This window comes from Carya illinoinensis, chromosome 4 (assembly GCF_018687715.1).
Source record: "Carya illinoinensis cultivar Pawnee chromosome 4, C.illinoinensisPawnee_v1, whole genome shotgun sequence".
Lineage (NCBI taxonomy): Eukaryota > Viridiplantae > Streptophyta > Magnoliopsida > Fagales > Juglandaceae > Carya > Carya illinoinensis.
Window position 1 is genome coordinate 7,614,854 of NC_056755.1, and position 72,089 is coordinate 7,686,942.

At 33.2% G+C, this 72,089-nt stretch overlaps 3 protein-coding genes and 1 pseudogene across 3 annotated transcripts; all 4 read right to left on the bottom strand.

Moving 5' to 3' along the window:
* Window positions 1-11,641: 11,641 nt before the first annotated feature.
* On the bottom strand, window positions 11,642-12,758 carry LOC122307772 (wall-associated receptor kinase-like 1). The gene has a single exon (XM_043120861.1). It carries the CDS (start codon window positions 12,620-12,622, stop codon window positions 11,657-11,659), a length of 966 nt encoding a protein of 321 aa, XP_042976795.1. The 5' UTR covers window positions 12,623-12,758; the 3' UTR covers window positions 11,642-11,656.
* A 1,046-nt stretch (window positions 12,759-13,804) lies between these two features.
* Window positions 13,805-21,026, bottom strand: LOC122306205 (wall-associated receptor kinase-like 8). Its single transcript, XM_043118642.1, has 3 exons — window positions 20,962-21,026; window positions 14,492-15,429; window positions 13,805-14,064 (listed from the first exon to the last, which is right to left on the bottom strand). The coding sequence occupies exons 1-3, from the start codon at window positions 21,024-21,026 to the stop codon at window positions 13,856-13,858; spliced, it is 1,212 nt and encodes a 403-aa protein (XP_042974576.1). The 3' UTR covers window positions 13,805-13,855.
* An 18,584-nt stretch (window positions 21,027-39,610) lies between these two features.
* Window positions 39,611-40,564, bottom strand: LOC122306206 (annotated as a pseudogene).
* A 19,342-nt stretch (window positions 40,565-59,906) lies between these two features.
* LOC122306207 lies at window positions 59,907-63,224 on the bottom strand. The gene is made up of 5 exons (XM_043118643.1): window positions 62,144-63,224; window positions 61,032-61,932; window positions 60,818-60,905; window positions 60,092-60,716; window positions 59,907-59,998 (listed from the first exon to the last, which is right to left on the bottom strand). The coding sequence occupies exons 1-5, from the start codon at window positions 63,222-63,224 to the stop codon at window positions 59,907-59,909; spliced, it is 2,787 nt and encodes a 928-aa protein (XP_042974577.1).
* Between the last annotated feature and the right edge of the window lie 8,865 nt (window positions 63,225-72,089).

Genomic DNA, 72,089 nt, shown 5'->3' on the forward strand with positions numbered 1-72,089 from the left:
CAAGCCCAAAACAAATGAGTTCGTCACGTCTCCAACTGGTTGCGATCAAGCCCAAAACAAATGAGTCCATCACGGCTCCAACTGGCTGCGATCAAGCCAAAAACAAATGAGTCCGTCATAACTCCAACTGGCTGCGATCAAGTCAAAAACAAATGAGTCCGTCACAAATCCAACTGGCTGCGATCATGCCCAAAACAAATGAGTCAGTCACGACTCCAACTGGCTGAGATCAAGCCCAAAACAAATGAGTCATTCATGACTTCAACTTGCTGCGATCAAGCCCACAACTGATCTAAAGTATGAACGGTCCAGATCATTAGTACTGATGGCGAATCTCAACATTCTCATCATATGGATGAGTCTGGAATGATCCAAATAGTTTGTTAACACTATTTGATCATCACAATTGAACTTCAACTGGCGTAGATCTAGCCCAAAATAATCTGCAACTCGTGGACGGTTCAAATCAGTGTTATTCTACAGTGGCACGTGGTTGAGCGTGCTGGAGCATGGGGGCGCGTGGAAGAGTGTCTCCCACGCATCTTCTTCCTCCAACCGCGAGTGGGGGAGCGTGTTTCCCACTCGTCTTCTTCCTCTGATGCGATTTAGGCGCGTCTGTGCACTCTTTGACTTCTAGGGGCGCGTACGGGATCCTCCGGCATCCATTTTTGATGCCGTTTGTAGCAACGGATTCGTCTTGATGCGAGGAACATCATTGTGTGGTCAAAATTTGATTTCGATCAACTTGATTTTTCTGGACAGCGCGAACCAGAGCTCTGATACCAATTGTTGCGCCTCTGGCCTGTCCAAAAATCACACAAAACGATAGAGAGATAATATTTAAGTGGTTCGCCAACTTGCTTACGTCCACTGAAACGGAAATTCAGTATTTTCAATATGTTTGTACAAAATTACAAATACTCATAAACAACCTCTCTATTTCTCAAATGGTCTCTGTTCTGGGTTTCTCCAGAACTTAAATTTCGCTCAGACCTCTGCATTGATCTCTCACTGCAGTGAGGATAATCTTATCTTTAGCAAATGACTTCCTTTTATAAGAGAAGCTATGGGGGACAAAACACCCACATTTCTTGACCAAGATGAAGCCTTCTTTCGGTGCAGCCATTTCGGTCAACATTTGCTGCCAGGGAATTTCGGTAGATGGGTGGGTGGCTGCAAGTTCAAGTGACCTTTCACACTTGGGGGGTTTCCAACAGTGAGATCCTCAAATTCTGCTAGTAATTGCTGCACTTGTTGAGGTATTACAGAGGATTCAGCAACAACTTCCCCTTTCACAATCAAAGTAAATACCTCGCCAGCCTCTAGTGCATCTTTTATAAATTGGTATTCGGGGACTGTAAGAAAAGTCTTCCTCTCCTCAGTAGCCATGGAATTTGAGCCCTTGTCTCCTACGGGTAATAACACAACCATGCGGTCATGCCACCAGAATGTATAAACATTCTCACGTCCTTTGTAAGTTGCACTCATATCATATTGCCAAGGCCTGCCAAGTAATAGATGACAAGCATCCATCTCAACCATGTCACAAGTCACCTCATCCTTATAAAATTTTCCAATAGAGAAAGGTATGCGACAGAGGGTAGATACTCTTGTTTCCACCCCTTTTTTAATCCAACCGATCTTGTATGGGTGTGGGTGTTTTCTGTCTTCAGCTGTAAGGTGCTGACCAGTGCCTTCGATACAATGTTTTCACAGCTACCGCTATCGATTATTAAGTTGCAAACCTTGTGGTTAATGGTGCAGCATGTTTTGAATATTGCATGCCTCTGTGTGTTATCCTCTTATTTTGGTGCAAGAAGTAGTCGCTGAATTACACAGTTAACAAACTCACCCTCATCCCCTTCGACTAGTTCTTCTTCTTCATCAATCTCATTATCTTCTTCTTGCTGGTTGCTTCCATCTCCTTCTATAATGTTGACAGATGGGCAAGTAGGACACTCGTTTGAGCGGTGGCCAGGTTGGTTGCACCTAAAACAGTTTCCTGTCATTGGTTTGGTGTAGGGGTTATAGCCAGTATTTCCCTTTCCTTGAACTGAAGTAGCCAAGGGGTTAACGGATTGGTTATTGGTGCTGTTTCTTTGGAAACGGCTGGTAGAGGGTAGTTGTTGTTCGTTTTGTTGTGTGGGGTGTTCAGTTCTTCTGGTGGAAGGTATGGATGCTTGTGGAGGTGGTCGGGCTTGCGGTGGAGGTCGGGTTTGTGGTGGTGGTCGGGCTAACTGCACTTCAATCTTCATGGCTAGACTTACAGTGTCTGAGAGGGTCCATACGGTGTGGAGTGTGACCTGGTCTTGTATGGCAATTTGCAATCCTCCAATGTATCTTGCAACTTGCTGTCCTTCCGTCTCCGAAAGATCGTTCCGAGAATTCAAGTGGTAAAATTCTTCCGTATATTTGTTGATCGACCTTGTGCCTTGCCGGCAATTCTGATATTGTTGGTATAAAATTTGTTCATAATATGGTGGAAGAAACCTTGCCCTCATCAGTCGCTTCATTTTTGGCCAAACACGTACCGGTTGTTTGCCTTGCCGTCTTTGATTACTTTGAATTTGTTCCCACCATGCTGATGCTCCTCCCCTGAGTTTATAGGCCACGAGCTTCACCTGTTGTGCTTTTGGAATCTGCATGTAGTCGAAAAAATTTTCTACGTGTAGGTGGCCATTGAGACATGGCATATCAATTTTCATCCGATAATTGTTGGCATTATCTGGACCCCTTCTATTCCCTTGATCTCTCCCAGCAATACCACCAATTTCTTCATCGCTAGACAACTCATCATGTGCTTGGTTTCTTTGTTGCGGTATGTGCCCAGCAGCCCATGACCACGACCAATCTCGCCCGCACCTTGATTCCTGTTTCCATCAACATGGATGTTGGTTATGGTCTGTTGTATTTCCTGAAGCATCTGTTCGAGACCTTTGAACCGTTGCTGATTTTGTAGATTCTGTGAGTGTACAACCGCCCAAAGGGCCTGCAATCCACGTTCTTCGCCGTGGAGTGACTGCTCTCATTCTCGTCCCTTGCCATCACGCCAGGTACAGCCGGGTTTTGATGCCAAAATGGCGTAGCGAAAGCAAAAAAACAAAGGAATCTTTTACTTCAAAACAGAGAATTATCAAATATATCATATTTCTCATTACAGTGCTCGTCTCGTTATAAAGCTGGAGACTACAAGTCTTCTAAGGAAATAACTTCTCAAATGGAAAGTAAAAAGAGAAGAAGAAAGAATTTACTAATTTGCTGGCAAAGAAAAGTAAGCATATATATGGAAAAAGATATGCTAAAATTATATATGGAAAAAGATATGCTAAAATCTGCTGCCTTATTAGTGTTTATTCGAAAATCTACTTCTTCAAACTCGTCCAGAAAAAGGCTTCATTTGGTTGCCACGTTGGCTGGTGTTGTGTCCTGCAGGTGCAGAACTACATATCATTATATATTTGTTTTAAGTTATCATGCCTTCACCAACTTTTGTCTCAATCATGGATTTTGATAATGTGATTGATCAAAAAGTAAATTTTATTAAAAATATTATTAATTTAAATTTTAAATATAAAAGAATCAGTATTGATACGTAAATTAATATACGAATTTGTTTGTATATAACAAAACTCATGTAAAAATAGTCATACCAGTTCAATTTAGTAGTCAGTATCAACTGCATAATATTCTTTCTAAACTCTTTCAAACAAGATATACCAATCATTCTTCGCATAAAAGACCAAAAAAAGGTTAATGTTTTGAGTATTTTTTCCTTACACAATGGACATAGATAGAGCTGCAAGGTCCATCATGGTACAATGCTACTACAATCCATGATAAGTACGAACATCGTCCAAAAGTAGATAAATATTTGTGTATTTGTATGAATTATGGCAACTCCCAATTTTAAAAATTAAGTATACCCACAAGGAAAATTCTGACTTAAATAATTAATTAATTATTTTGATTAAGTTAGTTTTTTTAAGTCCAAAAAACAAATGAAGAAATTAAAATTAATAGCATTAGTTATTTTAATGAAACTTGATTTTGAATCGATGTATTGCTCTTAAGAAATTTTATTTAAAATTTCCTCTGAATTTGTAATTGAGGATTGTTTGATTTGTGTCCCAGTAATGATATGGAAGCTCCGGCTTGCAGATTGCTTGTGTGTAATCGATTATAAAAATGTAAATTCTGTACGTCAATTTATCCATGAACTCAATTTCTTGCTTTTCATGCTATGAAATATGAAACTGTAGGCTATTCGAAGTGATCTCTTGCTTTACTTTTCTTCAGTGTTAACTTGTTTCGGGTATTTATAGATAAGTAATGAGAGGGATAAGCCCGAAATATGTTAGATTTGCGTAAGTCTTTTGTTAAAAAATTGATCTCGTTAAAGAAAAATTAATTTTTTCACACTTCTTCATAGTGTGATTTACTTTTTCTTTTTCTTTTTCTTTTTTTTTTTATAAAAAACCTATTTGAGGCTTGTATATTTGGAGCTTGTATATATTATTATTCTTTACGTTCTCCCCACTGTCTATACTACCTATAAGAGTTAATGTTAGGAAAAAGCCCTAAATCATGTACAAGTCTTGTGCAACACTTTCATAAATAACCGCGCTGAGACTCATATACTTGGATTTGTATATTTATTATTCTTAATATAACATTTATATTACCCATAAAGGGGAAAAAAAAAACCTCTAAATTCTTTACCACACTTCTAGACGGATAACTTCTCCTGGAAAGCCAAACCCTCCAATGTAACCAGAGAAATTAAGGATAACTCTCTCCGTCGTTTCCTTCCACACATTGAATATCTCTAAAGTGAAAAGTCAGTTATAAACTAAATTTTTTTATTTTTGAGTTCAAGAGACTTTTTATTGTTGTATTTATTTTCATTTTAGTATAGATTGGGAATCGGGATAATCACTATGTTGTCGTGGGCTCACAATTAATGAAATGGATTAGTTTTTGACACACTCTCTCTCTCTCACGGCCTGTAAATAAGGGTAACCAGCCCATTGGATTCGGAGCCATAGCATGCGAGAAGTACTTCCTCTCCAAATACAAAACTGCACACACCCTTTTCAAGATTTGAAGAGAAATAGGTTCAAGATCTGAAAATGATAGTTTGTCCTCCAAAAGTGCACTTAGTGCATTATGGTTTTTTTTTTTTTTTTTTTTTTTTTTTTTATTTATTATTTTTAAATGTTCACAAAAGTTACCATTAATGAATTTGAGTGTGTGTGTTTTAAACATTTAAAAAACAAATCAAAATGCATTGGGGAATACTTTTGGGGCACTTTTGAAATGCAACCTAGCATCTCTAGTAAAATAAGCAACCACGTACACACGTCATTTTGCATTCTTCAAAAGAAGTCTATCTTTCATCCCATAAGAAAGGAAAATTCTGTACACTTCCTTTTCATCATACCTTCATCCCACTAGTGAGATGATAAATGTATCACATTTTACATAATGAAAAAATAGTGTAATTTATAACATTACTCCATAAAGAATACGGACAAAACATTTGGCATGCATGGGCCCGGACAATGTGCCACTCCTATTGGCGATCCTTTATTGAAGAAGAATCATTTACGTACCTTCACTTTTATTGAGAATTTGGAGGAAGAGGCTAGTGATCAAATGGTAAGTGTCCAATCATCCCATAAAAAATTGACCTGTTTGGAAACACAACTATTTTTAAAAACTCTCATACTACTTCATTACTATTTAGAAATTATTTGTTACTATTTTATTCTTATTCACAAACTATTTCACTACTATTCATAGATAATCTGAAATACTCTTAACATCTAAACATAGATGAATATCTCATAATTATATTAATAATAGTGAAATAATTTGAATTAAGTTGTTTTATTGAGTTTTGAAAAAGAAAGAGAAAATATTGAATAAAAATATTTTAAAGTAAGAAAGTTTTTAAGATTATTTTGATTTTAAAATTTGAGAAGATTTGAGAAGTCCGACTCTTTTAATATTTAGGAACGAGCGCTTCTCATTTTTTCTTTTCATCTCCACTGCTCTCTCTCTCTCTCTATCTGTGTTACGTTGTCACCCTTCAGCTATTCTATCCCCTCACTGTGAGCAACTCTGCCTATTACCATTTATATTGAAAAAAAGCATGCATGATTAGACCATCTATACATTAATCTTTTGGCAGTAGATTAGGAATATTGGATAAGACAAAAAAAAGAAAAAGAAAAAAAAGAAAGAGTTGATTAGAAATAATTAATATCAGATTCTATTAATTTGGCCCTTTAAAATCTCTTAATTCCCTCTTTGATTAGTGGTTTTGGGCCCATGAAATCTACTTATCTCACTGTTCATGCTATTGATATGAACAGTATATAAACAAGAAGAAATGCATCTATTTCACGTTAATCCGTCATTGGTTCCCGTACGTTGCGTTAATGAATTAATTACCAATGCATGTCATTGCAATTCAAATATGTAATAATAATACTCAAAAATAACTGTTAAAAGAGCTAGCATTCACATCATGTTGACCAGGCTCTTCAAAATTTTCACTAAATTTTATTTAAAAAAATATTATTTTTTCTGTTTTAATTACGTACTCGTGGCCTTTCTAAATTATCACCGTATATCTAGTTTTTTTCCTTTTTCCTATTCTATTTAACTACTTCTTTTTACTTTTTTTTTTTTTTTTTTTGAAGGAGCAGAGAAAAGCACATCTTGAATCAAAGCACTGAATATGATTGTTTTGAGATGTCATATTCTAGTTTATATCTGAATATGTTCTGGCATTATTTTATTTAATTCCATTTATCTGATTCAGTATTAATTTATTCATTTGATTCCAATTATCTGGACTACAATTATTTACTTGCATTTATTCAATTATTTACACTTACTTCCACTCATTCTAGTATCATATACAAATATATATACACTTTATTGATTCGAACATTTTCTCTTCTTTTGCATGGAAAGTATGTATTTAGCTTGGGAGTAAAGTATCTAGTAACACGAACTACAAAGCTGGAATTAGGGCTGTAAATGAACCAGTCTGTTCGATAGCTAGCTCGGTTAAACTCAAATCGAACTCGACTCGTGAAAAAAAAAAGCTCGTTCGTTAAAACAGATGCTCGCTCGATTTGTAAATGACACATATTCGACAAAACTCGACTCGACTCAATTAAGACTCGTTTAGGCTCGCTCGTTTATGCTCGAGTCGACTCGTTAGCTCGACTCGATTAAAACTCATTCATATATTGATAAATATATACATACACCTATGCATATATATATATATATATATATTTATTAGCTAATAATATAAGCATACCACTTTTATAATTAAATATATAATATATATTCTAATTACTTATGTCTATATAGTAAATATACTTCATAGGTATATTTTATAATTTGTATAATAATTAGTTAATAAAATTTAAAAATTTAATATACTAGTATGTGGGAATCATATATGAAATAGATATATTCTATTATATTAAGTGTATGTATTAATAATATATGTAAGCATATAATATATTGTTATTTTAGATAAATATCAACTAGTTAGATATTAATTATTTATAAATTTTTTAAAATTTTATAATTTAATACAGGTTCTACTTGTTAGTTGTATAAATTCAATATTAGTTCTTTTTTATTTATTTATTTAATTTATTAGTTATTAAATCTTATTAAAAAAAAAATCAAACTCGAGCTCGAGTTCGAGCTCAACTCGACTCGAACTCGTTTGTGGGACGAGCTCGAGCTCGAGCTCGAGTATTTTGAGTCGAGCCGAGATTGACAACCCAAAACTCGGCTCGACTCGACTTGTTTACAGCCCTAGCTGGAATGTTGGTTCGAATTTTAGGAAGAAAGAGATCCACAACCTCGTGTGATAGCCTTCAAGATATTGCAATTGGGCCTAGTCCTAGCCCAAGTCCGTGCTCATTGGGCGTATTGCCTTATCATGTACCGAAGTCACTTAGAAGCCTAAAGCCCAATCTAGAGTGGGATGTGTACTCTTTTGGGTTTATGTTTCTTGAGTTACTTATCGGGAAGGTTATAGTTTTAGATGACATGGCTAGGGGACTAGGCTTATAGTTGAGGATAAGAGTCAGGCTTTGCAAATGGCGGACGCGCCGATCCGAGCTGATTTGGAAGAAAAAGAAGAAGCTTTGTTGGCTTGCTTCAAGCTAGGAGATAATTGTCACTTCAATCCCACACAAGAGATCCTCAATGAAAGAAGTCCTGCAAGTTCTTGAGAGAATTTCATCTTCTTCTTCGTCATACTACTACGGTTCCTAAGATGATTGTGACACTTTTATAGAGCTAGAGAGGTGTATGTATGATTGATTCGTAGGTTGTCATTTGGTTTCGATGTTGATTGAATATATCTTGTGGTGAGACACTAATTTCCCTACTAACTTCAGAGTCGATCCAAATCTAATAAAAATTATTTATGTAAAGCAAAATAATTGAGTCATACTCGTTTAAAAATAATTTTATTGGATTTTCAATTCCTATATATTTATATATTGCTCTTTGGGAGTTTCGAAATTTGCAAAATTGTATTTTCTCGCCTAATTTTTGTTAATAATAATAATAATAAAGATTTCGCTTCTAATTCATTTAGACTTTTAAACTTCTTGTATTGTTTATAAAATGATAGAATACTTCTATTTGGTCATTGGAAGCTTACCGCACAGATGACCCTCTTGACATAGCATCACTATATGGTGCTACTTGGTTTATTTAGAAAACCAAAAATGCAAACACAGAATGGGGTTGAGGGAACTTAGGGTTTCAATGTTGAACAAAAAATACTACTCAAACCAAGGATGTTGCAAAATTAAACTCACAAATCAACATGACTTAATATGATACAACATATTTACTTTATGGTAAAAAGAACTTTATAATTTATTTATAAATTTATTTTTATAAAATCCTTTTATAAATAAAGTATTTCTCTTTCCCCTTATGAAAATTTTGGAGAAGACACATTAGATGATAAAATATTTCATATTTGATGCAGATTCAAGCTGTTGAAAAGAAATATGACATTCTTTTAATTGCGGATGAGGTACTTACTCTCTATTTCTCATATTTCCCTCTATGTGTGCGTATCTTTATTTGTATTCTAATACTATAAGGATGATGTAGATTTAGGTAATTTGTGGATTTGGAAGGCTGGGCACAATGTTTGGGTGCAACAAGTACAACATATAAAACCAGACCATGTGTCCCTTGCAAGGGTAAAGTTGGGATATACCTAAACTCAGAGATAGATCCTCAAATCCTGGTACAAAGCACATGTTTCAATATTATGTATTGAAATTTCTAGGTCCTTTCTTCTGCATATATGCCCATTGGAGCTGTACTTGGGAGGCCCAAAGTAGTAGAAGTCATACAGTCTCAAAGCAACAAACTCGGTATATTCAACGTCACTCCTAAGTAAGTTTTTGAAGCTGATGATTATTTACTATATGACCGTATATTCTTTCTCTTTCAGGTTCTTTTACTTATTCTAGACACCTAGTATCTTGCGGCGTTGAATTGAAGCGCTTAAGATCTACAAAGTTTTACTTCATATTTCATTGGAAGAAGTATCATCAAATATGGACTAAACCGGACCTGATGGAGTTGCATCTTGTACATGCAGAAATGCAACGACATATACGTAAATATTCCACATGATCAACACAAAGATTATATATTATGACTATCATTGAGTGAAAGCTATCTAACTTCTTTGTAGAGAAGAAAATATTGAAGATCAAGAAAAGAACATTTCCCTGAAATTTCAAGATGATTTAAAAGCATTCCAAGATAGCGCGCTGGTCGGCCAGCCCCATAATTGGGGAGGTACATACTGTGTCTAGAGTTTTTAATTTTTTTTTTATTAATGTGTAAACTCGAGAGATTTAATACATATTATTGATTTGATTACGCAGATTCGGAGAATTGGATTGATTCTTGGAAAGAAGTTTGTAGATAACAAGATGCCTAATGATCCATTCCCTCATGAATGGGGCAAGTTCCATCTTAATTTTGTTTCTTCAAGGTTGCTGTATGAATATATTTATTTACTGAGGGGAAAAATTGATTATTAGATTACCTATAATTTCTTTCTTAAACTAGATAAGAACATCTTGTAAACCTAGGTTTTTTCTTCCTATTCTTTTCTATCTTTGAATCTTATCTTCCTTGCTCCCTGTGTTTTGTACGTATTTGCAATTGTAGACACATATAGCTTGTTTTTGTAAGAAAAGCATATTGAAATATGTGACTAAGAAATAGTTTGTTGCTCGTAATGGAAAAAAAAAACATCTTGCTTCATGTAAAACAACATCAAATCTCTTAGTGACTTAAGAGACAGATGGTATTAAATAAAGAATCTATGTTATAACTTGTGAACATTTAACTTTAGTTTTATTTCTCTTCATCTTTTCCTAATCTAGTTCTTCAAATTTAGCTAATTCAGCAGGCAACTAGAAATATCATGTCCATGGCGTGTGGTGCAGGTAGTACCGATAACAAGGAGAGAGAGTTGCTGAGAACTGTTACTTGCTTCACTCCTCCCATCAAAGTTTTTTGATGATTTTTATAGACTTGATTTGTTCCAAATATCCTTTCACAAGGGGATTAGATAGCCAAACAACCTTGGTCTCTATTCAGTTTAAAGCACCCATGTGATTCTTGAGAAGTGAGTTCCATTGGGTGGAGGTCAATCTTTGAGGAAAATATATAATGGTGTTGGCTCTTTTGGTTGATTTGTGGCTTCTTGAAGGACTTAGACCGTGAGAGACCAAAAAAGAAGTGAAAGAACGCTTTAAACCTAGTGCCACTCATGTAATGCACCACACCACATTAAGCAATAGACCTTGTAATAGCTAGTAGATAAACATTCAAGCGATCAATGGTCACCTGAGCATGATGGATCTTCTATATAAACTAAGATGTTCATGTAACTTTTTTCTTCGTTGTTCATGAAGTAGTTTGAAACTTTCTTTGAGCCTTTGAGCATGAAGGAAATGATCTAAATTTGTGAGGCCTATTACGCCATGGGTTTTGTTGCTTTTAGCAAGTCGCCAATCTTTATCCGACAAGATTTAAAAGTTAAAAAAAGCTTAAGGTGGCTATTAAAGGATATAAAGAGGAGTTAATTTCTTCTTTTGCTATTTATTAATTCCAAATTGCAGTAAACACTCAGAGGGTAATATACTATGGAAGATAAGTTTTTGGTTTTTGATTTTCTTTTCTTCTCTCTAAGTAAAGATTAGATTGTACAGCAGCTTGAGGCTTCATTTTATTTATATATAAAAATAGATGCTTATGAAACCAAAAATAAAATTGGATGTTTATGCATTATACTACCATAAGATTGTCTAAAGAGCAAATTATGGAGCTTACAAGATGAAATTAAACAAACATTTATAATACAACACAAATCAAGGTGTAATATCACATGATGATTAAGAAGATAAGAATAATGGTTCTATATCAAGAGATGAGGTCACGATGGCACTATCCAGACCTGACATTGTTGATATAGAAACAACATCATATTGCTCGGATATTTCAATTTTGGCATCTTCAATCTCTCCATATTTCTATTGAAGGTTAGAAGCTAATTTTGCGACATTTAGTTGGCTTCCAATTCCATTGCAACTTCTCTCATTGTAGGTCGTTTCTTTCCTTTCAAGTTCAAGCATCTTTTCGCAAGATTTGCAACCGCAATGATTTTTTCTTTTTCCGTTTCCTTCAAAACTTGATTGTCAAGGATATCAAATAAATTGTTCTCTTCCATCGAACTAACAAAAAATGCAGCTAAACTTTTGGTATCTCTCATTCCTGTTGATGAAATAGCTTTTTCTCCAGTTAAGAGCTCAGTAAGCACAACACCAAAACTATAAACGTCACTCTTATCTGTAAATTGGCCTGATCGAAAATACTCAGGGTCTACATATCCAAAAGTTCCCTGTACTAGTGTGCTTAGGTGAGTTTGTTCAATAGCAACAGATCTTGAAATCTCGAAATCTGCTACTTTCGCTCTATACTTCTCATCTAAGAGGATGTTTGTAGACTTAATGTCGCGATGGTAAATGGGTGAAGAAGCTGCTGAATGCAAGTAGAAAAGAGCCCTAGCAACTTCTATAGCGATTTGTAAACGCATATCCCATGTTGGTAGAAACTCCTCATTTTGGCCATTGAGATATTTAGCAAGAGTTCCATTAGGAATGAATTCATAAACTAGAAGTGGGACTTCAGTCTCTAAACAACAACCAAGTAGTTTAACCACATTCCTGTGATTAATTTGTGAAAGAATCATGACTTCATTTATGAATGCTTGAAGTTTTTCTTCATCTATGACCATGGATTTTTTTATTGCAACAATTTTTCCATCTGCCAACATACCTTTGTAAACAGTGCCTTGTCCACCATGTCCAATTATTCTATCCACACTAAAACGATCAGTGGCCTTCTCCAATTCCTCTGAATTGAACAATTTGGTGTTCTCAACATTAACTTCGTTGTTTGTAGATAGTTGCTGCTGTAGCAATAATCCACCATTTTGTTTGAAGAACTTTTCCTTGCGTTTAATCATCATCCTTTTCTTTATCACTTTGTATGACCACCATCCACCGAAAATCAGAAATAATAAACCAAGGCTTGTGCTAACACCTATTTGACTCAATGAAATAGAAATATATTAAGTACTCCTTGCTGTAGTACTGATGGTAAAATAATAAAATTGCTGGTTAGGAACAATGACTAGAGAGACATTTTTATGAATGTTAGAATATTGCCAGACAAAATATGTTGTGCAAAAAGCAGGTTCACATAATATTGAAATAGAAGTACTCCGAAAAGAAGAATGAAGATTAAATTGAAAAAAAATGTTGCTTTCAGGTTGGAGAACTCTATATATTATTCTTAAGACCTATTACATATATACTCGAGACAACTCTTTAGACAGTCAGTACTAGTAACTGAATTTTTTTAATTTAGAAGTTGATAGCACTTATAGTTTGAGACAATGAGATCAACTCTGTGGTACAAGTTCTCATTTTTGGAATTTGACTAGATCGAATCCAAAGGTTTTGTATAATATATATTAATATATATTATATGATATATATCTGTGTATCTAAGCGCGTGTAATAAAGGAAAATGATATATATAATTCTAGAGTGTGAAATCTCACGCATTCCATTTAATAAATATAGAAAAAATATGGGACTCACATTAAAAAAATCATTTTTTATTAGTGAATCCCACTTTTTTTTTAAATACAATATGCAATATTGTTTGCACACCATAAAATTGGATCTAACATTGCTCTACAACAAATATGTAACCTCCACTGGTTCAAAGCTAACATAAATAACCTAAATTCTATGAGTTCATCTTTAAAAAAGTGGAATAAGTTTTTCTGAAAAAAAAAAAAAAAAATCAGCAAGGACCAATAAAATTACATGCGAATGGTTTTTGGCTCAATTTTCCGAAGGAGGAATAAAAGATTAGGATGGATCGATCAAGTATTATTTACAGTAGTACTATGCATGATATACTATTGCATATAACTTTAATATATTGCATAGATATTGACGATATATCTTATATAATCCTTAATTAAAATTTCCAGTTGCCCCAAAATAAAATATAAAAGAGACACGAAGGGGTAATTTTTTATTTTTTTTTCGAAGGAGGTATTAATTGTGTGCTTGGAGCACAAAAATGAAGTTGAATTGGATAAATTGTACGTGATTAACCGATAACTGTTCTTTGGATCAAGACAATGCATGGGACAACTAATTATTAATAATTAGCTTGAAAATTATCAGAGAATTTGCAAAAAACCGAAGGGAAAGGTCATGTACATGCAATTAATATATATATATATATATAATGAGAAGGAAGACATACCTATGATCATGAAAAGCTTTGTGTTCTTTACAGCGACACAACGGTAAAAACCTTCAGTATTTTCACAGCGTGTATCGGGTGTACAAGTGATGTTAAAGTCAGGGTCTGCACATTCATTAATATCTGCCAATATTGTAGTGGAAGTTGTTAATGAGAGAGAGAGAGAGAGAGAGAGAGAGAGAGAGAGAGATTCCTCCGAAAGCAGCCATTAATTTTTAATTATATTCTTCACATGATGGAGAATTATTATAACAGGCACATCTATGTATACATACCTTTACAACATACACAACTTTACTCAAATTTTTAGACTATCATTTCATAAAAAATGCATGCAGGTTAATTTTTTTAATAATGAGTTTTCTATTATTTAATTTGAATTTCTATTTTTTCATAACTGCTCTTTATTTAGAATAGAATTGTAAAAGGATTTGTAAAATGAATAACCATGCTCATCAAAATTTATTTTGCACCTTTCTACGTTGACTTCCACAACAAAAGCTTTCAAGAATTAATGGATTAAATAGGATGTTACGAAAGAGAAATTTACCTCCACATCCTCCCAGAAGATATGAATTTCCTCTGTAGCCACTCTTGCACCCACAATTATAAGTAGTAGTGTTTCCCGACCCCATCCACTGATAACAACGATAGGTTGAGTTCTTGTATTCTCTTGTTGTCATGTTTTTCATTGTGGGAAGAGAATGGAAAGTAGTATTGTCAAGCTCCCAGTACAATCTCACTGGAACGGACACATTTAGATTCGGCTCTGTGAAATTGGTCTCAAACCAATTCTGGTCTACCAAAAATGCATAGTTGCACTCACTACTACCATTATTGTAGGAACTTTTCGTCTCTATAGTTGTAGAGAATGCTTGGAGATTAGAAGGAGTTGTAGCTTGGCAACAATTTGTGGCATTGCAATGACTTCCTTTTGTGAATGGAGCTCTATCACAAGGGGAATTGCACCCACCAAATGAAATCGAGTCATCAGGAAAAATGGACCACATGGAGGCAGAGTTGTTGCAACCTATGGCAACGAAGGTGTTGTAGGTGACGGCGAAGACGAAAGGACTTTTCTCTAACTCCAGATTCTTTTTGTTGTTCTTGCCATTGGTACAGCTCGAAAATATGGGATAGTTGATGCTAATTTCGCCTAACGAAGTTATGTCAATTTCCAGCACCTCCAGGTCTAACCTCTTCAAATAGGGCATTGGAAATCCCAGATTATAAGAGTCATGATTCGATGATCTGCAGACAATCTCATACCAATTTCCAACGTAACAACCCTTTCCGATTCCAAAAGTGTATGGAATGCTTACATTCCCACAGTCTTCTGGACATGAACTGTTTATTACGTTTATGCTCGCGCGGATGCATTGATTGAGCACATCACTAAGACAAGCATCCGAAACAGTACCATTCGCAATTCCATAATCAAGATTTCTTTCTACGATGATTTTGAGATATTTCAAAGCTGAAAGTTGCCTTAAAGGCCGAAGCTCGTATATATGAAAGAAAGTTCTCAGATACAAGAAAAAAGGATTAGGCTTTGAAATGAATTTGTAAAGCCAGCACGTGATCAAATTTATAAGACTATGCTTATCCGAATTTCCATGAAAGTTGGCTACTTAAACTGTCTGAAAAGTCAGTTCAATGGTACTGGTAAGAGAAAAGAAAAACAAAATTCGAAATAATAATAATGCCAAACTTAGGATGCATGGTTTGGACCATTAAAATATATAATACATGTTATAAAATAGTTTATAAATAGAAGTTAAATTGTTTGATCGAGATAAAATATTTTATTAGATTTTTTAAAATAAGAGAAAAAAATTGAATGCATCAATTTTTTTAATACACAATCAATCAAATTAATAAAATACATAAAAAATATATAAAAATGACTAAACGTAAAATTTTTATTTTTAATATCGTTTCCATTTGTCTGTGATGAGAGTTTGAACACATCTATTCAAATTGTTGATGGTGTCCGAAAGTCTTCACACATTTGGTCCCACATTAATACAGTGATATGCGTTGACCGGGGGGAAAAAAAAACAACAAAAGGAATGCCGTGAATTGAAAATTAATCATCAAATCTAGGGGTGAGCATCGGCCGGTCCGGACCGGCAAAACCGACCGGACCGGACTGGACCGAATTGGGTCCGGTCCGGTCCGGTCCCATTTTTAAGGGACCGAAAAGATTCGGTCCGGTCCCGGTCTGGGAGTTTTTCATCCCGGACCGGACCGAATAGAAATAAAAAATAAATAAATATTATTTATATATATTATTTATATAATAGTTGTATATAATTAAATTATTAATTATATATGGTATAAAAAAATATTAATAGTCTAATATAGACTATAGTTATACTAATATAGTTATACTAAATCACTATAACTAATACTTCAACAATAGCTATAGTGACCTATAATAATAGTCTGCTATTAATACTAATATACTATTATATAATTTATATAGTTATACTAATCACTATAATTAATACTATGTATAGCTATATAGTATATTTATCACTTTAATTAATATAATTTAAATATCACTATACTTATATTTAATGAATATATAAAAATCATTATAGTTAATACTTATATAGTTATACTAAAGCACTGATTTACCATAACTAATATTACTAATATATAACTATATTAATGGTCTAATACTATTATAATTTGGGTAGTTATACTAATCATAATAAGTTAATAACTAAATCACTAGAAATATAACTATATATATATTTAGTATGAATGTATTATTATATTATTTAATATATAACTATAATATATAGTACTAGTATATATTAATATATTATAAGAGTTATAGTATAAATATAATATATAAATTATAATATACTAAATCACCATAATAGTAACTAATACTAATATATAGTTATACTAATAGTCTACTATTATATAATTATACTAATCACTATAATTAAAACTAATATATAGCTATACAATATATTTATATAGTTGTACTAATACTATTAGTTTATTATATACTCTAAAACTCAATTCTAATATAGGCTATATAGTTATAACTAATACTAATATTTATATTAATACTAATGATGTAGAATATAGTTATACTAACTAATTGATTCAACATAACTAATATTACTAATATAATATAGCCAAATTGAATTATTAATAGTCTAATACTAATACAATTATATAGTTATACTAATCATAAATTCATAATAACTAAATCATTATAAGTCTATAACTATATATATTTAGTATCAATGTATTACTATATTCTTTAATGTATAACTATTAACTATAATATATAGTACTAGTATAACCGATCAAAAATATATATATATATATATATATATATATATAATACTAGTATATATATTAATGTATTAACATATTATAAAAGTTATAGAATAAATTATAATATATCATATATTTGTAAATTTATAATAGTATTAGTATAGTTAGCTTAATATATAATATGTTAGTATTAAATCACTATAACTACATAGAGTATTAGTAATAAGAGTGTTACTATTATTTAATATAGTATTACATATAGTATTACTATCATTACATATAGTTATTAGTTATAGTATTAGTACTAGTATAGTTATTAATACTAGTATAGTTATTAATACTAGTATAGTTATTAGTACTAATAGACTAATAGTATTAGTTATTAGTATTACATATAGTTACATATATAGTTATCACTATTACTATTATTACATATAGTTATTAGTTATAGTATAGTTATTATTACATATATTTATTAGTTATAGTATTATTACTAATAGACTAATAGTATTAGCATATTACTAATATATATATATATAATACTATATGTATATATATTAAATATATTACAATATAATTACATAAATATTAAAAAAAATGTCATTAGATAAAAAAAAAAAAAAAAAAAAATCAACCTTGGACCAAGTGGACCGACCGGACCGGACCGGACCGGTCCTGATGGAGTTCGGTCCGGTCTAGGGTGAAAAAACCCTAGACCGAATAGGTCCGGTCCGGTCCACAAAACCTCTCCGGACCAGACCGGACCGGACCGAACTCACCCCTAATGATTCAAATCATCAACTGAACACCCAGCGGGCAGCGTGTTGCTTACTCCCAAGAAAATAAACGAAAGTTCCCATCATGTGTTTGTTTGAGATTTGATGTTCGATGGAAAACAAAATATACCTAATTGATGTTCATGGATGGTGGTTGGACATCATGATCATGTTTATAATTATTTCATAATATTTGTGAATATCAAAAGTACACGTACGCCCCATGCACTAAAGGCTAAATAAATTATGATTTCTTTCAACCAATAATCATATATATGATATATATATATATATATATATATCTTCTATATATAAAAAGTGTGTATGAAACGGAAAATCTTGTTTTAACGGTTTTTCTTGTTTTTCCGTTAAAGTTAACACCGTTTGTTTTAACGGTTTGACATATAAAATGTAGACATAAATGTTGTGAGAGATAGCATTCAATGTTGTTATATGGTTTATTAATCACAATAATTATAATACTTAATAGTTTATATAATAATAAATAATTAAAGATTAGTTATTATATTTTTCTCTTTTTCCTTAACATATACACATGTATTAGGTGCATAAGACGTAAATCCCTAAGTATAATATACGTGTATTATACGTTTCATTAACTCAAATTATTGAGTATTCCAAATTTAAAAATCTCATATAATATATAATACAAATGTGTTTAATCAAAGTGTTTTTTTTCCATGGTAGTAGGACGTAGCTTCCGCTAAGTCATATTCCACACGTGGGCTTGCTATGATAGGTACGTGACAAAGACCGTGATCCTTGAGCTAATCAAGAAAGAGTAAATTCGGCCAACAATTTCAAAATATATTTTAGGATTTATATATATGCTATATATAGAAAATATTATACCACAAATTTTATAAAAAGATTATGTTTTAACTTTATGTTGTCCCTGATCGACTCAACCAATAGCAAAATAAAAATTTCAATATTATCTCTATTGATCGTCTACAGGATGACATAAATTGATGAATAATAATACAAATATCAAACGACACATATTTTGAACTACCGTTTGTGTTAGACTTTTATTAAATTTTTCGTATACATCTTTGCTAAAATTATGGATGTTATAAACATGTACTGGATTATATGATATTTTAAACTAATTTTTTTATTTTCTCCAATATGCCTTAAATTATTAAGTGACATCAATAATTTTTATAAAATATATATTATTTTTTACAAATAATCATTTCATAAAATTAGACAAACGTGCTTTGCACGTTGCTCCCACCTAGTATTTATATATGTGTGTGAAAAGTCTTTTCTTGTATATGTAAAGTACTTGAAAAAATCTATTTAGTATTTATTTTTTCATAATCTCATAATGTAATATTAAATAATAAGTTCACAAGTAAAAAATAATAAATAATCTTTAATCATTTAATGCCATATCATAGAATGATAAGAAAATGATAAGAATTGAAATAATGAAGAGTATTACTCGACAAATAATTAATGAAGGAAATAAAATAATTAATCCACCTAAATATATTTAAGATGAGGATCTCATTAATTGGAAATCGACGACGCCATTTTTATATTTTTTAAATTTTGATAGACTTGTTATCTCTTGACATTTTGTCTCCTCTATTACCTAGAAACCATAAGAGAGGTTTGGATATCTTCAGGTCTCCATATCACTGATTATCTTTATTTAAAGATTTGTTTTATAAAAATTGGGTCAAACATGATATGATAAGAGCGAATTATAAGTATGCTAAAAATAAATTTAAGAGGTAAATTTCTTAATAATTTTTTATTATATAGAACTAAATTTTGTAACGATAATAATTAACTATATCTTACCTAATTTCAACCTATATGATTTCATCTCAATATCTAAACACCATTCAAATATAAATATTTTTCAATTTCAAATTCTCAACTTTTTCGTTTAATCATTACAACTTTTCTAAACTTCCAAATAAAACATAAAAAGTAATTCAACTTATTCAAATTCTTAAATAAAAAAAATTGAAAAAATTATATTATAATAAATATAAATTTTATAATATTTTTATTCAATTTTTTTCTCTTATTTATTAAAGAAAAATTCTACTCATCATCCTCAAACTACACATAATTTGTTTTTATTTTATTTTATCTTATCTTGCCAAATATGTGGTATATAGATGATTAGTAAAAGAACTCAATTAGTTTCGGAAGAATGAAACAAAAAAAGATTTATAAAAATTAAAAATAAGTGTGGTGGGTGGGGATGATAAGTAGCAAAACTCTTTATCAAAACCTCATAAAATATTTTAAATCAAATTATTTCACTACTATTTATAACTATTAACAAATTTATCATCTTATCTCATCTTTGCAACTAAACTAGATTTTAAAGTTTTCTCAGATCATTAGTATGCCCGGTTTGGATACAAGAAATATTTCATCTCATCTTATTATTATAATTTTTTAAAATTCTTACAAAAATATAATAAATAATTTAATTTTTTTAAATTTTAAAATAATAATAATATTAAAAAAATATTATAATAATATTTTATTTAATTCTTAACTTTTATCTTATTTCAAGCTATTTTAATTCAACTCACTATCTAAACCATACATGAGTTTAGCTTTGATTATTTTAAGATCTTTTTTACTTTTGTTTGACCAAAAAATATGTTTGAACCGACCTTTTAAAGAAATTTAGAAAAGTCGTCTTAATTTGATCACGTACTGACAACTGCAGCAAAGCTGTTTCCACACCAAAGAAAGAAACTAGTTTAGAATGGTTGCTTTTGGACTAATCTCGAATTATTTCTCTTTTCTTTTATTTTTTAAAAATATATTTATATATATTTTAACAAATTTCATTACAATGGCCGATATTGATGATTGTGTAGACCTTGACCTCAACTGTTGTACAAATACATGCTGTGAAAATACTGAAAGTTTTAATTACCGTTGTGTCCCTGCTAGTGACACCGAGCCTTTCATAATTATGGGTTGTCTTCCACGAAGCCACATTCCTATAGGGGGCCCAATTATAAAGATGAGTTAAAACTTAAAAAAGTAAACATGACATTAATTATGCTAAGTGAACTCGACAGCCTAGGCGATAAGGTTATCTTGACTTGGAAGGTTGGATAATTAAAATATTTTAAAAAATATATAAATAATATTAAAATAATTTATAAATATTAATAAAATTATTTAAGTTAAGATATTTTATTAAATTTAAAAAAAAAAAGAAAAATATTAAAATATTATTTAAATAAAAATATTATAAAATTAAAATATTATTAAAATATAATTTTTTAATATAATTTTTTATCTGAATTCGAAAAAAGTTGTAATTGTCCAGCAGGTGTGTGGAAGCTGCATGCTTGGTTTTTGTCTAACCAAACCCTTGTCTCCATATTTGGCCAAAGGGGTTTCCAAGTTCTAAATTGGAGTGTATCTTTTCACTTTTCTCGCAACTTCACACTGAAAAAAAAAAGGTAGTGCGTGTCTCACGGATTACTCTTTCAGCCAAGCTGTGATTGATGGCAAAAATTTCCACAAAGAACCCTCAAAGACGTTTCAATATTAGACTTAGCCCAATTTTATAGAGTGAACATGGCCATACAGACCCCTCACCACTTTTTTTCTTCTTTTTTATTTAGTCACTCTCAAGCTTCAACTAACATCCAATTTACAAGAGAAAACCAGACCGCCCAAAAAAAATCCAAGTCACCCTCAACTTCATAATCTTCCTCTTTTTTTTACAATATCTCCAACCCTCAAGGCTTCAACTTTATATATATATATATATATATATATACACACATATACATACATCTCTCATCTTCCGATTTATCACAGACAAAATAGAAAATACCCACTACCCATTTAAAAATAAAAAAAGTTTTCTAGATTGGAGTGGAAGTACTGGGTGAGGACGAAGAGAAGATCAGATCAAGTTATGAATATTATCTATTCAGGAGGGGCATGAGAAAAAATTATTATTGCAGTAACATGGGCCATATATATAGCCCATATCTCAGACTTTTTATACAAAGTATTGTTTTAATTATATATACCTGCACATTACTATCACTTTTGTTCAAACAGCATAAATAATTCAGTTTGAAAATGATCTAAATTAAATCCAGCCATTCGATCTGTGATTAACGGGATGGTGATCCCAAAGTGTAACAAATATTAAATAATAATATTTCACTTGATTTGATTTATAATATCGTTTACAACATCAAATAGATTTTACAAAAAAAAAAAATTGTGCGTTTGTTATTTATCTAATTAAAGCTGTCGTCTTTCATCAAGAACTTTGATCTTACATTACCACATTATTGTTCGATATGGTGAAATTATAAAAACAAGTCATCCTTGAAGGAATCTTCCCCCCCAAAAAAAAAAAATGTAAATATATATAATTTGATATAATACATTAAATTGTAGAATATATTTTATTATAAAGTATATTTGATCCATTACATTAAATTACGTTAATTTGTAAATTTTTATTTTTTATTTTTTATTTTTTTATTTTTATATAAACCTAGCAGTTCTAATTCATATATGATGAATATAGGATTTGAAATCCTGGACGTAGTTTGATTAAGGTACCATATAATCTACAGAGGTTTTTTAATTTTTAAATTTTGGAATTGATTATGGTAATCATGCATGTCATAACAAGGTTGTAAAGTTTATGTAGAAAAATAAACATGACAACCACACTTGAAAAGTGAAGTAGACAACCATGCAACAGAAGCGATATCGATTGCTACGTACCTTAATTCCAACCATGCATTTGATGTATTATTGCAATTTAAACCTAATCCTATAAGTCCTCTCCTCTTTTGGAGGGAAGGGATGAAAGTTCTTTTTATTTTAGGTAGAGTGTTGTCTCTTAGACGGTTTGTTTGTAGAGAATTAAAGAAGTTAAGATCAAACCAATTATAAAGAAATTTGTGTACTAGTGGAGCTCCAACAGTCAGTAATTAGCTTGTAATCTAGATTTTTTTCTGTATATATCAAATTATAGTTGTAACTTCGTTTTCATAAATGAATAAAGTTTATTTATAAAATAAAAAATAAACCAATGGTATTTGGTTTGCGTGATGAACTTTGCTTGTCACAACAAAATCCAAGTTTAAAGGAAGGCAAATACAAAATGGACGGTGCTACTCCCACGGTGGGAGGCCATTGAAACACTCACCAAATAGACAAAATTTTTTCATCTCTTTTTTTTATCTATTTTTTCAAATATTTTTTAAAATTCATTAAATATTTTAAAAAAATAAAAATCATAAATTCAATAAAAAATATTTACTTATCTATTAAGTAAAAAAATAAAAACAACAAAATAAAACCCACAGTCGATGGCCACCATCAGTGACCACCACCACACCAGATTCTTATAAATTCTTCCCCTGACCACCACCTGGCTCCATGCCAGATACAATCCCAAATTTTTTCACCAAATGGTAGCTTTCCTTACTATCATTAAGAAATTTAGTTCCATCTACTGAAGAATTATTATGAAACTTACCCCTTTATAAATATAATTAGCATCATGTTTAACCCAATTTATATAAAATTTTTAAATAAAGAGAATTATTAGTATACTGGTTTGGAGATCTGGTCTTCGAACAATATCTCAAAAAAATGCCAAGAGGTAACAAGTCCATCAAAAAAATATTTGGGTGGATTAATCATTTCTTCCGTTTATTAATTAATTGTCGCAATAAGTTGAATTAATCCACAACCAATCGTGACGTAATCAAGTGAATGTTAGAGTAAAATATATTTCTAGACTTTGTCAAGGATATTATAATTGATAGAAAAATGGTATATTCTATGATCGGCCATGAAAAAAAAATATATATAATAGACTAATCTCTTTTGACTTTGTCAAAGAGGAAAATAGTACTGCATTCAATAATGATCTACCACGGAAAAAATAAATCAATAGATACTGTTATGAAATCATTGAAAAGAGAGAGCCATAACGCGTTATAAAACTTTCAAAATGAGAGAAAGAGATAGAGTTCAGAGAGGTTATGAAAACTTATGAATTTCTTAAAAGATTCAACGATATATATAGGAGTATAAAGGGGACTATACTTTTGACGACTAGCACTATGCATTTGACGACTATCTTACTATGCTAGCACTATGTACTATGCATTTGACGACTAGCACTATGCATTTGACGGCTAGCTAAATGTGATCATACAATTCAAGATAGTTTATAACACTTCCCCTTTGGATGACCATATTTAAAGAATATGCCTCGTTAAAACCTTGCTAAGGAAAAACCCTGTGGAGAAAAACCAATGGCGAAGGAAAAAGAGTACAGTATTCATGTGTATCGCTGAGTGCTTTATGATTGCCTCATTAAAACCTTGCAAAGGAAAACCCAGTGGGATAAAACCTTAGCGAAGGAAAAAGAGTACAATCAGCACAAGTCTTCAAGGCATTACTTCCCTTGAAAAGTGTATGATAACAGGTCTTCAAACCTCCGCATTCCAATGTTCTGCATAATCTTCTTAAATGTTGCAGTTGGTAATGCTTTAGTAAATAAATCTTCCAGATTTTTACTTGACCGTATCTTCTTGATATCAATTTCAACTTTCTTCTCATGAATTGCAATGATCTTCTTGTGTGTATATGAAAGATAACTCGCATCTGTACATCCAACTAACTGTGGACTTGATTCATGTTGATAAAATAATCACAACTGGATCTTTCTGCTCATCACTACTCTTCTGGAGTTGTACTCTTCTAGAGTTCTTGTAAATAACACAGTTAGTGGAGAATTCATCAACATTAAACCGTTAACCTCATTTTTTAATAAAAACGGTGGCCAGCCTTTTAAGATCAGACAAGCACCGCAGATTTTCAACTCCTCTGTAGGTGTCAGGCGTGCTGTCAGGCGCCGCAGCTGTCAGGCGCCGCAGAGCTATAAAGCTATATTTCGTCTTTTTTCTCTTGCTTCACGAGAGATGTTGTATCATAATTATCTCTATAAAAGAGATATTTAGCTCATCTTTATTCGCATCTCATTTCTTCACTTTTCTGTAATCATATTGCGTTTTTACTCTGCAATATCTTTCTGCATTCTTATCCTACAATGGCTCAGCGATCTTCTCATGGCCAATATATGAGGTACTCTGCACCTCGTTCATCAGCTGTTCCTGCTTCTACCACAGGTGCTATCATGCAATATAATGATCTGACTCATAGGTCAGATAATGAAGTTATCTATGAGCTTGTGAGTCTCGGTATCCGATACTCATCATCCATTGTCGCATTTTCTCAGCGACTGCAATCCAGAACTTGTGGAGTTGACAATCTCCACGAGAATATTGCTATACTTCAGCGACTTCTTCTGGAGTCCAATATGAAGATAGAATCAATAAAGTAAGAGAATAAGAATTTAAAATCATTGCTTAAATCTTCTTTTCAATTGTCCATCCCTTTAGATAGGGATGCCATGCAGATTCTTGAAGAATAAGAGCGTTTGAAGAATGAGGCAAAGTGCCTCAAATTTCTGTAATTTTTGCTTCAAGATAATAAAATAATATTTCACAAATATTCATATTTGTGTTTCTATCTTTTAGTAGATGTTCTGTGTGTTCCCTTTTATTTCTTCTTTAATAATGCACACTTCTTATCAAACCCATAATATGAATTTGAAATACTAATTATATTAAAAGATGGTATTTCATGACTAATAACATCATCCATCTTCCCCTTGAAGCCGCAAGGGTTTCAGATTTATATTTCAAATATGTGCAGTTTTCATGAGCTCTTCTGGAGCCTCAATGACATTTAAATCATATATATAAACTGCAATAATAGCTTGTTTCTATTTGCGTTTGGATTGCTTTAGATCATATAAGGATCTTTGAAACTTGATAGAATACATATTTCCATATGTATTCATATTAGAAGTTTCAGACATTTTCTATCCTTCAGGGATTTTCATATATATATATATATATATATCATGATCCAATAATCCATATAAATATGCAGTTAATCATGCATATCTAAACTCTCGGTAACTTTCAAGCTAATAAAAATCTCAATATGATTTCAACCACTTTAAAATCATATCAATATTGTTTCTTCGAAAAACTAACTTGTTATTTCTATATCACATTTTCATATTAAAAATTTCAGGCTTTTTATATCATTTATATAAATATCCACTGATATTTAACAAAAATCACCTCTTTAGGTGTTTGGACTTCAAGTCCATATTTATCACATTTTACTTAGTGATATCAATTCTGCAGGAATTGAGAAACTGATTCGTGATTTATATATCACATTTTTATTTCCTCTCCATAAATACCCACTGACATTCAACAAGCATCACCTCTTTAGGTGTTTGGATTATAAGTCCCGATATATCATATTTTACTAGTGAATCAATTCTACAGGAATTGTTTCTTTCAAATTTGGCTAATATTTTACGTCGTATTTTTCGACAATTCTTGATTCACTTTCATCATTACTTCTGGTAATGTTAATTGCCATCTCATATGAAAATACATTGTCGACAACGATTTTATTTCTATCCATAATTTCTCCATTATTCATGAAATGTAACGAGATATCGTTATTTTCAGGTACCTGTTTCTCTTCAAGGGAAGACATTTTCATGAAAAACCTCTTCAGGAGACACTCTTCAAGAGTTTATATAGGAGAATTTTATACAGAGAATTTGGATGGACTTTATTGCTTGTTTTGTGGGTATAGCCTCTTCAGGAGCACCAAATTATTTGTGCATTTCTCTTTTGAGATGCAGTACCTTTTGTATCAATAGGTCTCACATGCTTTCAGACTGCTGAATTTCTTAATTGTCCTACAGGGATTTCAATCATCGCTGGGATTTTAGCAGCTGGAATATGAGACATTTTTATCTTATTACATCCAAAATTTAATTATCATCTGAACTTCTGGTTCACATATGATAATCAAGATAACGTCGAATAATTTCATCTTATTAGCTTCAAGCAAATTTTTCTTTCCACTTCTGGTGGTAAGACTTTATAGTAAAAGAATCTTCTGATTCTTTTATGGACGTCCATATGAAAATCATTCGACTTATCGTAATTGATTTTGGATGATCAAGATAACCATGAAAAGATACAAATATTTTGAATCATATCACCTTTTGATGCATCATAATATTTGATTCAATAATTTGTATAATGTCATTTCAAAGAGAAAGTTTACAGCTTTTTCAATACGAGCTTTTGGCCCGAAACGATATTCATTATTACATCCAATCTCTTAATTTTTTTGAATGAATTCATCATTCTTTTCATTTCAGGGAATAGAATGATATAAATTCATTATCATTCATTTCAGGGAATGATATAGATCTAGTAAGACGTGACTAATGATTTTTATCAAAAACTCATTATTTTGCTCAGTCACTGAACGACCTGATACAAATTTAGAATATATTGTGAACGTTTGCATTTCATATTGCTACTTTAGGAGCATACTCGATATTGCTACTTCAGGAGCACATTCAAGACGTTCATTCAAATATATATTCTTTCCATAATTTTAATTATGCAACTTCAGGTGCATAAATCATAATGAGCTTTTGGTACAAGTATCACTCATATGAGATACTCAATAAAATTATTGATTTAGGATGATCCTTCAGGGATGCTCCATTTCCATTCTCAGATAAATCATATCATCAATAATTTATAACAAGTATAAAAGAATAAATAAAACTATCATTAATACAAAACATTGTAGAACATAAAAATAAGATAAAGGAAATACATTAATTAAAAAGGAACACTTTCATGATCAACTCTACCACTAAAATCATCAAAGAAATCAGAAACATCAAGGCTTGTTGTGACGCTCCCAAATTCCGTTTGGGATCGGACGGATATTTGAAGCGTCGTGACATGCAACACAAGGTTACCTACCCCCGTTCATGATATATAAGACGCAATATTCCTAACATGGATCTAACAATATGCAATATTCGCAGCGGATAAATTTTTTCTTTAGCAATACTATGCACCAAATTGAAAATATCCCAAATGCTTAAAACATACTTCATACATAAAAATCTATTGAACAACTAGGATCACAACACTAGTTCAAAATGATTATGATCCAAAAAGTACTAGAGATGCACCGTCGCTTAGTCAAGTGTGTCTAGTTGATCAGCTCCTGATTCTCCTTCAGGTCCTGTAACAAGATCTACCATTCGGGGAGAATGGTAGTTGGGACTACCAAAGTGAGATTTGATTACAAATCTCAATAAGTTAACAAAAAAACTTCCACACAAGCTAATAATGCATGGATGACAGTAAAAACATAAACGTATAATCAAATTCATAAGTAATTAAAATATAACTTGGCATACAACATAGCATAATTGACATAACTTAAATTGAAACATGAACTGAACTTGACTTGACATGAACTTGATCTGAAACTTGAGTTAGCATGAACTTGCTTTGAAACTTGAATTAACATGAAAAGTACATACTCCACAGTTGTTGTGGCCCCATGTATTCTACGTGTAAATACATACTCCACAGTTGTTGTGGCCCCATGTATTCTACACAAACTTGACTTAACATGAAAAATACTTACTCCACAGTTGTTGTGGCCCCATGTATTCTACGTGTAAATACATACTCCACAGTTGTTGTGGCCCCATGTATTCTACGAAAACTTATTCTTTAACTGCTTAAATACATACTCCACAGTTGTTGTGGCCCCATGTATTCTACGAAAACTTATTCTTTAACTGCTTAAATACATACTCCACAGTTGTTGTGGCCCCATGTATTCTACGTGTCACAATTGCTGTGTCTCACGTAGTGTATGCGCCACAATTGCTGTGACCCCATACATAAGTAATCAAGATGAAACGTGACTGGAATACGAAATGACTGAAGCCCTGACGTAACATAACGTGACTTGAACATAACTTGAAATACATGACCAACTTGAGATAGAAACATTTCGTAACATGACATAACATATAATAGACAACATATTTAACATGACATACTTGCAACAGTGAATATTACATGACTTGACATACATGTAATAGATGGCATACTTAGCATGACATACTTGTAAGGTACAGTAATACATGACAGAATATATTATGTAACAGATAAAAATTTGATGACAGAATAAATTCTGTATAATAGACAATTACGTAATAACTTGGCATGACATGACATATATGATAACACACATACATACACTGTAGTTCCTTTACTTAGCACACATACACAGTAGACTACTAGTAAGTTAAAAGCTAACTTACCTCGATCTTCGCATTTCTTATAAAATTTCAAGTGCGATCACGAGGAACTGTAATTAGTGATTCTAAAAGTTAGAACTAAATCACTAATAATTTGAAATATGGAAAATACTAACTTAAAGAGGAAAATTTTCATTTTACTCTCTACATGTGGGAAAATGACCGTTTTACCCATAACTTAAGGATTTTGCATACTAACTCTAAAAGTTTCCAAAATTTACATTCCTCATGTAAATTTTGTCCTAAACTTAAATATCAACTCAGAAAAATTTAAAACAAAACACAACTATGAAGAACACACTATGGCCAAAACAATCATAGGCCATTTCCCTTGATTTTTGTTGCAATTCCTTCCAACTTCAAAACTCATGCTTAAACCAAAATTTTGCAACAAACATCTTTCAATCCTAAACTCAAAACCATACTTAAAACATCCATTTAGAAAAAGCTAATAATTAACCCTAAACTTTTTTTTGCAAAAAGATTCAAGCACTTGAATCACAAGTTTTGACCTTAAATCAAAACATCTCCAAGAATTTCAAAAATCAAATCTTACTTCTAACATATTCATAATATCATCCTAACATCAACCATGCTTTAAATCATCAAACTAAAGTCACCAAAATCACAAAATAACATTTGGAGTTTTTAGTTTTACACTTAGTCCAAAAACATAAACTTTTTCCTCAACTAGTTTTGATAAATCTCTTGATCTATGACTTATAAATATATGATCTTCAAACGAAACCATCACATGGTTTTAAAAAGATGTCCTAAAACATATATAAGCTTCTAATTCAAGATCACATGGTTAGAAATTAACCAAAACATAAATTTAGCCAAGAATATCCACACTTTGGCTTATCTGAATATCTATTTGCATAAAATTTCATTTCTTTAAAACTAACATCAAATATCTTCAAAATAATAATATAACATGTATATAAGATGCTTAAAATCCTCCAATAAAATTATTAAAGTCATTAGAATAGGTTTAGACCGCCAAAGAATTAAACTTTCTCAAAACAGAAACTGTTTTTCTTCTTCCAGTTTCTAAGTTTCTAAATCTAAGAAAATATTTCATCAAAACCTTTAATCATGCAAAAATCCTCAACCAATAGTCACATATACATGTTAACAATACTCTATAAAAATTTCGGACCAATTTCTATCTATTAGCTTGGTCAAAAACTCCAAAATATAACATATTCTCCAGTTTATCTCCCAGAATGACCTTTCTATAGTTTATATAATATTTGACTGACCAAATGATTTTCAAATGGAGAAAATAATATATCCATGTAAACTAGACTAAAAAAGGAACAACTTATATGAAGGAGACTTTATGATAAAACACTTACAAAAACTTCGGAATGGGCGTGCAAAAGAACTCCTAAAACCTGTCCGAGAGAAAGTATTTGATATTCTTTTAAAGGAACGTGTAAATGAAGATAAGTTTGTTGGTGATGGCTGGGGCTACTTATGGATGAGATAAGGAAGATGATAAGGCTGGAGTTGAGAGTTGAGTGTAATTTTCTCCTACCCAAAATATCTATAAAAGATTATCTCATAATATTCTATCCAATAATATCTACAAAAAATCAACTTAAGATATTTTTATCTAATAATATCTATAAAAATCAACTCAAAATATTTTTACCCAATAATATTCACGAAAGTTACCTCAAGATATTTCTTTTTATCCAATAATATCTACAGTTTTGAACAGACGTTTTGTCTGAAAATATGAAAAAAATATTATTGGTCCATAAGACTTTAAATAACCCTTCGAGTCTAATGGCACAAACCATAATACATTTTGACACTTCTAACTATCTCCAATAATCAAAAACACACTTATGATACCATAGTAAATAATAACACTAACTATGTAGTTAGACAAAAACCTATACGATTAATGGATTCGTGAAAACTTATGGGGTTTTTACGAGGTTCCTAAAGTTAATAGAAATTTCACAATTGAATTTCTAGCGGGCTGTTACAATCTCCCCTCCTAAAAAAAAAGATTTCGTCCTCGAAATCGAAGTAAGTAAGAAATAACAAGTTAAGGAATATGTGTTGCTTACCAACCTGGTGTCTATCCCGTATATATTTGCCTTTGAGATTATGTCATTCCTTAACTCTCTTATTTTAATCAACAATTATATTATACTTCTTTCCACAAGGTTGGCCAAGTTGTATCGACACACTCTCCAAACCTAAAATTTCAAGTAAATAATTTCCGAAACTCTTCTTTAGAAAAACATAGGCGATATACTTTAAGTGTTTTTGTAAATACCAAAGTTAGTAGAGAATTCATCAAAATTAAGCCGTTATCCTCTCTCTCTCTTTGTTTTGTTTTTTTTTTTAAATCGGTGGCCCTCTGTTTTAGACTAGACAACTCTGATGCACATGATTTTTATAGGTCTTCTGTAGTTGTCAGGCGCCGCATAGCTATGACACTACTTTGTTCTTCTGTAGTTGTTAGGCACCGCAGCTATGATACTACATTGCTCTTGTCTCTTGTAGAGAAATGATTTACGAGAGATGATTCGTCATAATTTTCTCTATAAAAGAATTATTCAGTTCATCTTCTTTCTCATCTCATCTTCTTCATTTTTTTTGAAATTAGTCTGCATTCTTACTCTGTAATCTCTTTCTGCTTACTCACTTTGCAATGGCTCAGCAATCTTCTCATTACCAAAACATGAGGTATTCTGCACCTCGTTCACCAGTTGTTTATGCTTCTTCTGTAGGTGCTATAGTACAATCCAATAATGATCTGACTAATAAGTCAGATAATGAACTTATCTACGAGCTTGTGAGTCTCATTACCCGATACTCATCAGCCATTGTCGCATATTCTCAGCGACTGCAATCCAGGACTGGTGGGGTTGACAAACTCCACGAGAATATTTCTATCCTTCAGAGGCTTCTTATGGAATCCAACATGAAGATAGAAGCAGTAAAGCGAGAGAACAGAGATTTAAAATTTTTGCTTAACTCTTCTTTTCGAGTGGCTACTCCTTTAAATAGGAAAGGTATGCAGATTTTTGAAGAGCAAGAGCGTTTAAAGATTGAGGCAAAGAGCCTCAAATTTCTGTAATTTTACTTTATGATAATAAAATAATACTTCACAAATATTCATATTTGTGTTTCTATCTTCTGGTAGATGTTTTATGTGCTCCATTTTATTTCTTTCAGGGATTTTCATATATATGACATGATCCAATGACTCATATAAATATGCATTTAATCATGCATATCCAAACTCTTAGTAATCTTCAAGTTAATAAAAACCTCAAGGAGTTCTACTGGTCTAGGACTAACTTACTTCTTTATAATCGCAACAATCAGTCATCTTCCTAGGTGGTACTTCGATAACTGACCAGTTAATAACTTAAACTTGAGACTTTCTCTCTTATGATTGTCATAACTCTTCTATCCATCATGAGTTATCAATTATTCTAACTCTAAATGATTTGTTTCCAATGTTCACATAAATCCTCAAGACCAAGATTTTACTCCCCATATAATAGTCTTCAAAAGAAGATCGATTTATGTATTCATAAAGATAGTGCTTTGCCAGAAATCATTTACTGGCAGCGTGGTAATACTATTATCATAAATGAATCCTACTAAGGCTAAAGCTTCTCTTAATCAAATTACTCTTCCAAACACAATTTCTATCGTATTCTCAGAATCAAAACAATTCTCCAAATATGTGGAATACCATTCATCAATCCTACATATCATTTCTCATATTACTAAAAGGTATTCTATATCTACATTGATATGAACAATAATACTTCTAATGAAAATTGTTACTCTCACCACTAGGGTAATAATTCAGTTTCCAAGCTGAATTCTCAAGCACTACCATAATTAATAGAAACAATGACTCATTTGAATCAAACAATGTACAATTTACCAACCCCAATGACTTGACCTACTCCAAAATAACAATAATGCAATACTACCATCAATTGCAATTAGATCAACGTTAACTATGTTTACCTCAACTAATCCTTCATCCATCGGAAAATTCTGATCGATTGTTATCTCCCTTAGGATTCCGAGGTATTCTATCATGAGTCATGTGTCCCTTATTGAAACACACGCGTATATGTATTAAAACCACATACTACCTTTCATACTTTAAGAAATTCAAGCCTACTGACGACTAAAATTTCAAGCCTAATGTTTGGTGCATTTCCTAAGGACATGTGGATTTACTGCCCAGAGACGTATTTGCTCTGATACCACCCTGTGACGCCCCCAAATTCCGTTTGGGATCGGACGGACATTTGAAGCATCGAGACATGCAACACAAGGTTACCTGCCCCCGTTCATAACATATAAGATGCAATATTCCAAACATGCATCTAACAATATGCAATATTCGCAACGGATAAATTTTTTCTTTAGCAATACTATGTACCAAATTGAAAATATCTCAAATGCTTAAAACATACTTCATACATAAAAATCCATTGAACAACTAGGATCACAACACTAGTCCAAAATGGTTATGATCCAAAAAGTACTAGAGATGCACCGTCGCTTAGTCAATTGTGTCTAGTTGATCAGCTCCTAATTCTCCTTCAGGTCCTGTAACAAGATCTACCATTTGGGGGGAATGGTAGTTGAGACTACCAAAGTGAGATTTGATTACAAATCTCAATAAGTTAACAAAAAAACTTCCACACAAGCTAATAATGTATGGATGACAGTAAAAGCATAAATGCATAATCAAATTCATAAGTAATTAAAACATAACTTGGCGTACAACATAGCATAATTGACATAACTTAAATTGAAACATGAACTGAACTTGACTTGACATGAACTTGATCTGAAACTTAACTTAGCATGAACTTGCTTTGAAACTTGAATTAACATGAAAAATACATACTCCACAGTTGTTGTGGCCCCATGTATTCTACGTGTAAATACATACTCCACAGTTGTTGTGGCCCTATGTATTCTACACAAACTTGACTTAACATGAAAAATACATACTCCACAGTTGTTGTGGCCCCATGTATTCTACGTGTAAATACATACTCCACAGTTGTTGTGGCCCCATGTATTCTACGGAAACTTATTCTTTAACTGCTTAAATACATACTCCACAGTTGTTGTGGCCCCATGTATTCTACGTGTCACAATTGCTGTGTCTCACGTAGTGTATGCGCCACAATTGTTGTGACCCCATACATATGTAATTAAGATGAAACGTGACTGGAATACGAAATGACTGAAGCCCTGACGTAACATAACGTGACTTGAACATAACTTGAAATACATGACTAACTTGAGATAGAAACATTTCGTAACATGGCATAACATATAATAGACAACATATGTAACATGACATACTTGCAACAGTGAATATTACATGACTTGACATACATGTAATAGATGGCATACTTAGCATGACATACTTGTAAGGTACAGTAATACATGACAGAATATATTATGTAACAGATAAAAATTTGATGACAGAATAAATTCTGTATAATAGACAATTACGTGATAACTTGGCATGGAATGACATATATGATAACACACATACATACACTGTAGTTCCTTTACTTAGCACACATATACAGTAGACTGCTAGTAAGTTAAAAGCTAACTTACCTCGATCTCCGCGTTTCTTATAAAATTTCAAGTGCGATCATGAGGAACTGTAATTAGTGATTCTAAAAGTTAGAACTAAATCACTAATAATTTGAAATATGGAAAATACTAACTTAAAGAGGAAAATTTTCATTTTACTCTCTACATGTGGGAAAATGACCGTTTTACCCATAACTTAAGGATTTTGCATACTAACTCCAAAAGTTTCCAAAATTTACATTCCTCATGTAAATTTTGTCCTAAACTTAAATATCAACTCAGAAAAATTTAAAACAAAACACAACTATGAAGAACACACTATGGCCGAAACATCCATAGGCCATTTCCCTTATTTTTGTTGCAATTCCTTCCAACTTCAAAACTCATGCTTAAACCAAAATTTTGCAACAAACATATTCCAATCCTAAGTTCAAAACCATACTTAAAACATCCATTTAGAAAAATTTAATAATTAACACCAAACTTTTTTTTGCAAAAAGATCCAAGTACTTGAATCACAAGTTTTGACCTTAAATCAAAACATCTCCAAGAATTTCAAAAATCAAATCTTACTTCTAACATATTCATAATATCATCCTAACATCAACCATGCTTTAAATCATCAAACTAAAGTCACCAAAATCACAAAATAACATTTGGAGTTTTTGGTTTTACACTTAGTCCAAAAACAGAAACTTTTTCCTCAACTAGTTTTGATAAATCTCTTGATCTATGACTTATAAATATATGGTCTTCAAACCAAACCATCACATGGTTTTAAAAAGATTTCCTAAAACATATATAAGCTTCTAATTTAAGATCACATGGTTAGAAATTAACCAAAACATAAATTTAGCCAAGAATATCCACACTTTGGCTTATCTGAATATCTCTTTGCATAAAATTTCATATCTTTAAAACTAATATCAAATATCTTCAAAATAATAATATAACATGTATATAAGATGCTTAGGATCCTCCAATAAAATTATTAAAGTCATTAGAATAGGTTTAGACCGCCAAAGAGTTAAACTTTCTCAAAACAGAAACTGTTTTTCTTCTTCCAGTTTCTAAGTTTCTAAATCTAAGAAAATCTTTCATCAAAACCTTTAATCATGCAAAAATCCTCAACCAATAGTCACATATACATGTTAACAATACTCCATAAAAATTTTGGACCAATATCTATCCATTAGCTTGGTCAAAAACTCCAAAATATAACATATTCTCCAGTTTATCTCCCAGAATGATCTTTCTATAGTTTATATAATATTTGACTGACCAAATGATTTTCAAATGGGGAAAATAATATATCCATGTAAACTAGACTAAAAAAGGAATAACTTATATGAAAGAGACTTTATGATAAAACACTTACAAAAGCTTCAAAATGGGCGTGCAAAAGAACTCCTAAAAGGTGTCCGAGCGAAAGTATTTGATATTCTTTTAAAGGAACGTGTAAATGAAAATAAGTTTGTTGGTGATGGCTGGAGCTACTTATGGATGAGATAAGGAAGATGATAAGACTGGAGTTGAGAGTTGAGTGTAGTTTTCTCCTACCTAAAATATCTATAAAAGATTATCTCATAATATTCTATCCAATAATATCTACAAAAAATCAACTTAAGATATTTTTATCTAATAATATCTATAAAAATCAACTCAAAATATTTTTACCCAATAATATTCACGAAAGTTACCTCAAGATATTTCTTTTTATCCAATAATATCTACAGTTTTGTACAGACGTTTTGTCCGAAAATATGAAAAAAATGTTATTGCGCCATAAGACTTTAAATAACCCTCCGAGTCTAATGGCACAAATCATAATACATTTTGACACTTCTAACTATCTCCAATAATCAAAAACACACTTATGATACTATAGTAAATAATAACACTAACTATGTAGTTAGACAAAAACCAATACGATTAATGGATTCGTGAAAACTTATGGGGTTTTTACGAGGTTCCTAAAGTTAATAGAAATTTCACAATTGAATTTCTAGCGGGCTTTTACACTTGTAATATCTTCTCCATCTATAGAATCTAAAACATATGATGGTTCAGCAAAATTTGTTTGAAATTTCTTTGTTTTTTCTTTTATAGAAGATTGGTATAAGTCAACCAAGTCCTTATCTGTACGACAGACACGAGCCCAATGTCCAGTCATACCACATCTATGGCATCCATCTTCATCTTTCTTTAAAAATTTATTTTGAGGACCTTTGCCTTTCTCTGAGTTGAACCACTTCTGATGATACGGTGTATATCTATCATTGTCCCTTTTATTGTAGTCACTTCTAGGACCTCCACTTCTATAGTTTTTCCTACCACGTCCACGCCCTCGTTTTCTTTGAAAAGATGCACCATTCACTTCTGGGAATGATGTAAATTTAGTACCATTCACTTCAGGGAATGATATAAAACTAGTAGGACGTGACTGGTGATTTCTTAACAAAAGCTCATTATTTTGCTCAGCTAATAGAAGATAAGATATAAGTTCAAAATATTTTTTGAACTTTCACTCTCGATACTGCTGCTACAGGAGCACATTCGAGGCATGAAAAGTAGTATATGTCTTCTCTAACAAGTCATCATCAGTGACTTTTTCACCACATAATTTCAATAGCGAGCTAATTTTAAAGAGTGCAGAGTTATACTCACTAACACTCTTGAAGTCTTGCAACCTTAGGTGCATCCAATCATGACGAGCTTTTGGGAGGATTACAATTTTCTGGTGTTCATATCTCTCCCTTAAATCATTCCACAAAATAAGTGGATCTTTCACCGTTAGATACTCAGTTTTTAATTCTTCATGAAGATGGTGCTGAAGGAAAATCATTGCCTTAGCACGGTCCTGCAGGGACCCTTGATTTCCTTCTTTAATTGTATTTCCCAGGTTCATCGCATCCAGATGGATCTCAGCATGAAGGATCCAAGATAAATAATTTTTTTCAAAAATGTCAAGAGCAACGAATTCCAATTTTGTAAGATTTGACATTTTTTACATATATAAATCAGGGACATAAGTATAGAGTTTTCATTAAGTAATGTAACATTTCATATTCATTTTGGAAACTACAAAAATATATGGAAAAACTTACTTGAAATAGAGGACTACTAGCTTCAAAATCGTCAGAACTTTCGTGCTGATAACGTGTTATGAAATCATTGAAAAGAGCGAGCCATAACGTGTTATAAAACTTTCAAAAGGAGAGAAAAAGAGATAGAGCTCAGAGAGGTTATGAAAACTTATGAATTTCTTAAAGGATTCAACGATATATATAAGAGTACAAAGGGGACTATGCTTTTGACGACTAGCACTATGCATTTGACAGCTAGCTCACTATGCTAGCACTATGCACTATGCATTTGACGACTAACTCACTATGCTAGCACTACGCACTATGCATTATGCATTTAACGACTAGCACTATGCATTTGACGGCTAGCTAAATGTGGTCATACAATTTAAGATAGTTTATAACAGATACTTAATTATTTGATTATTAATCAATAAACCCCTATCAAACATGTTTTAAAAAAATTAATAATCAGACTTTTATTCCAAGAAAAGGACTTTGAAACAAATCATGACGTCATATGAATCAGTTTAATTTTTCTTCACTTCAATAAAATATATTCGAAGACTTTGAAATTTAGACTACACAACATAAGTTTATTTATTTAATTAATTTTCTCATATCTACACATCTCAATGATATCTGTCGTATTTAATTATAATATTTATCCCTGTAAGAAGTCGATCATCACAATCAAGGGTGTCAAAGTAATCTTCCATTTGAGTTTTTGTCCTACTTTGAGCATTTTTGTGATGATATCTAGGAGGAGAGAAGCACATGAATCTTTGTCTTGGGAGAGATCAGCTAACTGATGATTTAATGTTCCTTTAGATGTAGAAATGATTTTAGATAATTTGAGTTAATTTATAAATAGTAATATTTTATAGCTCTGGTTAAGATATCTTAGATGTTTGTAAGTTACTATGAGTTTAACGTTTTTACGAGAAGTTGAAAAAGTAATAGATTTTATCAATGATTGAGTTGAGATGATCTCAACAACCAAACACACCTTAAATTTCTTCAAAAATATTTATAACCCATCCTTGAGTCTATTTATTTGAGTTCAAGTTTACATAGGAACTCTTGTTAGAAGTCTATAATCATCATATTTATAGGTGCTTTAGATCGAATAAAAACAGGTGCAAGCGAAGAATTTAATCATTTGTCAAACAAAGTTTTCCCTTGGATAGCACTAACTATAAATATATATATACATATATATATATATATTTCTTCTTTTTGAATAGAGATCAGATCCTAGAGCAGCTTGAGGCCCCATTTTATTTATATATAAAAATAGATGCTTATGAAACTGAAAAGAAAAATGGATGTCTATGCTTTATACTACCATAAGATTGTCTTTGTACTGAAATAATGAAAAGAGCAAATTATGGAGCTTACAAGATGAAATTGAACAAACATTTATAATATGACACAAATCAAGGTGTAATATCACTTGATGACTAAGAAGATAATAATAATGGCTGTGAATCTATAGATGAGGTTGTGATGACACTATCCACACCTGACGTTCTTGATATAGAAAAAACATCATATTGCTAAGATATTTCAATTTTGACATCTTCAATCTCTCCAACTTTCTGCTTTAGGTTAGAAGATTTTTGCGACATTTGGTTGGCCTCCAATTCCATTACAACTTCTCTCATTGTAGGTCGTTTCCTTCCTTTCAAGTTCAAGCATTTTTTCACAAGGTTTGCAACCGTAATAATTTTTTCTTTTTCCGCTTCCTTCAAAACTTGATTATCAAGGATGTCAAATAAATTGTTCCCTTCCATCGAACTAACAAAAAATGCAGCTAAACTTTTGGTATCTCTAGTTCTTGTTGATGAGATAGCTTTTTCTCCTGTTAAGAGCTCAGCAAGAGCAACACCAAAACTATAAACGTCACTCTTATCTATAAACCGACTTGACTGAAAATACTCCGGGTTTACATATCCAAAAGTTCCATGTACTAGTGTGCTTAGATAAGTTTGATCAATAGCAACAGATCTTGAAATTCCAAAATCTGCTATTTTTGCTCTATACTTCTCATCTAAGAGGATGTTTGTAGACTTAATGTCACGATGGTAAATGGGTGAAGAAGCTGCTGAATGCAAGTAGAAAAGAGCCCTTGCAACTTCTATAGCAATTCATAAACGCATATCCCATGTAGGTGGAAACTCCTCATTTTGCCCATTGAGATATTGGACAAGAGTTCCATTAGGAATGAATGCATAAACTAGAAGCGGAACTTCCGTCTCTAAACAACAACCAAGTAGGTTAACCACATTCTTATGATTAATTTGTGAAAGAATCACGACTTCATTTATGAATTCTTGAAGTTTCTCTTCATCTATTACGTTGGACTTTTTTATTGCAACAATTCTTCCATCAGCCAACATACCTTTGTAAACAGTGCCTTGTCCACCATGTCCAATTATTCTATCTGCACTAAAACGATCAGTGACCTTCTCCAATGCCTTTGAATTAAACAATTTGATGTTCTCAACATTGTCTTTTGTTGACCAGATGACTAACACAAGAGGGGGGGTGAATTGAGTTGTATTAAAAAAATAATAATTATAAATCAAATATATAATATAAAATATAAACAAAATATGAAATAACAATAAATATAAAGAGTAAGGGTAAGAGAGAAACAAACTCAGTATGTTAACGAGGTTTGGCCCCACTGCCTACGTCCTCGTCTCAAGCTACCCTTTGAGGATTCCCAAATTCACTATTCAACCTCCTTCAGGTGGAGATAGAAACCTATTACACCTTTGAACAACACCGCTACAAAGGATCCGTGTAGAATACCCTCTACACTTGCAATCACCTTACACGTGGTGATTCAACTATTCCCCGTGTAAAATACTTTCTACATGCACAAGGGTTATACACACCCTTTTTCTGATACAAAAGCTGATAATGGGTAGGTTATCAGAAAACACTCCTCAATGAGTGAAATAAGAACAATACAACGTAAACTATATCTCTCAAAATGAACAAGGATTAAGGCTCAATGCTTAGAGAAGAGAGAATGAAAGTTTTGAATGAATGTTATATGCTCTGGATGTTGTAAATGTGAAGCTCTCAGATGATCTATTTATAGGCATATGAGATTTCATATTTAAATTTAAAAAGATTCACATGTCAAAGACAACATCATTCACTTTTTCAAAAAATTCAAATAAAAGGTTCTTCCTTTTCAATTGTCAAAGACAACATCATTCATTTTTCAAAAACTTCAAACCTAATCTTTTACTTTTGGCATATGACAAAAGGAGCACACTTTTCTTTTTCAAAAATTCAAATCTAATCTTTTACTTTTTGCATATGACAAAAGGAGCACACTTTACTTTTCAAAATTTTCAAACAAAATCATCTACCTTTTGTATATGTCTAAAAAAGCATCAATCACTTTTGAAAATATTTAAATAAAACATGCACATGTGAAAGATGACAATCAATCATCTTTAATATTTTCAAAATTCAACCCTTTAATCAATCTTCTCTCCTGAGGCTGTCAATACCATGTTAGGAGCAGAGAACTGCTTTTCTAGTATGACTGATTCTGAGATTATTGCAGAATCAAGAATGCTCAGTAGTCAATATGCTGCCTCTGTTACGATCATGTCTCGAAGGTTAATGGCGAGGATGAGTGAGATTGATCATCTTAACATCCAAATATCTGAGTTACGACAGAAGCTTGCTAATAAAGATAGAGAGAATAAAAGGCTAAAGCAGGAAAACAAAGAGTTGAAAAAATTTACAGATTGGTATGCTCATGATCTGCAACCACGAATAGAGGAGCTGGAATGAGAAAGGATTCAGATACAAGGTCAACATCGGCAGATAACAGCGGAGGTTCATCGTTTACTAGAAAAATAGGGACAATCTACTGTTAATCTCGCTGGCTTAGTAAGAAAACTTTTGACAATGTGTATCCAGCATATCTTGTATTTCTTTTGACTAAATAAGATTTGAAGAGACAATTGTTTGTCTTGTTCTTTATGTTATCTCTATAAAATCAGTCTTAAAGTTCATCCGATTTGTATCAAATCTTATTCTCATCTCTATAACTCATCTGCATTCCTTCAACATTCTTGCTTTAAGTTTTCAATTCTTTTCTCAATGGCTCATTCTTTTAACATTCATTTAGATTTATCCATGAAGTATTCAGCACCTTAACCTCCTGTCCTTTCTGCAGCTACCATTGGTGCCATGTTGCAGCAAGAGAATAATAATTTGGCTAATAAGTCAGACTTCGATGCTATCTACGACTTGATGAGTCTTGGGACTCGCTACTCATCCTCTATTGTTGCTTTTTTCCAGCGAGTACAAGCCAAAAACTATGAGGTTGAAAGGCTTAAAGAACAAATTGTTGTACTTCAACGAATTGTTCAAGAGTCTCACATAAGGGAATGAATCATTCGGTAGAAGAATAAACAGATGAAATCTCTATTAGATTCTTCATTCCGCTTGCCAGTTCCCATGGATAGGGATGACATGATATTGTATGAAAAGAATGAGCCAAACATGAGGCTAAGAACCTCAAGTTTATGTAAAAGTATTTAAAAAATATCTTTCTATTTTTATGAACTCTGATCTATCTTTTAAGAGATATTCATAACATGCATCATACCTATTTCTCTTCTAATCATACATAATCTATCTTCTGGTAAAGGTTTTGTGAATATATCTGCTAACTGATCGTGTGTGTTTGTGAACTCTAGTACTATATCGCCTTTCTGCACATGATCTCGAAGAAAATGATATCTTATTTCAATATGCTTAGTTCTAGAATGTTGTATTGGGTTCTTCGAAAGATTTATAGCACTTGTATTATCACATTTGATTGGAATGTGATTATACATGAGTTTAAAATCTTCAAGTTGTTGCTTCAAGTAAATAACTTGAGTACAACAACTACCCGCAACAATATATTCTGCCTCAGCAGTAGATAGTGCAACAGAATTTTATTTTTTACTAAACTAGGAAACTAGTGCATGACCTTAGAAATGACATGCTCCACTAGTGCTTTTTCGATCTATTTTACAGCCAGCATAATCTGCATCTGTGTAGCTGATTAGATCGAAAGATGTGTGCTTAGGATATCATAACCCTAGGTTAATTGTACCACTAAGATGTCTAAGAATGCGCTTAACTGCAATTAAATTTGATTCTTTTGGAGATGATTGAAAGCGTGCACATAAGCACACACTAAACATAATATCTGGTCTACTGGCTGTTAAATATAATAAGCTACCAATCATACATCGATATATCTTCGAGTCAACTGGCTTACCGGATTCATCTTTATCAAGTTTAGTTGATGGGCTGATTGGTGTTCCAATTTCCTTAACATTTTCCATCCCAAACTTCTTCAGTAATTCCTTAATATATTTTGATTGATTGATGAATGTCTCACTTTTTGCTTGCTTAATTTGCAATCCGAGAAAGAATGTAAGTTCTCCCATCATGCTCATCTCAAATTCTTCCTACATAGTCTTAACAAAAACTTGACACATATTTTCATTAGTAGCACCGAATATTATATCTTCAACATAAATCTGAATCAAAAGAATATCATCATTTTCATATTTAATGAAAATAGTTGTGTCGATTTTTCCTCTTGAAAAACCTTTTTCAATCAAGAAACCACTGAGTCTCTCGTACCAAGCTCTAGGAGCTTGTTTAACTCCATATAGTGCTTTTATGAGTTTGAAAACATTATTTGGGGAAATATGATTTTCAAAACCTGGAGATTGCTCAACATATACCTCTTCATTTATAAAACCATTTAAGAAAGCACTTTTAACATCCATTTGAAAAAGTTTGAAATCTTTATAACAAGCATATGCAAGTAGCATTCGAATAGCTTCTAATCTTGCGACAGGTGTATATGTCTCATCATAATCGATTCCTTCTTCTTGATTAAAACCTTGGGCTACAAGTCGAGCCTTATTTCTAATAATGACTCCGGACTCATCTTTCTTGTTTCTAAAAACCCATTTTATTCCAATAATAGTATGATTTTTGGGTCTAGGAACAAGTGTCCAAACATCATTTCTTTCAAATTGATTCAACTCTTCTTGCATAGCTAGAATCCAAGATTCATCAAGAAGTGCGTCATTAATATTTTTGGGTTCAATTTGAGATAGAAAAACAGTATGATTGCAAATATTTCTAAGAGATGATCGAGTACTTACACCTTGTGAAGGTTCTCCCAAAATTTGTTCCACTGGATGATCTTTCACAAATTTCCACTGTTTGGTTGCATCTTGTATTAAATTTTTATGATCTTTCCTGATGGCTCTATGCTGAACTTCCTCTATTGTTTTCTCTTTGTTGAGATTGAGACTTTCCGTGTTATTTATACCTCATGTTTCTTCATCAATAGATTTCTTGGAGAGTGGAGAACTAGATTCATCAAATACTACATGCATAGATTCTTGTACAGTCAAAGTTTTTTTATTGAATACTCTATAAGCTTTACTATTAGTAGAACACCCGAAAAAGATACTTTCATCAGATTTTGCATCAAACTTGCCTAAATTATCCCTGTCATTCAAAATAAAACATTTGCATCCAAATACATGAAAGTAACCAATGTTGGACTTTTTCTCATTCCAAAGCTCATAGGGGGTTTTATCTAACTTAGACCCTAGCATAACTCTATTTATAACATAACATGCAGTACTTACCGATTCGGCCCAAAAATAACTAGACAAGTTGTTCTCATTGAGCATTGTTCTTGCCATCTCTTGAAAAGATCTATTTTTCCTCTCTACTACCATTTTGTTGAGGAGTTCGAGGAGCAGAAAAATTATGTACAAAACCATTTTCATCACAAAATGCTTCAATATTTTTATTAACAAACTCTTTTCCCCTATCACTTTGGATACTTGAAATAGTATAGCTCTTTTCATTTTGAATTTTCTTGCATAACTTGGTAAAGGCATTATGTGCCTCATCTTTATGAGCAAGAAAGATGACCCAAGTATATCTAGAGAAATCATCAACAATAACAAACGCATAATATTTTCCTCCTAAACTTGCAACTCTATTTGGTCCAAATTGATCCATATGTATCAGTTGCAATGTTCTAGTAGTGGAAGTATGTTTCTTAGTTTTAAAAGAAGTTTTTGTTTGTTTACCAAATTGGCATGCATCACAAATTTTGTCTTTAAGAAAATTTGTTTTTGGTAAACCACTCACAAGATCATTTTTTGAAAGTTTGGAAATAAGTTCCATGTTGGCATGACCTAATCTTCTATACCATAACCAACTAGTTTCATTTTGAACTGAAAAACAAATAACATCTTGTGAGGTAATTTCTTCAAAATCGATTGTATAAACATTATTGTTTCTAAAAGCAATAAAATAAATATTACAATTATGATCATTCAAAATAATGCACTTATCCATTTTGAAAGTAACTGTAAATCCTTTATCACATAATTGACTTATGCTTAAAAGATTATGTTTTAGACCTTCAACAAGTAGAACATATTCAATTATGAGAGAAGATTCATTACCAATTTTACCTATTCCCACGATCTTCCTTTTCGAGTTGTCTCCAAATGTCATGTGTCCTTCTTCTTTAGATCTAAGATCAAAGAACTTAGTCTTGTCTCCCGTCATGTGTCTTGAACATCCACTATCTAAAAACCACTTGTTTTTACTTGTGGATGACTTCATGCATACCTATAAAAACAATTAAAATGATTTTTCTTGGTACCTAAGTTCTTTGGGTCCTTTATTTATTAGTATTAGAAGAAACAAGATTTTTAGGTACCTATATGGCCCTAACAGTCATTGTATGATTTCTTCTAATAGGACAAGTATGATAATTATGATCATTTCTATTACAGAAATTGCAAATAGGATGTGACATATATGAAGAACTTGAATGATTATAATAATATCTTTTTTTGACAAAATTATTTTTATGAAAAGAATTTTGATTATTGGTCTTTGATATAGAAGGATTATCAAAATTTTTTTTTATAAGGTTTGTATTTTTGTTTTGGCATATATCCCAAACCTGCCTTGTCAAAAACACATCTTTGACTACCAAGAAGTTTTTCAAAATTTCTTTTTCCATTCGTAAAGTTTTCAACAATATTTTCTAAATCGGTTTTCTTCTTATTCAATTCAAGATTTTCATCTTTCGAAATGATACTTTCTTTTCTTAAAATATCAATTTCATTTGTTAAAGAAAAATTTTTCTTTTTCAAAGCAGTATATTTGATACCCAATTTTTCAAATTCCTCATAAACCTCTTCTAAAACATTTTGCAATTCTTCATATGAAGTATTTTCAATATTATTAAGATTTGTTACCTCAATGTCATCTTTAGCCATAAGACAAAGATTTGCTGATTCTCCATTGCTTGCTTCACTATCTGAGCTACTTGAATCATCATCCCATGTAGCTTTCATTGCTTTCTTGCCATTGTTTCGATCTTTCTTTAGCAGATGACAATCTGTCTTGATATGACCAGACTTATTACATTTATAACAAATTAAAGTGTCATTTTTACCTGAATCTTTCTTGGAAAACTTTTTGAAGGATTTCCTCGGAAGAATTTTATTTTTCTTTAAGAACCTCTGTATTCTTCTTGTTATCATTGCAACTTCTTCATCTTTGTCTTCATTTTCCTCATGTTCATCACTTTCACTTTCATGAGGAACAACTTTAAGTGCCAAGCTCTTCTTTGGCTTTCCTTCTTCTTCTCCTCTTTTCAATGTGTACTCATGGGTGATAAGTGATCCGATGAGTTCATTCACTTCCAGCTTCTTGAGGTCTCTAGCTTCAAGAATCGCTGTCACTTTTGATTCCCAGCATTTTGGTAGAGAGTTGAGAATTTTTCTTACTATCTCCACCTTGGAATAAACTTTGCCAAGAGCTGTCAAGCTGTTTATGATGTTAGTAAAACGAGTGTGCATACTAGAAATAGATTCATCATCATTCATCTTAAACATTTCATATTCATGAGTAAGAATATAAATTTTTGATTCCTTGACTTGCGAAGTTCCTTCATAAGTAACTTCCAAGTTATCCCAACTTTCTTTTGCCGTAGCACAAGTCATTATTCTATTAAATTCATTTCCATTGAGAGCATTAAATAATAAATTCATAGCAGTTAAATTCAAAGTATAAAGTCTATCGTCTTCACGATCAAACTCTTCTTCTTCCTTTTTGACCTTTACTCCATCAATCACTTTTGTTGGAATATAAGGTCCATTTACAATACATTTCCAGATTTCTCGACCTTGAGCCTGAAAGAATATTCTCATTCTAACATTCCAGAATGAGTAATTATCTCCACAAAAGAGTGGAGGCCGACTGCTAGATTGACCTTCACCAAATGAAGCTGAAATGTTAGCTATAAGATCTTAACTCAAAAGATAGTTAATCTTATAATAGAGCTCTTAGCTCTGATACCAATTGTTGCCCAAATGACTAACACAAGAGGGGGGTGAATTGAGTTGTATTAAAAAAATAACAATTATAAATCAAATATATAATATAAAATATAAACAAAATATGAAATAACAATAAATATAAAGAGTAATGGTAAGAGAGAAGCAAACTCAGTATGTTAACGAGGTTTGACCCCATTGTCTACGTCCTCGCCTCAAGCTACCCCTTGAGGATTCCCAAATTTACTATTCAACCTCCTTCAGGTGGAGATAGAAACCTATTACACCTTTGAACGACACCGCTACAAAGGATCCGTGTAGAACACCCTCTACACTTGCAATCACCTTACACGTGGTGATTCAACTATTTCCCGTGTAGAATACTTTCTACACGCACAAGGGTTATACACACCCTTTTTCTGATACAAGAGCTGATAGTGGGTAGGTTATCAGAAAACACTCCTCAATGAGTGAAATAAGAACAATACAGCGCAAACTATATCTCTCAAAATGAACAAGGATTAAGGCTCAATGCTTAGAGAAGAGAGAATGAAAGTTTTGAATGAATGTTGTATGCTCTGGATGTTGTAAATGTGGAGCTCTCAAATGATCTATTTATAGGTATATGAGATTTCATATTCAAATTTAAAAAGATTCACATGTCAAAGACAACATCATTCACTTTTTCAAAAAATTCAAATAAAAGGTTCATCCTTTTCAATTGTCAAAGACAGCATCATTCATTTTTCAAAAACTTCAAACCTAATCTTTTACTTTTGGCATATGACAGGAGCACACTTTCCTTTTTCAAAAATTCAAACCTAACCTTTTACTTTTTGCATATGACAAAAGGAGCACACTTTACTTTTCAAAATTTTCAAACAAAATCATCTACTTTTTGTATAAGTCTAAAAAAGAATCAATCACTTTTGAAAATATTTATATAAAACATGCACATGTGAGAGATGACAATCAATCATCTTTGATATTTTGAAAATTCAACCTTTTAATCAAGGTATGCACATGTGAAAGATGATAATCAATCATCTTTCAAAATTTTCAAATTTAATTTTCAAAATATTCATGCACATGTGGAAAATATATTTTAATGCTTTATGATAAAATATTAATTTTTGAGCCTTAATCCTAATTTCGAATTTTTAAGAGATTTACATATTACTCTATGACTTTAATGTGAACTTGTTCCCTTCTTGCTCATGTTTGGTTCCTTGATGTGCTTGACTCCATTGTGTGGACAACTTGAGCTTGAGACTCCTTCATTCTTTGAATTCATTTGTTATCATTAAAATCTATGTGTAGATATATAATTACACAAAACTTGAAATCTTATGTTCAACATCTTTGTTGTTTGTAGATAGTTGTTGCTTTAGTAGTAGTCCACCATTTTGTTTGAAGAACTTCTCCTTGCGTTTAATCCTCCTCCTTTTCTTTATCACTTTGTATGACCACCATACACCGAAAATCAGAAATAATACACCAAGGCTTGTGCTAACACCTATTTGACTCAATGAAATAGAAAGATATTACTCCTTGCTAGTGCAAATGGTAAAATAATAAATTGCTGATTAGAAAAACATTTCTATGAATGCTAAAATATTGCCAGAAAAATTATATATGTTGTGCACAAAGTAGGTTCACATAAACCTTAATTATTTGCGTTGAAATGAGTTTGCCCATACTATATATCATGTCATTTTTAAAAACAATTGCTTAATTCTTCGTGATTAAATCCTGTTCTTTCTTTCCTTTTTTATTAAATTTATTAAATGAATGGAAAGAAAAGAAGCTCCTCTGATCTATTTCACAGACTCACAACTAATATAGTGCAAATTATAGGACTGGGAATTAGATATACTTATGATTATGAAAGGCTTCTTGTTCTTATAATTAGGAGGGATACAACGGTAATAGCCTTTAGTATTTTCACAGCGTTCTCCATTTGTACAACGATTGAGATATTGAGGGTCTTCACATTCGTTAATATCTGCCATTGTAATCGAATGTGTTAAAAGAGAAATATTCTAATCATAAAAAGATTACACAAAAATAATTTTACAAATTGATATGACTTGATATATTTTATCAGATTATAAAATTACTTTTAATATAAAATAGATCTGATAAATCACATTAAAAGCTTCTTAGCGGAAAGAAAAGACAATTGGATATTTGTCTAAAAGCAGCCATTTTTAATATTGTTTCGCGCGACTCATCATGCATAGGCTGGACAGATTGAATCAGTCCAAGTCCCAGGTTAATTTTCATCTTAATTACGTGTGCATCCAAGCGTGTATGTAAGCAAGTACTACTGCCATAATTTTGAGGGGAAAAATTTCGTAAGTTGTTCGAATTTCAAGCGGAAGAGAAAATGTGAAACGTATAATTAAATGGTGTACTATATATCCAATAATATTATTTATTGATGTCCGTAATATTAAATAAATAACAAATACAGTAGAGTTCACTTCATATATATATGTCTCTCCTATTTGAAATCATTAAATTTTCATATATAGGTGGATTAATTCTTTTATTTCCTTTATTAATTAATATTTATCACAGTAGGTCAAATTAATCCACCGCCAATCAGTTAGAGCTAAATATCTTTAATTCTTCATACTTTTTATGTCAATGATGTTGAGAGAAAAATCGTATATTCTAATTTCTATATATGATCGATCATGCATGAAAGATCAAATCAATGAATTTAGAGAGACATTCATTCCCAGCAGCCAGCGTGTTGATTACTCCCGAGAAAATAAACGAAAGTTCTCATGATGTGTTTGTTTGAGACTTGATGTTTGATGGAAAACAAAGTATACCAGTTTATAATTTAGAATATCATGTCATAGCATTAATTGCTTGCCAAGAAAAAGAGGATACCCAGTCCCACATCGAGCACCAAAATTATTGATAAATCTTTGAATTGCATAGAAGTTTGATATGAAATGATTTTAGGAAAAGTATAGTTGCAAGCACAATTGTGTACTAATCTGTGCACCAATGTGATGTGATTGATCAAAAAGCAGATTTTATTGAAATTAGTGTTAATTTAAATTTTAAGTATGAATAAATCAGTGTTGGTACACAGATTAGTGCGCGACTGTACTTGTATGTAGCAAAACTCTAGACAAAAACCAAGCAGTTTCTGTTCATCTCTACCATAGGTTGTATTCAACATGTGAAGCAACAATAGTAGCACTGTGATGCCGAGAAAATGGTTTAACTTTTCCCCTCGTCACAGTTTTTGTGTGGATTCATGTGTTGTACACATTCTATATATCAACCATCAAGATTCAAGAATACTTAATTATTATTTTGGATAAAATTACACTACAACAAATTTCGGTTTTTTCCACAAGGCAATTTGGTGGCCATATCTGGGGGTTATGTGAGAAAAACAGCTTTTCCCACCAATTCCGTTCGTGACTCGTTGGTGGCATATAATTCATGAGCACTAACCTTTTCGCATGAATTCATTAAGTGGTGGGAAAAAATCACTTTTTGTCACGACAGCTCGGGGTGGAGAAACCTGTTTCCCTTCGTGGCAAATTAACTTGCTACCTAGTCCTTTGTGGTGAGAGGAACATCACTTGTCACCACAGCCGCAGTCCGAAAAACCTCTATAGCCATGAATTTCACCGTCACTCGTCTACTCGTATAAAAGTTTTAGCCACTCACTTCATCGTGAGTATAAGTCGTTTCGGATTAGGTGATATAGTGATAAATAATATTTACTTACCAGCGTCCTTGTCAAAAGAAGGAATTCTTCGAAAATCCTTCCATTGCAAATAAGTATTTTTCATGAAATGTATCATTGCTAATAAGTATTCCCCTCCATTTAAGATACTGGGTAAAGTTCTATAATCCATGAACTTGTGCCGTGACAAAAGTATAGTGCATCACTGCAGTTGTGGTGGCTTATCTTGTTATTTCCATGAGTAACATTAGTCGGAAAAACATGACAGTTACGTGGGAATTAAGAAATTTCCACCAATTGATGCCGTGAGAGTGTGGTGGCATATAATTCATGAACAATAACAGTTTATCACAAAAACTGCATTTGGTGGGTAAAAGTTATGTTTTTACCACGAAAAATATGATCGAAAATACAAATTGGAATCCATTTGTTACTCCATTTAGCACCAATCATTTATGGTGACAATAGGCTATATGGTCATAATTTTCCCTGGTGGCTATTAGTGAATTCGGATGGTTTCACTCGTGGATACAATTTCAATAGCCATCAGTCCAATAATTACGGTTGTCGCAGAAAATGGAATTTTGCCATGACAACCTTCGTGCTGTCTATCTTAATTGGGAGTCCATATAGCTCCTCTAATTTTTTCCCCACCATTCTATTTCCTGGGCAGTAGATTTTGTACCACGAAGCTAACCATGCAAATTAAATATATATTGGCACAACAAGTGTTTCCTTTATACACTGCAACCTTACCTTTGTTTCTTAACAATGATCATTGCAAAAAAGAATAGAATTCACAGTCATTGACACAAAGAATTATCATTTGACACTGGGTAAATCAGTGTAAAATCCATTCCAACAGTAGTGCATCCAAATATCTGCTCAATTTCAAAACCAATCACTAAAAACCCCACCAATCTGGACAACCCTAATTATAATTAATAACCTGTTAAGCAAAAATCATATCCATACCATAAAGAAGCAATAATCTACCAACATCCGTAGAAATAGCATTTAATAACCAAATCTGCCAACATATATATTAAACTGCTAATTACATTCCATGTAACGTACAACAAGGGAAAGACAGAATTCATGTTACATATAGCAGGTGATAACACAACTCTCTCCAGCAGCATCTATTGTGAACATGAAGAATGTCCATCTAGACAGCTTTTGTAGTGTGGGTATGATGTTGCTGACATCTTTCTCCACAACAATCTGAAATCCTGATGAACACAAAAACAGGTTGCTAAATGTTACCTTAACATTTAGCAAAAAGTTAAGTGTAAAACTAAGAGTATACTTCTTAATGAATGACATGGCATGGGGTGGGAATGTACTATACTAATTGTTGATAATACCCTTGGGTTTATTTTTAAATAATTATACTCTAGCCCTTATAGCATATACAGATTTATTAAGGTGATTAGCTGTATGAATGCAATTCGTGTGTGTATGGAAAATTAAATATTGGAGACTCAATTGGCACATACAAAAGACCATCATTCAATGAGCATGTACACCTACCATTAGAACTAAGCTATTGTGTTCCTGCATGCATATTCTACAAGTTGTCATAGCTATAGCAGGTCTGCCATTCACATGCTTGCAATACATTAATACATGCTTAAATATATCCGTTATTTAAGAACAGCCCAATTGCTATTCGGAATTGTTGTAGTGTTGCAAGAAAACAACCGACCCATATTTATACTGGAAACATCATCTTCCATAGCAATGGTAGATTACAGAGTATCTTGAATCTCCCATATGAAAGTATGGTTAGATACACATCATCACATGACCCACAATCTGTTGTAACAATTTACCCGTTCAACCAATATACATATGTCAAATATCCCCTCCTCTAATTTATGAGAGAGACTCATTTAAATGCACAATCCAATATTTAACTTAAAAAATTCATATGCTGAAAACTACGAAAACAAAATCATTTAAAGCTACATTATTTTCGCACTATCCATCAAGTGTTGGTCAATCAGCAATACCAGATATACATGCCACTTTATTATCCACACATAGATGATTACGGTAGTCCATTTTAAGTGGGTTTCATTATATATCCGACATAGTTAGATAAGAGAGGGTTTCCTTATCTTATCTAACTACTTAGGTGTGAATATTTAACTATAGCATATAAACTAACCCCTTGGGCTGTTAAATCACTATTCAAACAGATTACTGGGTGCTTTCGATGGATATTAGTGAGAAAATATCCATTAAGTGTGTAGAAATATAGAGTCCTAAACATACCCAAATTACAGCCCAGCTAATTACCTCCCGCTCTGAAAATGTATATCATCAGATGAGCAAACCCTGCATCTACTTTCCACGATGGACATTATGACTGAAAGCTGGACAGTACTCTTCTAACTTGCAATTTTGAAAACACTTAAATCAGCCTTCTGATTTGGAGTTTTTCTGTCAATTTAATCAAATCTGACCCAAGCATAAGATCATATCTTTACTATATGAGAGAGAGAGAACTTACCCTCTCATAACAACAACATAGCTACAACTCAAAAAGTAATACCCTTCAGCTTTATATTTCCTGCACTATTAATAGATATGCACCCTAACTATAATACTAAAGTACCAAAATATATATAATTAACTATAGTCTTTGGCCATTGGATTGTTACAAATGTTATAAACAACCCACAAAAAATAGAGTCCCACAAAATATTTCCAATGGCCGAAAATCCTGGATATCAAGTGAGATGCCTAAGCATCTCGCTGAGTCTCTCCATGAGACTCACTACCATAAAGTTGCTGATCAGTGCTCCTACAGCTCATTAAGACCTTCTCATGCTCAGAAAAATTCCTTCTCAACTCCGCAATATCGCCCATCATTGCATCGAGTTTGCTCTTATACATTTTCGCTTCACTTTTGTTCCGTTTATTCTCCTCCGATAGCCGGATAAATTCCCTACTGTTCTTTATTGAAGGAGAGGGGTCTGGAATCACCATGTGCCCTAAGCCTATTGCATAGCCAGGTCTGTTTCCCAAAACTTCTTTGAAGACCGTGTCAACAGCTTCTTCTACATCGTCTTCAGTATCCTTTTCAGCTAACCTTTCAATCATCAGATTCTGAAAATGTTATCAAAGGAAAATCAGGGGGTTGTTAAAGTTACTTTGAAACCTGTTAAAAGATATAAAATTAAATGTAACACTCTTACATAATTGTGTTCGGTCGCTGCATTGATCCATTTACCCTTCCGTGTTGACCAATGTGTTTCCTTGTAGAATTCTACCATATTAGAAGCTTTCTCCCTCTGAAACACACAAATAAGAGTAACTTTATTGTCTGATATACCCATAATCTGGAAGGTTTTATACCATATGCATATGACAAACCTTTTCCTCAAGTATCCGTATGAAGGATTTTCGGCCACCGGTGTGTTTGACCTTTAGTTTCTGCCTGTTTGAACTGTTCCTTCTGGATTTCTCCTGCATGGGAATCCAATTTATTAATGCCCCTTTATAAACCACATATGGATATATTATTTAACATGTGCGAGAAAAACAGGAATATGAAACCTAATTAAATGGGAGGTGCCTTCAGCTATGTTGCTACAATACTGAACAGAATTTTGCAGACCTTGTTATAAAGGTCTAAATAGAGCAGAAACTTAATGTCCATAAGAAATACCTTGAAAGCTACACTTGCCCACCGTTCACAGAGCTTTTCCCATACAGCTTTCTCCACCTTGTCCGTCCCACCACGTAGGGCCTCTTCATGTGAAGCATATTTTAAATACACTTTGTGTAATGCATAATGATATGTATTATACTTGGTTGTCTCTATTCCAATCTAGAACAAAATCTGCCTGCAATATCAAAGAAGCAAAACTGTTACATAAAGTAATACCAAACATGATCCAGCTTGTGGGTTGGATATGTACGAATGCAGCTTACGATGTTTAAAAAAAAAAACAGAGTCCTACCCTAACACGGTCAATCAATTCTTGCTTTTCATCATCAGGTACACAACTCCAACTGGCATGCCTCATGTCGGCATGTACTTTAATGATATCCGTTAGTCGCCCAGTGAATATTGCTGCATTCTCGCAAGATGGCCCTCTATGTCCATCTTGTATAACAAGTGGTATTTTCCCCACTTTTCTCATCCTTTCAAATAGAGTGCCCTTCGCTGGCCCTCTTCCCCTTTTCTTAGGGGGTGGATCTACATCAATACAAAAAATTGTTATAACTATTGTCTCATATATATATAGCTACCATTAGTATAGATTGCATTAGGCTACTATTTGATTGTGTATCAATCAAATAATACTTAGTAAATGCTATAGCTTGGATTATTGTACCGAATGACATACCTGTATTAGTGATTGAATCTCCAACCTGGTGTCCACCCAAAACCTCTATTGCACCCGCTGCTCCTACATCCTGAGTTGAATCATTTGAGTCCGGCTCATCCCGCAACACGGTGCTCGGAGGCAACGTGTCCCGTACTTGACTACTACATAGCTGAACTCTACCATGTCGGACTCGACCCCCCCGAAACTTTATACTTCTCACCATCCTTGGCTTTGCTATTGGGTGGATATCAATACTGTTTTTGCTGCACCCAACCAGGAACATATTTACAACATTAAGTACATATTTGCCAAACAAAACAGTATCGACATGTAAAATAATGATAAATAAGCCTCTAATTGTTATGTTTGCCACATTATAGTATTGATTTCCTATCATACTAACATGATATAGACAGGGGGGAAATATTTGGTTAGTTTTTGCTCCAACTTTTACCCTATACGACAAAGTTTGCCCTCTGTTTTTTATGTAAAAAACACTAAGTAGCAGGCCAGCTGGTTTCACAAAACAAGGCATGTAAGGCTCTTCTAAGTTAGTGGGGTAAGAGACTAACCATTCCCCATGTTACTTTAATATGTCTTCTTGAAGTCATAACTCTGTGATTGTCATTTTAACAAAATATACTAACTATCCTAGGGCTCAATTTTACCAAACTGAACCTGCCAAAATGTCTTTATCAATAAGAAGTCATTAACCACTTTTTTTACTTCTATTTTCATTATTCTACAATTTATAGCTAAATTGTAATACTAAGATGAAAGTATCATCTGTACCTACCCTATTACTGGTGCTAGTATTGAAGTGGTGTCCTGCTCTTCAACTGTGATGTGCACATAGGTGGATGCTATTATGTGTTAGAAAATCACAAAAAATTTATCTTTTACTCCACCCAGAAACTACATTGATATGTAAAAACAGGGAAAAACCTATTTCATCTGTTCTGTAAATTGTGTCAGGTAATACTCAATGTAGGGAACTAAACATGTCCATGTCTATAAAAATATAACTGAGTAGCGCTTACTTCAAGAAGAGAGTTCAATGCATGCTATGTAATGCATGATGTATTAAGGATGATCACTTTGGGTATCTGGTTTACCACAGCTACTACAATATTGCACAAAACACCCATTGTGTAGCACTGTTCGAAGTATGAAGCTGGTGTAAAAAACAGCATGGTTTTTTGAGAAATATAACATGCTTGTGATGTATAGTGCATGAACTTTTTGATGCAAACCGATATGTAATCAACATATGTTCTTAAATTTAACCTACCACAATTTAGTTTTTGCCTAAGAAGAAGAAAAATCTATGCTTTACATGAACAGGTTTTTGTAAAGTGATATTACACACTAAAAAAACAGAGAACTGTCGAGAATGTATAACCTTTTCATCATTCAGAAGGAGTTGCACAAATATAATTGTGTAGAGTAGCAATGTGTACCTGATTTTTCCTTCCACTTTGGCTTGCCTGGCAGATGTGAAGAGGATAGAGAAGCTGTGGGGTTGTGAATGGATATAAAGGAAATGGCCAGCAGCTCGGAAGGGAGTCTAGGTGAACCCGTGCGGTGAAGGAAAAGGTTGAGAAAAACTCTCAATTTTTTCTCAACTGGAAGTGTTGCTTTACGTGAACTGAGGAACCCAATATGTTATGTATGACTCTACTTCAAACCTCTCAGCTTGCTGTACGATGCCACCAACTCCCCTGCTGTCAATTCCTCATCAATCCACCCTGCAGTTCAGCTTTGCTGTGGACCACATCACTGGCGCCATTTCCCAGCCAAAAGGCATCATCACAATTAAAATATCCTGCCCTGAATTTTACAATTCTCCCGCTTTGTATTTTGACTTAAATTATCTATGTCCACCACTTTTCTAAGTTTCATATTTTGGGTTATTAATCTGTGTTGGATGCCTTGTAGAATGCTATTTACGTGCAGTTGCAAATATCCCTTACTTAAATTGCTATACAGATATTTCAATCTGTATAGTACATTTTGCACTTGTTATTGCACTGGACGCGAGATATGCATATTAGTGGAAACTATAAATTATTCCCTATAGGTAGGTTGGTGAGCAATAACTAATTATTGATTTATTCACCAATTCTAGGTAGGTTTGTTATAATTTATTCTGCAACTTTTTTATTAATTTTGCTTGCATTCTGATTTTATATTCACTGGAATTTGGTGGTTATTAATTAGGCATAAAAGCCTCTTCTAGAAATATTTGGATCTGGAAATACACCCTCGTTCCCCTCCACAATATATATGCTGACATTGCTATACATATAAATCAATTTCTATATCCTTACATACCATTAAATGAACTACTTTTGACGAAACACTAAATATTGCTTGTTAAAGGATATTTAGTGTTATAAAAAATATCTAGGGGATCAATAACTACTTAGCTCTTTACACCACTGCCCTATTATAGTTATATATTGCGGATGTACTTTGGGTTTAAATCAGGTTACATATTCCAATTGGAACCATGCCTGCGAGTCATGAGTGAATCTTGTGCCAGCATAATTGGTAGACATTTATTTTCTTTCCTGGCCACATTAATAATGCATACTTTGGGCAGAGTATCATAGTTAATAATCATCCACAAGCTAAGCTAGCTTGTGGATGATTATCTGAACCATGCTAAACCTTTATTATACTTAATTAATTCATTAATTGTCAATTTGCACCTAGTTAGGAACATAAGCTAGCTGGACTCTGTTTTAGACAATTCAATCATATAGAAACACTTTGCTTCTTCACTTAATGCAAATGTACTTTACTGGTTCATCTACTTTTAACTTGCACAACCACAGAAGAAATATTCTCGAAGGGAGACCCCTCAAAAAAATCAGACTACAATTGTTATCAATTTTATATTCTATTTTCTGGATTGTGCTAACTTAATGATCATGGCATCTCCATCACAAATTGAGGGCATGCCTACGAAAGGAATATAAAATTTCACTGATCTTCACTCAATATTCCATTTATGGTTGTATAACTACCGCAGCTCTTTACCTATGATTTCACACATGCCATATCATATAAGTCAATAGTAATACTTACCTATATGATATGGGCAATGTAACTTTATGCATTGGTTTCTACTTAACCCCTTAAGTAGGATTAATATTGTGTGAAACAGATTTTAAACCTCTGATTCATCCATATGGTTTTCATAAAGTGTTGTTCTTTACGTAAACGAATATTAATTAACTTGCATTCACCATGGTGTGTGAACCTGACTAACTCACAAACATCTTAGTACATAATATACCCTTGATGAGCATAACTAGCCGCATGTACGCCTATTATAATTAACTTTGCAGCAACTACCAAATGTTATTTCACCCCTTAAGTAGGATTAATATTTATATCACTCCCCCATTCGGATGCATTATACCCTATGTCATCCATGCAGCGTGCTTTTATGTCATCTTATATGGACACATCTTGTTCTACTTGCATTCAATTTTTCCATACTAAATCCACATGAGCCAGGACAACCACATTCAGTTATTAGTGGAACATAGAATTCAGTTGAGACAAATTACGCTTTAAGACTTAAATTGTTCCCATTTGAATATCAACCTAACATTCAACTGTAACCATGGCCTAGCAATTTGTACCATTTAAATCCCAACACACTATCACAAAATATACCAACTATCCTAGGGCATTTGATGTAGGTTCTCCAAGCATCACATTAGCTTTAATGTGCAATCCCCGAAATCTGCACAAAATATGTAATGACCATTTATGAGTAACTGAGCAACTTATATTTCTAAGTTAACAAAGATTATTAGTTACATTATCATGTATACATTGCCTTGTTATGTAAACCAAACTTCATACCCATGGAATACCAATTGAGCTCTACCTTATGTTTGTTAAACAGCAACCTTTCACAACCTAACCCAACCAATTTGGTTATCAATTTAATGGTCATGGGAAACCAATGACCACATGTTTTACTTAATTTGTTCAACTTTGGCCATTGGAACATTGTACGCTAACCACATAAAGAACATACCATATGCATTCGCATGCTTGCTTCCCATTGATCTTCTAGCAAAATGGAGTCGAAACCCTATGTCATTCATTGTCTGCGCATTACACACATACACGTAGTCAGCAAGTACGTTAGCTTAACTAATCACCTATAGTTTATTACTTACAACTACAGGTGAGCAACTATAAAAACAAAATGGAACCTATATTAGATTGCCTGTCTTGGTAAAACTACTAGACAGGCAATATTAGACGTACTCCTAAATTTTCTTTTCAACATCATCAAATAAACTCACTACAATCATGTCTTGGGTCACTAATCATCATCCTCCCTAGTCAGAGGATGGCTGGACTCGTTCTCCGAGTTGTCATCGTCACTTATGTCCTCCATTCCCATTTCATCGTCACCTGGGTCAGGATCATCATCGACATCATCGTCGATTGATTAGGCCGGGTCTGGACGCGAGATATTTGTTGTCTTAACTAGCAAATGCTCTTCACCGAGTTGGTTCAATGGATCGGGCATGGCTTCATCAACATCAAGAGTAGGGGGATAGTTGTCTAGATTATTACGATCGTCATCGCCTAAGTCATCCCATGATGACTCACCATCATCAAGCGCATCCTCAACAGGCGTCATTGCGCGAAGGTTGTAAACATTTCTACTTATTACCTTATGGACGACCTGCCAACTTCCACCCAAAATTGGATCGGACAAATAAAATACTTGACTTGCTTGGCACGCAAGGGCAAACGGCTCATCTTTATACCACTGCCTAGCAGTATTCACCAACGTTAAGTGGTCCCTAACCCATATCCCCCTTCTCGGGTCGCCAACATCATACCAACTGCATTGAAATAGATAAACCTTACGCCAACCCATGTAGCGTATTTCTATAATATCATGCAACACTCCGTAGAAGTCAACGGTGGATCCCCGATGCTCGCCATGCACTGCAACCCCGCTGTTTTGAGTGCGGCGATGCCTTTCATGCTCCATTGTATGGAATCGAACACCATTCATTATGCATCTAGCATAAGATGCGACCCATGGATCTGGACCACATGCTAATGCATATATGTCGTCGGATACCTCTGTTGGCCTAACTGCACGTAGCTCTCGAATCTACCAGACAAGAGGAAAGCGAAAGTGTAAATGATTACATATAATTATGGAATATCAACGTTAACTTAACTACATGCGACCAGATGGAAACAAACTCTTACCCGTGCCCTGAACCACGATGGAAATTGACTCTGGTGCCTACGATCGATGTTATCAGGGTTCTCTTCTTTCATCTTGTTATAGTGCTCCCTGTCAATACAAGTATTTTGTTAGAAGGTATCAACAATTGCTATTGATAACCTAAAGTATTGAATAGTAGGATGATGGACGTACTCAATGTATTGCTCTACCTCCACGTAATTATTAAGAACATACCATCGGGCCTTGACCATTAGTATGTCGGCTAATTTGTGGGAGTGCCCTGTCCCCAATGGTCTAACTTTCTGTGAGAAAACCGATAAACTTGCCCTATTCCCCTCCTCAGCAGAACTGTTAAGTACATCACTATTGCGTTCCTCTCTATTAAACTTAGTTTCTATATCATGGAGGTACATAGAGCAGAATGTAAGGCACTCGAGATGCACATATGCCTCAGCAATTGAGCCTTCAGGACGGGCTCTGTTGCGGACGTACCGCTTGAACTTTCCTAAGTACCTCTCAAAAGGATACATCCATCTGTATTGCACGGGTCCTGCAAATAGAGCCTCCTCTGACAAGTGAATAGAGAGGTGCACCATGATATCAGAAAAAGCTGGAGGGAATATCATTTCTAATTTGCAGAGAATCAAGGGAATATTAGCATGAAGACGATGCAACACTGGTAAGTTCAAAGTTCGGGAACATAATTCCTTGAAGAACCAAGACAACTCTAGTAAGGCTTGACGCACGTCGGCCCGTAAGAACCCACCAATAACAACCGGCAACAGTGCTTGCATAAATACGTGACAATCATGGCTCTTCATTCCACTGATCTTTCCCTCACGAACATTGACACACCGGGCAATATTCGATGCGAACCCATCAGGGAATTTAACTTTTGACAACCACTCACAAAAAGCCCTTCGCTCATTTAAATTTAACATGTAGCATCCAAGACCCATGGTTATAGACTCACCATTTTGTTGTAAATGCAATTCTTTCCTTATTCCAAGATTGGCCAAATCTTTACGTGCATTGGCAGAGTCCTTAGTTTTACCTTCAATATTCAACAATGTTCCAACAACGTTATCGCATATGTTTTTCTCTATATGCATGACGTCCAGATTATGTCTCAAACCTAAGGATAACCAGTAAGGAAGCTCAAAAAATATTGATTTTTTCATCCAATTAAGATGATTGGGAGTTCTTTTCCTTTTGGTAGAAGATTTACCAAACTGAAGATGGGACACTTGACTCAATTGTTGTAGCAATTGCTCTTCCTGGACCCTTGATAGGGGGAGATTGTGCTCTTCATGTCCATTAAAAGCATTTTTTTTTCCGTCTCCAACTGTGATCTGGGGCCAACCATCGTCGATGACCCAAATAGCAATGCTTGCGGCCATATACCAACCATTGTGAATTTGTGTCAGTCATGCAATGGGGGCATGCCATCTTGCCCTTTGTACTCCACCCAGAAAGATTGGCATATGCGGGGAAGTCATTGATTGTCCAGAGTAGCGTTGCATGCAACATAAAGTGTTGTTTGCTGTATGCATCATACGTACGAATACCCTCTTCCCATAACTCCTTCAACTCATCGAGTAGACGACGCAGAAAGACATCAATATCATTACCTGGTGACTTAGGGCCAGGTATTAGCAACGAGAGCATAGTGTATGGTTCTTTCATGCATAGCCAGGGGGGCAAGTTGTACGGCACAAGCAGTACTGGCCAAATGCTATACGGTCTACTCATGTTGTTGAATGGGTTAAACCCATCACTGGCCAAACCAAGTCTAACATTGCGAGGATCTGTGGAAAATGGCATATGTTTCTTATCAAAGTCCTTCCAAGCCTTCGAATCTGATAGGTGTCGCATGCACGTCGGATCATCAATATGTCCATCTACATGCCATCTCATGTCTTGGGCTGTCTTCTTTGACATATATAGCCTCTGCAAGCGCAGCTTAAGGGGAAAATGTCGGAGTACTTTTTGTGGTATCCTTCGGCCCTGAATTGTGCTCTGCTCCCACCTAGATGCTCCACATTTAGGGCAATCATTGTACGATGCATTTTCCTTCCAAAAAGAGGTACAATCATTTGGGCAGACATGAATCTTTTCGTAACTAAAGCCTAATCCCCGCTCCAAGCGACGGGCATCATTATATGAATCAGGGAATAGAGCATCAGGAAATGCCTCTTGCAAGAGCTTTAGGACCATATCAAAAGATTTCACGGTCCACCCACCTATGCTCTTGATGTGAAGCAGCTTAACGATGAATGATAGCTTTGAGAACTTAGTACCTGAAGGATAAAGTGGACGTCGTGCATCAGCTACCAAGTCCTCGAAATTAGAGTTCACAGGAGGATTAGAGGTGGAGGGTTGATCGCCACCATAAGATTCACCGTCAGCTCTGATATGATGATCCATATACGACCCATGATGGATGTCATCTAAAAGCTCATCGAGATCATCAATATAATCACTATGAGCCAATGGATCATCTTCTTCTTCTTCCGAAAAAGTTGAATTCCGGAATGGATCATCTTCTCCATGGAATATCCATGGAGTATAAGTTGGATCAATCCCTCTAAAGAATAAATGATCTTCAACTGTACGAATGGAGTGGAAAGCTCTATTCTGACATCTTCTACATGGACACCTAATCTGATCAGTATTAGCAGTGTGGGAAATGGCCATAGCGACGAATTGTCTAACCCCTTCAGCATACTCACTGGAATGCAATCTATCTTCAATATGCATCCAAGACTTATCCATAGTATGAAGCTGACCAAATGGAAGCAAACATCATATTAGGATATGGGCAATTGTTACTAAGTATTTCAGAATGATTTATAGCTATGAAACTGTCAATAGCTGTTAAAAATCTTGGAGACCTACAAGTATTTTCACCTTGGGGACTTCAAACTAAATATCCAACAATTAAACCTCAAAATCATCCAATACTATGATGTATAAGGTCAAAGATCACATACATGAAAGTATATTGTGCTCCTATGGTTGTTGCGTGTAGTTAATTAATGGGAACATGCGGCATCCTCAATATTTAAGTCAGAAGGCGGTTAATAGCTGCACATTAGTGTGGTGTGTGGCCATCATGAAGAGATTGACAATGTAATGATCATGCCAATTACAAGCTGGTCCCACAAGATTGTTGTTTAGGGCGAGGTTGCGGATACAGAGATAGTTATTTCAAAAAATCCATTGTGATTAACTATATGCTTGGGACCAAATGCATGTGGTTATCCAATGTGTAGTCCATATGCTATTAATCTGAGTTGGGTATCTTTCCCAAAGGATTAGAAGCTAGCATCAGAATTGGAGTGTCCTGCCCTCTAACTTAGTAATGATTTTGGTTACACCTTAAATTAAATTTAAGGTGATTAGACGCAAACTAGGTGGATCCATATGGAAGGTTTACATATGGATAACGGCAAATATATTTTTTTAGCTGAACATGTATATAGATTATCTGTGCTGCAGTTTTTTTTCCTCGGATATAGTTGTTGGGATCATTGTTAAAGTTTTACATATGGAAGGTTTACATATGGAAGGTTTACATATGGGAAAATAGTATATGATGAATAAGAAATATTACAAAGTCATAATATTACAAAACAATATAGACAAGGAATTAATAAGATGATGTATAACTCAAGGGTAAAAGTCAGTATGTGGGAAAAAAAAATGAAAAAATAACTACGAAAAAAAACTAATTCCTTCGGCTTCGGGTGATGTATAAAAACAGGATAGGATAGAGAAACTGAAAATGGCCCGCACCAATCATGAATCCATTAAAGATTAACCAGTTTATCCGCAGAGTGAATATCAATATGAGTGATGAACCACATAATAAACTGTGAAATAAGGGATTGAATTCACCGTCCAGCAAAATCATTGGTATTGAAATTTAAACACACTACATTTACATCCTTACGTCTATGTTGAGAATTAAAATCATTTGAAGTCAAGAGAATCAAAAATCTGAATTAAATTGTTTGTGACACACAGCCTCTGCATAAATTTGACAGGAAAATCTAAATTCATGTATTGCTCAGGTGGGGATAATAGACCCAAGAAGATCAGACTTGATCAAGATAATCAACATTACTATATTAGGACATGACATGAGACACTAAGTAGGAGAGGATATCTAGTGTGGACAGCCCGTTGACCTTGGGGGGAATCAACCTAAAGGGGTGAAACCGAAACCAATGTTTTTGCCCTCTGTTTTTTCGTGGGTAATTAACTATATAGGTAGAGGAGTGGGTTTATGTGTGTGTGTGTTGGTTGGATTACCATTCCCCAATTATAGATTAGGTAGCAGGTTCAAATTATGCTAAGCATAGAGTGTAAAAATCAAAATGGTTTAGGGTAATGCAGAAATGATCCAGCACGTTAATGCAACCATGCTAAACATGTTTCAGGGGTTATGTAGAGTAATGAATCTCCCCACATACATGAGATATGAGGGGAGAAAAAGCTCTTATTATATTATAAGAGCTATGTTAATCTGGGCCAGTCCTAATAACCCTAACCTTTTGAAGAAGAAAGTTGTGTATGAAAGTATCGTTAATGTAAATTTTCTTAAAGGGAGTACCTTCCAATACAGGGTTGAGAAGTCGGTTGCAGAATGAAGGAATGAAAACAAGAAGGGTAATCTTCCATATCAACCACATGCTTTACTAATCCCTTATTGAAGAGTTCATACCCTAGTGTATGAGCAGCCCCATTAGAATATATATTCTTAGCTGACTTAACATACCAACATACAAAAGAATCCATTTGTTGTTTCACCTAAACACAAATCAACCCTGCACTATTAAGCTAACCAATTATAGTGACCAACAATAATCAGAACTTGTGAGGGACTGCTAGTATCAGAAAAATTGTCTCATACCAAGTTGAGAAAAAATGAAAATACCATTTAAAGCAAACCCCACTACAAGATGTTAAAGTGGATCATTGCAGCAAATCCCACTATAATTGTGATTATAGTGGAGATGTGAGTCTAGAAAAGCAAAGCACATCAACTCAATGTGAATTACGGCACATTGAGCTACTTACAATAAGGGCTATCTTTGCTCCAAAGAACCAGCCTTAGAAGATTGCCCATCTAATAAATTCTAAGATCTCAGCTAATGATTCATAGAATTTAGGAGTTAAAGAAGCCAACCATAATAATGGTAAAGTGAAAATTGACCATGGTGCATTGGGAATACTAGTTGGGATATCATTTGAACTGATTTCAGCTTTACTACATCATGAGAACAAACACTAAAAAACAATTCCACCTTCCAATCAATAGAGTATGGGTTAAAGGAAATTTAACCACGAGTTTGGACAACCCTAATTACCATTATAACAGCATGGACAACATTTCTGTTAAGGGTATGATGCAACCATACACAATATAGGCCCCTAGCCAGAATACCTATAATCTGCATTCCCACGTACACTAAGCTATTGTGAGTAGCTGGGCATGTATGCATGCATGTCTGATAGACAAAAAAATCATGTGTGGATTCAGACAATAAGTGTGCGAAGAACCAAATAGTACTAGCTTATCATGAGCCAACTGGTTAGATACAATCACAAGTGAGTATGTGACACCCTAACAAACCTTTATGTTTTCAGACCATAGGTACTTATACTCAAAAAATTTACCCAAGGAGATTGTGTATAATTGAGAAACAAAAGATCTCAAGGCAAATATAAAGGTTTGGGGTTGCTCACGAAACGTCAACATCTTACCTAATAATATTCTCCACAACAATCATGTTCTCTGTTCGTATGCTTTTTCATTACAAAGAATGTCCAAAAAAACATAAAAACTTTCGGTTATTCATTGAAGGAGAAAATGATGATGGGTTATCATTTGTGCAATACTGTTTACAAATTCCATACAAACTAATTAGCATGCTGAATTAATGGCATTTTAAGCAACTAATTTCATTTATTATAAATCTAAATGTTAAATCTAATACAGGGGTATTTTCAGAACAGAGGGTTGTTCTACCATTTCGTTAAAACTAAAAAACAACCAAAATCTGATTGTTATCCTTCAGCTTTTTTTCCTGTCTAAATAGCGGGCATATGCAGATAATATAACTCCAGAAATCTAGATTCAGTCAAGCAATTACCACTCAAATCTGTTGTGACAACCATATCATAATATTTTCCCTCAAATCGTATACAATCATACAACCGATAGATAGAGAACACGGAGGGAGAAGAGAGAGAGACTTACTGTGTATATCAATTGAGAGAGAGAGGGGACGCACCCACTGATTTCCGGCTAAAGAGAGGGTTCTGGAGTCTAGGGCATGAACACGGATTTAATAGGCACCAATCGGTGAGGTTGCGTTGGTGGGGCGGATCCTATACTCCCTGCGAATTCGCCGCCGTCTATAGGGAGAGGGCCATGGTGATTATCGCGAGGTAGGGCATGGGGGGATGGTTGGGGAAGAAAGGAAAGGGCGTGCGGGGAAAACAAAGAAAGGGGAAAGGGAAGATGGGTCTCGCGGGGTAACGTGGGGATTATGCCTGGTTTCTATTATTTTTCTATCAATACCGGCCACTTTCAGTCGTCGCAAAAAGCATACATCATCGTGGCAAATAAACAACTACCGACGGATACAATAATGTGAGACCTCATAACCTTTTGTGATTAAGTCCTTATCATGGCAAAAGAAAAAAATTCTACGTTAAAGGATATAACCCATGAGGACCAAGTTTTTATTTTAGTTTTTTTCCCTACTAATGCTAGTGGTGGCAAAAAATATATTTGTTAGTGATAAAAATTCCTTTTCCCACTAAATTATTCTCACCGAACTAAACTCATGGTAAAAAGTATGTTTCCTTTCCACGACTAGTTTTGGAGAGAATTAGTGGATGTTTGTCACCCTCTTGTGTCATGGAGAAAGAATGAGTTTTGCTACATACAATCTAACCAAACCTTTGTCTCCATATTTGGCCCAAGGGGTTTCCAAGTTTTAAATTGGAGTGTATTTTTTTGCTTTCCTCGCAACTTCACCCTGGAAAAAAAAAGGCAGTGCGTGTCCCACGTATTACTCTTTCAGCCAAGTCGTGCTTGATGGCAAAAATTTCCACAAGGAATCCTCAAAGACGTTTCAATATTAGACTTCGCCCACTTTCTTTCTTTCTTTCTTCCTTCTTTTTTCTTTAGTCACTCTCAAGCTTCAACTAAGTTACTAACATCCAACTACCATTAGACTTGGCCTAATGGTAGCTTTCGTTACTATCATTAAGAAATTTATAAGTTCCATCTACTGAAGAAATATTATGAAACTTACCCCTTTATAAATATACTTTTATCGTACCTATAATTTATGCTTAGCATCATGTTTAACCCATGCAATTTATATAAAATTTTTAAATAAAGAGAATTATTAGTACTACTGGTCTGGAGATTTCATATTCGAACAATATCTCAAAAAAATGCCAAGAGATAACAAGTCCATCAAAACATTATTTGAGTGGATTAATTATTTCTTTCATTTATTAATTAATTGTCGCAATAAGTCAAATTAATCCACAACCAATTGTGACACAATCAACATTAAAAAATTATATTATAATAATGTTTTATTTAATTTTTAAAAATACATCTCGTCTGTAACCAAATGGGGTCACAATGAATGTTAGAGTAAAATATATTGCTAGACTTTGTCAAGGATATTATAATTGAGAGAAAGATAGTATATTTAGGGGTGTAAAAAAAAACCGGAAAACCAGCCCGGACCAAACTGGACCGGACCGGTTGTGCCGGTTTTGGAACGGTTCGGTCCGGAACCGATTTTCATAAATGAAAAACCGGCCGGAACCGGTCCGGTTTCGGTTTCGGTTAGTTTTGGACCGAACCGGTACTATTTATATATTATAATTTTTAATCACATAAAAAATAATCACATATATACTAATACTAATATTTTAATATAGATTATAGTTATAGTCATACTAATATAGTTATACTAAATCATCAAAACTAACACTAACATATAGCTATACTAATAGTCTAATATTAATACTATTATATTGTCTAATATATTATATAGCTATAACTAATACTAATATATATATACTAATACTAATCGTCTAATATAGGATTATAGCAGATTTTTTTTTTACACTAAATTTCTTATTTTAGTTTTTGTTTTATAGCAGTTTTTTATATAGCGAATTTTGTTTATATAACAGATTTTTTTTATAAAGCAGATTTTTTATATCAGAATTTTTTACATAGCAGATTTTTTTTTTGCAAAGCAGATTTTTGTAAATGGTAAACAGAACTTTTTAAATCAGTTTTTTCTTTTAAACAGAATTTTTATAAAAAAATTTGTATTTTATTAAAACCGGAAAACCGGACCAAACCGGACCGGAAACCGGTAAAACCAGAATACCGGTTTAGGAGGAAAATTGGTGCGTAATCGGTTTTGAAAAATACAAAACCGGTGCCTACCGGTTCGGTCCTAGATTTTGTACAAAACCGGACCGAACCGGACCGGTTACACCCCTAAATATATTCTATGATCGGCCATGAAAACACATAATAGACTAATCTGTTTTGACTTTGTCAAAGAGGAAAATAGTACTGCATTCAATAATGATCTACCACGGAAAAAATAAATAAAAAGATACTTAATTATTTGATAATTAATCAATAAACCCCTATCAAACATGTTTTTAAAAAAATTAATAATCAGACTTTTATTCCAAGAAAAGGACATTGAAACAAATCATGACGTCATATGAATCAGTTGAATTTTTCTTCACTTCAATCAAATATATTCAAAGACTTTGAAATTTAGACAATGAAACATGATATCATAAACTAAAGTTTATTTATTTAATTAATTTTCTAATATTTGCACATCTCAATGATATTTGTCGTGTTAAATTATAATATATATCCCCGTAAGAAGTGGATCATGAATTTAGAGAATTATTAATTCCCAACGTACGTGTTGCTCATTACAAGGAATTCGGTCTTTTCCATTGCTACAAAATTGCCGCTATAAGCCTAAATTTCGCTGCAAATAATTTATTCTAACGATATCATTTTCATTGCGGGTTGGTTGCCAAAAACCGATTGCCTCATTTCAAATCGTTTGAAATAAACTTATTTCCAGCGAGTTGAAATCGCCGAAGATAGTGAATACAAAAGCCATAGTTGGGAAAGCTTATTTCCGGTTAATCTACTTTGCCGCAAACGATTCTCAAAAATAGTTGGGACTGCTCATTTCATAGTCTTTTACAAAATTAAAAAATAAATAAATAATTAATTATGGAAATTGTATGGCTGTCATAGCCATAAAATCTTGATTATAAACATTCCTATATTATTGATCTCTTCTGATAAGCAATATTACTAAATTATACCAAATAACATTATTTTGTGCTAAATAAGAAGTCGATAACTATTTCAAAGTAAGAACCATGTGAACATTCATTCATAAACTGTTTAAAATCCTTGATCAGTTTTCCAGGAATTGATCAAGGATTTTTAACTATTACATTTCAAATCCCAGAACCTTACAAATTTAAATCTCAGGTCTTAGCAAATTCTAAATGTAATACAATATTAACATCATCAACTGAATCAAAAATTGTCCATAACACTTATAGGCAGCAAAATCCACTGGCTTGGCAGGGCTGGGTGAGATAGGATCAAGTCATTTCACACGCACGGCAGTGGTCCACTTCACAGTTTATCTAACTACCATGAAATTGTTCATGTTTAATTGTATCTCAACAAAAAACTGCCCAATAAAACAGAGTCATCTCTAATATGCATCCAAGTTCAATATCCCCGAACCTTCATCCAGTACAACACATCCTCACACGTACATTTTGGTCCAGCCATGCATCAACCAAAAGGCAGCAACCAATATACACTTGGTAGCTTGATAAACATCCACCTAGTAGGATGTGTGCTCATGAGTTAGCGCAAAACACCTGACGACATTAGACTCCAAACTATTATTGCCCTTTGTGAATCCTTTATATACCAGTCCTATGGAATAAACATACGACCATACACCTTATAGTATAACTAACACACTGCCATGGACTTGTACTAAAGAGAAAAAGGGAAAACCCATTCAACATACACATGAATTATGTAGCATCACAAATATCAGCATTTCAACCCATAATGACCTAGAGCCAACTTAAACCTTATCTAAACGTACATGTAGTTTTCATCTTTTAATTTAGCTACACGTACATCAAAATCAAAAACCAAATCTCATTCTCTGTCACCCATACTTACCCCTATATAATAGAAATTTTAATGATCATGCAATAGCTAAAAGTCCAAAAATAAGCAAACATCAAATGAACTTTGGAGCAAGGACTAAAGGAAAATAGGGTGCACTTTTTAATTACTAAACTGAAAAAACTTATAACTACTTGTGTAAGCTAAAACCAGAACCTTGTCTCGAGGCCCATCCCGAAGTGCATTGTCCTGTGTCCAGCAAGTGCCTATTCTTGAGGTTTTGCCACATAAACACTATTTGGCTACTTCAACTTATAAGGTGGATACCAAACATCAACACAATGAGTGTTCGTAAATAAGAGGTGCAGATATTTCTAATCAAAGACATTAAGTCTTTGCATTATAATCTTTACTTACAAGGCACGTAATCCGACCTCAGCTTCTAGTTTGCAATATATGTTACCAATGTTTACTGTGATCATGCAATTTTCAGACAACTCCAAACACCCACAAAATTATTTAGTGATCAAGTAACCCCATTGATAGACAACCACACACAACCACATACTATATAGTATAACTACTTAATGCACTGCTTTAAACATCTTGAACATCCTGTTTCATCCCCCAAAAAAGTTACCCTGCCCAAAAACACCCTGCTAGCCTATAATTCAAAAAACACCGCAAAATATTTAGTTCCTTAACATACACCCTTTTCAGTCTCCCTAAGTCTCTCTAAGAGACTCTCCCTATGACTGCATTCCTGACATTATACTACACCCACTTTTTGTGAATACTCATTCTCACTTGTTTGGAGGTGGTTAATGATTACTTTCATTGTAGGTTCCACCAGGTTGTAAGACTAATTGGTAGTTTAATTACCTTCACTGTAGGTTCCACCAATTTGGAGACCACCAAAAAAGTGTCTTGGCATTTTAACCACTATAGAGTGGCAACACAAATTTAAGCAGGGATGAGAACAAAATTGGGAAGCTGAATGTCAGTAATGACTTTAAAATTTTATCTGGCTATTC

What these genes read in the sequence shown, in the direction of transcription:
- LOC122307772 (XM_043120861.1), bottom strand. Translation starts at nt 12,622, where the DNA reads ATGATGATTAAACGCAAGGAAAAGTTCTTCAAACAAAATGGTGGATTA.
- LOC122306205 (XM_043118642.1), bottom strand. Translation starts at nt 21,026, where the DNA reads ATGTGGCTTCGTGGAAGACAACCCATAATTATGAAAGGCTCGGTGTCA. An exon ending in TCACTAGCAGGGACACAACG is followed by an intron (nt 15,430 to 20,961) that starts GTAATTAAAACT and finishes TCGGCCTTTAAG; the next exon opens with GCAACTTTCAGCTTTGAAAT. An exon ending in TCTTCTGGGAGGATGTGGAG is followed by an intron (nt 14,065 to 14,491) that starts GTAAATTTCTCT and finishes CAATATTGGCAG; the next exon opens with ATATTAATGAATGTGCAGAC.
- LOC122306207 (XM_043118643.1), bottom strand. Translation starts at nt 63,224, where the DNA reads ATGGATCATCATATCAGAGCTGACGGTGAATCTTATGGTGGCGATCAA. An exon ending in CTAATGGTCAAGGCCCGATG is followed by an intron (nt 60,906 to 61,031) that starts GTATGTTCTTAA and finishes TTGTATTGACAG; the next exon opens with GGAGCACTATAACAAGATGA. An exon ending in CATCGTGGTTCAGGGCACGG is followed by an intron (nt 60,717 to 60,817) that starts GTAAGAGTTTGT and finishes CTTGTCTGGTAG; the next exon opens with ATTCGAGAGCTACGTGCAGT.